This window comes from Ixodes scapularis, unplaced genomic scaffold (genome assembly GCF_016920785.2).
Source record: "Ixodes scapularis isolate PalLabHiFi unplaced genomic scaffold, ASM1692078v2 PGA_scaffold2__306_contigs__length_199485367, whole genome shotgun sequence".
Taxonomy (NCBI): Eukaryota; Metazoa; Arthropoda; class Arachnida; order Ixodida; family Ixodidae; genus Ixodes; species Ixodes scapularis.
Genome location: NW_024609857.1, coordinates 4,145,804 through 4,217,255, shown reverse-complemented (window position 1 = coordinate 4,217,255; position 71,452 = coordinate 4,145,804). Strand labels below are relative to the sequence as shown.

Genomic DNA, 71,452 nt, shown 5'->3' with positions numbered 1-71,452 from the left:
TCTTTTTATAAGGTCCCCCTCCCTACGTCTCTAGGCCAGGACGCCGTTCCCCAACTGGTCAGGCCCCGCCCACTAGCACGCACAAGCCCACAGCGTAGTAGCGGCCGGACATCACATCCCGGCGCTGAGTCACTCCCGCTCTCGAATGCCGCGCCGAGGAGGCGACAACAAAGGGTCCACTCTCAGCCGGGGAGACGACGCTGGCCGAGGTGGTGCCGATCTCTCCATTAGGCGGCTTTGTGGCACGAAAAGGGTTGGGCCGGAACAACCGCAAGTGGCGTCCGAAGATGATCCGTGCTGAACACACCCTCACGGAGGTCCCGCAGCTGGCGCACCGTCATCCGGAATCTTCGCACAATAATCCCCGGTTCCTGCGTCGGGTGACCCTGTTTCGGGCCAGTGTAATCCCCGCCAGAAGTAAGGGTCTGGCTCAGCTTCGCGCCTAGGTGTGGCGGCAACAACACGGTGGTCCTCCGTCGAAAGCCATCTCTTTGTCGCCGCTCGCTTCGTTTCCGGGCTCAATCTCAACTGACCGGAACCATATGGCGACGATTCTCAAGGGGGTTCCCCAGTGCCGGGTGGTTTAGATCGAGACGGTCTGGTCCGGGGGCCATTCATAACAGCTCCTCCGCCGCCAGGTAGTGGACTCGAAGGGGTTGCAGTCACCGCTGCTCTCCGAAGAGTCCAGGAAGTTCCGCTTCCTCCGTAGACTTGGTTGGCGAACGAAGAACTGCCCCGGGTGGAGCAGACTTGGGTGAAGACCTGTCGAAGGCATAACAGAACCCGCAAAAAAGCCGAAGCCGTAACCCCAGCCAGTGCCCAACACTCCACCAGTGAAATTTACCAGGTAGCGAAGACAAACAATTAAGACCACTAATGTGAATACAATCAACCCCGTAACTGATACGTCATAATATCTAGAAAATATACACCACGCAACCAAATGTAAAAGTCAGAAGGATATACCGCCTCGGAAAGCAGACGATTAACTCATTCAATTTTGATCCCAAAGAAAGTCATATGATGATGCTTTTCATCCAAATCAGGCTGACATCGAACCATATTACACACGCAAAAAAAAAAATATATTAATAGAAGAAAAAGGCAACATTATCAAGAATTTCAACCTACGCGACAAAGCCTCTGCTAAGCCCATCCGCATTCCCGTTTAGCTTGCCTTTTCGGTACTTAACTTCAAAATTATACCGCTGTAGAGCTAAGCTCCATCTCAGAAGACGCCCATTCTTTGCGGACATGTTTTGGAGCCACGTGAGTGGGCAGTGGTCTGTCTCGAAAGTGAAGCGCGTACCTGCCAGATAGCAATCCAACTTTCCGGCCGCCCAAACCAGGCATGCACACTCCTTTTCCGAGGCGCTGTAGGCCTCTTCTCTGGTAGAAAGTTTTCGGCTAACGTATAAGACGGGGTGCTCCTTCCCATCGTCCTCCCTCTGGCTTAACACGGCCCCCATGCCCCGGTCGCTCGCGTCACACTGCACTATGAAAGGACGGCTGTAATCCGGCGACCGAAGAATCGGCTGGCTCAACAGTTGTCTCTGGAGTGTTCGAACGAAAGGCGTCTTCCTTCGCATCACTCCACACCACCCGCAAAGGTTCAGATTTTCGAAGAGCGTCTGTCAGCGGACTAGCGATCTGGGAGTAGCCTCGGATGTAGTGTTGGTAGTATCCCGTTAAACCCAAGAATGATCTTATGTCCGTCTTGGTTAGTGGCCTCGGGTACTCTTCTACAGCTGCGATTTTGAGCTCAGACGGCCGTCGGTATCCTCTTCCTACGATATGGCCCAGGTAGTTAACTTCGGCTCGGCCTAGCTGACATTTTTCCGCTTTTATGGTCAATCCGGCGTCGCGCAGGCGATTCAAAACCTCCTTCAGATTTGCCACGTGCTCCTCCCAACTCTCAGAAAACACAGCAATGTCATCGAGGTAAGGAAGAGCAAAAGTTTCCAGCCCTTGCAATACCCGGTTCGTGAGATGGGAGAAGCAAAATGGCGCGTTTTTTAAGCCAAAGCTTAACACTACTGGCCGAAAAGTTCCCATCGGAGTGATGAAAGACGCGTACTGGCTTGCCCGCTCCGTTAGGGGGACTTGCCAGTAACCTCTAGTTAAGTCTAAAGTTGACAGAAACCTTGCGCTGCTTACCTGTTCGACTCTTTCCTCAATATTAGGGATTGGGTAAGTCTGGTCCCGCGTTATGGCGTTTAGTTTTCGATAGTCCACACAGGGTCTAGGACTTTTCCCAGGAGTCTCTACCAGGATTACCGGGGAGGTGTAGTCGCTCTCCGCTGGTACGATGACCCCTAGCTCCAGCATTCGCTTTATTTCCTGATCTAGGATTTCTCTCTGCCTAGGAGAGACGCGATAAGGTCTGGAACGGATCGGAGTATCGGTCGTTAATTCGATGTCATGCTCCACTAGGCTGGTTCTCCCTGGTTTATCCGCAAAACAGTCACGAAACTCATTAACCAGCGCGTGGAGTTCGGCTACCTGTGTTGGATCTAACTCCGTCTCGCGTTCTACCCTCTCCAGCATTCGCTGGAGAGACTCACCTTCTGGCTCGTTACCGACTGCGGGAAAGTCTGCTTCGACTTCTTCGGGCATGTTTAGAGCTAGGTTGACTACTGCCTCCCGTTGTCGGTATGGTTTCATTAAGTTGCTGTGAAATATCCTGGCTTCCCTACGCCGGCCAGGCATCTTCACCGCATAGTTCGTGTCAGACAACTTTCCAACTACCTCAGCTGGCCCCTCCCACTGAACTTCTAGTTTATTCTTCTTAGTGGGCCTGAGCAGCATGACCGCGTCCCCTACGGCGAACGTGCGACGTCTGGCTGTTCTGTCGTAATAGAGTTTGGCTTTCGTCTGCGCGGCTTTCATGTTAGCCTCTACTAACTCTCTAGTGCTGTGCATGCGATCAAGGAGCTCTAAAACGTAGGCCACTACCGTCACCTGCTCGCCCTCGCCTTCCCATGCCTCACGTAACATTCGGAGGGGAGACCTCAGGGATCGCCCGTACACCAGCTCAGCGGGACTAAACCCAGTAGTTTCATGCGGGACCGTCCGCAGAGCAAACATCGTAGCAGGCAGACAGGCTTCCCAGTCTTTCTTATGCTCGTAACAGAGCGCGCGTAGAACGCGTTTGAGAACTGAGTGCCATTTTTCAACGCTGTTGCTCTGAGGGTGATAAACCGAGCTGTGCACTACGCGAATGCCGCATTTTTCTAGAAAGGTCGTGGTCAGGGCGCTAGTAAAAACGCTCCCTTGGTCACTTTGCACCTCTGCCGGAAATCCTATCCGAGCAAACACCGACAGAAGCGCGTCAACTACCCCGGCGGAACTAAGCTCTTTTAAGGGGATTGCTTCCGGAAACTTAGTCGCGGGGCAAAGCATGGTCAAGATGTACCGGTATCCCGAATCGGTCACCGGAAGAGGTCCCACGACGTCAATCACCAGACGTCGGAACGGTTCGGTGATTAGTGGTACTAGCTTCAGTGGCGCCTTTTGCTTGTCAGTGGGCTTTCCAACGCGTTGACAGGCATCGCACGAGCGCACAAACTCTTCCACCTCCTTGAAACAACCCGGCCAGTAAAATTCCTGTAGCAATCGTGCCTTGGTTTTCTTTACGCCTAAGTGACACGACCAAAAGCTACCATGCGAAAGACAGAGAAGGTCCCTGCGATACTTTGTCGGAACTACTAGCTGGTCATAACTGACCCCTTTGCGATCCCTGTACTGTCGGTAAACCACGCCAGAACGAGTGTGGAACGAAACGTTCCGCTTAGCCACTCCCTCCCTTTGAGTGTGGTTTGTCATGTTACTCAGGGTGGGGTCACTCGCCTGTTCGGCCGCTAAAGTGTCTCTGTCCACCTCCACCAGGCTCTGAAAACTCGATGAGTGAGGCGAGAGAAAATTTCCCTCTTCCTCCGGAGTTGGTCTATCTACTTGTTCCTGATCCTCAGCCGGATCACTCCCACTGTCACTGCTCTCTCGGGGCGCAACTTCAATCACTTCAGGGATCTCGATGGAGTCAGAAGTAGTTGACCCATTGTGCTTTTCGTCCCGACTGCCCTCACTACCGTGTTCGGTCGACTGCTTAGCTGCGAGCTCGCGCGCCTTGGAACGTGTCAAAGCCTGGACAACTCCTTCCCCAAAGCTTAGGCCCTTTTCCCTCAGAAGGTGATCGGATCTGTTTGAAAAGAGGTAAGGGTACCACTCGGGCAGGGACTTTGATACCGCGGCTTCTACTTCTATTTCCCCGAAAGGCCCCTCCACTTTGACCTTGGCAATCGGCAGACATACGCTGTTCTCCTCAACGACCTGTCTAATCCAGGCGCACTCGCCTGTAAAGTCAGATGGACTTACGTAGGACGGATGAATCACGTCCATTGTAGCGGCTGAGTCACGGAGAACTTTGCAAGGTCTACCGTTCACCACCAAGTCGTGCATGTAGGGCTCCAACAGACGCATGTTCTCATCGTCTTCACTCACGAAAGAAAACACTACTCGTGGTTTACGGCACCCGGCAGCGAAGTGCCCTGGCTCGTGACACCTAAAGCATACTGAAGGTTTTCGGGACTCGAACGCCTTCCCGTGCCCTTTCTCCTCGGGTTTCTTTCCTCCGTTTTCGCCCTCCTTCGCCGCCCCATCTGCGCTACCGTTGTGGCCACCCTTCTCTTTCCCTTGCCGTAACCTGTCCTTAAACCCCGCGCCGGTCCCTTTCGAGGGGTCTCTGTGCTGGCGACCGCGCCATTCGGGAAGCACGCCACGACGAGAGCTGAACTCTTCAGCGAGTTCCGCCGCTCGCTGTACCGTCTTCACGTCAGGCCGGTCCTGCACCCAGTAGCGGGTTTCTTCGGGCAAGGTACTAAAAAACTGTTCCAGACAGACGCACTCTACCACCTTGTCATGGTCCCCAAAAACCTCGGAACCCTTTAGCCATTCCTCTAAGTTCGACTTCAGGCTGTACGCGAACTCAGGATAAGACTCGCTGGTCTTTTTCCTTACTTCGCGGAATCGCTTGCGAAAAGCGTCGGCGGACAACCTGTACTTTCTGAGGAGGCCCGATTTTACTTTTGTGTAGTCCTCCGAGTCTTCCCTACTCAGCCTGGCTACCACGTCTGCCGCCTCACACGGCAACAACGTCAAGAGGCGCTGAGGCCACGACTCCCGAGAGAAACTTGCCTTCTCGCAAGCCCTCTCAAAATTGACGAGGAATAGGCCTATATCCTCGCCAACCCTGTAGGGCTGCAAAAGATTCTTCATTTTCCAGCCCTGCTGCCCCACTGAACTTGGTTTCCCAGTTGCCCGCGCAAGCTCGAGGTCGATCCTGGCCTTCTCGATTGCTCTCTCCTCGGACTCTTTCTGCGCCTTTTCTCTTTCCACGCGTTTCCTTTCTTCCTCTTGCTCTCTTTTCTCGCGTTTCCTTTCTTCCTCTTGCTCTCTTTTCTCGCGTTCCTGAATAAACTCCCAACACTCCTGCAGTTCGTCTCCGTCAACACCCGACCGATGAATTGCATCCATAATTTGAGGCTTTCTTTTCAGGCCCGCAATGTCGATCCCCAACTCTAGGCAAATTGCCTCTAGATCTGGTTTGCGTAGTGCCTTAACATCCATGATACCTGACGTGTAAGTCACTTTTCCTATCACACACCTGGAAGTAGCCCTTTTCTTTCTTCCAGGTAGACGTTCAGAACCAGATTAAATATTACTCCTTGATATCCAAATCCTGGTAAATCTCAAAGGAAAAGTGTCGAACACTCACCGGTGCCGCAGCCCGAACTCCGCAGGTTCCGTGCCGTCGCTCCCATCAGGTCTCTTCCGCGGCTTGGAGTCGAATCGCACCAGGTCTTCTCAGTGGCTTGGAGTCGAATCGTACCGCTGCCATCCAGTTGTTGTGACTCGGGGATTGTCCATGTAGTCGATCTCCGCTGGAGCCATGCGTCGCCCAGGACATCGGGCAGAGTTGGTAGCGAGCCAGGGTGTCTCTTCTCAAACTGTTTATTTACATTCTATGTACAGTCTGCCGTACGGCATGAGAACAACGTGAGAACACACCGAGAGCGCGTAAAACCGCTCTTTTTATAAGGTCCCCCTTCCCTACGTCTCTAGGCCAGGACGCCGTTCCCCAACTGGTCAGGCCCCGCCCACTAGCACGCACAAGCCCACAGCGTAGTAGCGGCCGGACATCACATCCCGGCGCTGAGTCACTCCCGCTCTCGAATGCCGCGCCGAGGAGGCGACAACAAAGGGTCCACTCTCAGCCGGGGAGACGACGCTGGCCGAGGTGGTGCCGATCTCTCCATTAGGCGGCTTTGTGGCACGAAAAGGGTTGGGCCGGAACAACCGCAAGTGGCGTCCGAAGATGATCCGTGCTGAACACACCCTCACGGAGGTCCCGCAGCTGGCGCACCGTCATCCGGAATCTTCGCACAATAATCCCCGGTTCCTGCGTCGGGTGACCCTGTTTCGGGCCAGTGTAATCCCCGCCAGAAGTAAGGGTCTGGCTCAGCTTCGCGCCTAGGTGTGGCGGCAACAACACGGTGGTCCTCCGTCGAAAGCCATCTCTTTGTCGCCGCTCGCTTCGTTTCCGGGCTCAATCTCAACTGACCGGAACCATATGGCGACGATTCTCAAGGGGGTTCCCCAGTGCCGGGTGGTTTAGATCGAGACGGTCTGGTCCGGGGGCCATTCATAACAGGGGCCACAATGGTGGTGTAGCCTTTTTATCGAATCCATGCCTGCCTTCGTCTCTTAATCTTTTATTTGGTAAATTTATGTCGTTCTAATTTTAAAGCCTACATTTGAGCCTACTTTCATATTACCGATTCCAGCCACGAAAATGCCGTCTACCACAACCCAAGGTAAATTAAAAACTCGTTCTATTGCTTGGAACTTGGTTAGTCAAACAACACTAACAAAGCAGTTGGCTCATGCAATGTCTACTTGAAGAAATGAACACTTCGTAAAATAGGCGCGGTCGCGATGATGTAGCCTCTTTATCGATATCATTCCTGTGTATTTTACTTTCTTATTTTTATGCGGACGTAATAGTGAATCCTGCTTTGAGATACCTTTTAAATAACCAATTCCAGTCGCAAAACTGCCGTCCACCACAAATCCAGGTAAATTTGAAAAAGGTTTTATTGTTTGGGAACTTCGGTGGCCAGATAACACCCACCAAACAGTGGGCTCGTGCAATGTCTTCTTGAAGAGAAAAAAAATTCTCAGAATACATGTGATCGCAATGGTGTTATGTCCATTTATCAGAATGGTGCCTGTGTAGTTTACTTTCTTTTTTATGCTTTTGTGCCGATGTAATGGTAAATCCTGCATTCGAAATGTCTTTAATATTACCGATTGCAGTCACGGAAATGCCGTCTACCACAACCCCAGGTAAATTACAAATAAGTTCTCTTCTTTAGGAACTTGGGCACTCCAGATAACACCCACAAAACAGTGGGCTCTTGCAATGCCTACTTGAAGAGGTCAAAACTTCGCATAATACTTGTGGCGCGATGATGTTCTAGTTTCGTTTTCTGCATCATGCCTCTGTACTTTACTTTTTTTTAAGCTTTTTGTGTCGATGTAATGTTAAATTTTTCATTCGAAATGCCTTTCATATCGATTGCAATCACGAAAATGCCGTCCACCAGAACCCCACGTAAATTAAAAATAGGTTCTATTGTTTAGGAACTTGGGCATGCTAGATAACACCTACCAAACAGTGGGCTTTTGCAATGCCTACGTGAAGAGGTCAAAACTTCGCATAACACTTGTGGCGCGATGATGTTCTAGTTTCGTTATCTGGACCATGCCTCTGTACTTTACTTTCTTTAAAGTTTTTTGTGTCGATGTAATGTTAATTTTTTCATTTGAAATGCCTTTCATATCGATTGCAATCACGAAATGCCGTCCACCAGAACCCCACGTCAATTAAAAATAGGTTCTATTGTTTAGGAACTTAGGCATGCTAGATAACACCCACCAAACAGTGGGCTCTTGCAATGCCTACTTGAAGAGGTCAAAACTTCGCATAATACTTGTTGCGCGATGATGTTCTAGTTTCGTTATCTGGACCATGCCTCTGTACTTTACTTTCTTTAAAGTTTTTTGTGTCGATGTAATGTTAAATTTTTCATTTGAAATGCCTTTCATATCGATTGCAATCACGAAATGCCGTCCACCAGAACCCCACGTCAATTAAAAATAGGTTCTATTGTTTAGGAACTTAGGCATGCTAGATAACACCCACCAAACAGTGGGCTCTTGCAATGCCTACTTGAAGAGGTCAAAACTTCGCATAATACTTGTTGCGCGATGATGTTCTAGTTTCGTTATCTGGACCATGCCTCTGTACTTTACTTTCTTTAAAGTTTTTTGTGTCGATGTAATGTTAAATTTTTCATTTGAAATGCCTTTCATATCGATTGCAATCACGAAATGCCGTCCACCAAAACCCCACGTCAATTAAAAATAGGTTCTATTGTTTAGGAACTTAGGCATGCTAGATAACACCCACCAAACAGTGGGCTCTTGCAATGCCTACTTGAAGAGGTCAAAACTTCGCATAATACTTGCGGCGCGATGATGTTCTAGTTTCGTTATCTGGACCATGCCTCTGTACTTTACTTTCTTTAAAGTTTTTTGTGTCGATGTAATGTTAAATTTTTCATTTGAAATGCCTTTCATATCGATTGCAATCACGAAAATGCCGTCCACCAGAACCCCACGTAAATTAAAAATAGGTTCTATTGTTTAGGAACTTAGGCATGCTAGATAACACCTACCAAACAGTGGGCTTTTGCAATGCCTACGTGAAGAGGTCAAAACTTCGCATAATACTTGTGGCGCGATGATGTTCTAGTTTCGTTATCTGGACCATGCCTCTGTACTTTACTTTCTTTAAAGTTTTTTGTGTCGATGTAATGTTAATTTTTTCATTTGAAATGCCTTTCATATCGATTGCAATCACGAAATGCCGTCCACCAGAACCCCACGTCAATTAAAAATAGGTTCTATTGTTTAGGAACTTAGGCATGCTAGATAACACCCACCAAACAGTGGGCTCTTGCAATGCCTACTTGAAGAGGTCAAAACTTCGCATAATACTTGTTGCGCGATGATGTTCTAGTTTCGTTATCTGGATCATGCCTCTGTACTTTACTTTCTTTAAAGTTTTTTGTGTCGATTTAATGTTAAATTTTTCATTTGAAATGATTTCATATCGATTGCAATCACGGAAATGCCGTCCACCAGAACCCCACGTAAATAAAAAATAGGTTCTATTGTTTAGGAACTTAGGCATGCTAGATAACACCCACCAAACAGTGGGCTCTTGCAATGCCTACTTGAAGAGGTCAAAATTTCGCATAATACTTGTGGCGCGATGATGTTCTAGTTTCGTTATCTGGATCATGCCTCTGTACTTTACTTTCTTTAAAGTTTTTTGTGTCGATTTAATGTTAAATTTTTCATTTGAAATGCCTTTCAAATCGATTGCAATCACGGAAATGCCGTCCACCAGAACCCCACGTAACTTAAAAATAGGTTCTATTGTTTAGGAACTTAGGCATGCTAGTTAACACCCACCAAACAGTGGGCTCTTGCAATGCCTACTTGAAGAGGTCAAAACTTCGCATAATACTTGTGGCGCCATGATGTTCTAGTTTCGTTATCTGGATCATGCCTCTGTACTTTACTTTTTTTAAGTTTTTTGTGTCGATGTAATGTTAAATTTTTCATTTGAAATGCCTTTCATATCGATTGCAATCACGGAAATGCCGTCCACCAGAACCCCACGTAACTTAAAAATAGGTTCTATTGTTTAGGAACTTAGGCATGCTAGTTAACACCCACCAAACAGTGGGCTCTTGCAATGCCTACTTGAAGAGGTCAAAACTTCGCATAATACTTGTGGCGCCATGATGTTCTAGTTTCGTTATCTGGATCATGCCTCTGTACTTTACTTTTTTTAAGTTTTTTGAGTCGATGTAATGTTAAATTTTTCATTTGAAATGCCTTTCATATCGATTGCAATCACGGAAATGCCGTCCACCAGAACCCCACGTAACTTAAAAATAGGTTCTATTGTTTAGGAACTTAGGCATGCTAGTTAACACCCACCAAACAGTGGGCTCTTGCAATGCCTACTTGAAGAGGTCAAAACTTCGCATAATACTTGTGGCGCGATGATGTTCTAGTTTCGTTATCTGGATCATGCCTCTGTACTTTACTTTTTTAAAGTTTTTTGTGTCGATGTAATGTTAAATTTTTCATTTGAAATGCCTTTCATATCGATTGCAATCACGGAAATGCCGTCCACCAGAACCCCACGTAACTTAAAAATAGGTTCTATTGTTTAGGAACTTAGGCATGCTAGTTAACACCCACCAAACAGTGGGCTCTTGCAGTGCCTACTTGAAGAGGTCAAAACTTCGCATAATACTTGTGGCGCGATGATGTTCTAGTTTCGTTATCTGGATCATGCCTCTTTACTTTACTTTTTTAAGTTTTTTGTGTCGATGTAATGTTAAATTTTTCATTTGAAATGCCTTTCATATCGATTGCAATCACGGAAATGCCGTCCACCAGAACCCCACGTAACTTAAAAATAGGTTTTATTGTTTAGGAACTTAGGCATGCTAGTTAACACCCACCAAACAGTGGGCTCTTGCAATGCCTACTTGAAGAGGTCAAAACTTCGCATAATACTTGTGGCGCGATGATGTTCTAGTTTCGTTATCTGGATCATGCCTCTTTACTTTACTTTTTTTAAGTTTTTTGTGTCGATGTAATGTTAAATTTTTCATTTGAAATGCCTTTCATATCGATTGCAATCACGGAAATGCCGTCCACCAGAACCCCACGTAACTTAAAAATAGGTTCTATTGTTTAGGAACTTAGGCATGCTAGTTAACACCCACCAAACAGTGGGCTCTTGCAATGCCTACTTGAAGAGGTCAAAACTTCGCATAATACTTGTGGCGCGATGATGTTCTAGTTTCGTTATCTGGATCATGCCTCAGTACTTTACTTTTTTTTAAGTTTTTTGTGTCGATGTAATGTTAAATTTTTCATTTGAAATGCCTTTCATATCGATTGCAATCACGGAAATGCCGTCCACCAGAACCCCACGTAACTTAAAAATAGGTTCTATTGTTTAGGAACTTAGGCATGCTAGTTAACACCCACCAAACAGTGGGCTTTTGCAATGCCTACTTGAAGAGGTCAAAACTTCGCATAATACTTGTGGCGCGATGATGTTCTAGTTTCGTTATCTGGATCATGCCTCTTTATTTTACTTTTTTTAAGTTTTTTGTGTCGATGTAATGTTAAATTTTTCATTTAAAATGCCTTTCAAATCGATTGCAATCACGGAAATGCCGTCCACCAGAACCCCACGTAACTTAAAAATAGGTTCTATTGTTTAGGAACATAGGCATGCTAGTTAACACCCACCAAACAGTGGGCTTTTGCAATGCCTACTTGAAGAGGTCAAAACTTCGCATAATACTTGTGGCGCGATGATGTTCTAGTTTCGTTATCTGGATGATGCCTCTGTACTTTACTTTTTTTAAGTTTTTTGTGTCGATGTAATGTTAAATTTTTCATTTGAAATGCCTTTCATATCGATTGCAATCACGGAAATGCCGTCCACCAGAACCCCACGTAACTTAAAAATAGGTTCTATTGTTTAGGAACTTAGGCATGCTAGTTAACACCCACCAAACAGTGGGCTCTTGCAATGCCTACTTGAAGAGGTCAAAACTTCGCATAATACTTGTGGCGCGATGATGTTCTAGTTTCGTTATCTGGATCATGCCTCTGTACTTTACTTTTTTTAAGTTTTTTGTGTCGATGTAATGTTAAATTTTTCATTTGAAATGCCTTTCATATCGATTGCAATCACGGAAATGCCGTCCACCAGAACCCCACGTAACTTAAAAATAGGTTTTATTGTTTAGGAACTTAGGCATGCTAGTTAACACCCACCAAACAGTGGGCTCTTGCAATGCCTACTTGAAGAGGTCAAAACTTCGCATAATACTTGTGGCGCGATGATGTTCTAGTTTCGTTATCTGGATCATGCCTCTGTACTTTACTTTTTTTAAGTTTTTTGTGTCGATGTAATGTTAAATTTTTCATTTGAAATGCCTTTCATATCGATTGCAATCACGGAAATGCCGTCCACCAGAACCCCACGTAACTTAAAAATAGGTTTTATTGTTTAGGAACTTAGGCATGCTAGTTAACACCCACCAAACAGTGGGCTCTTGCAATGCCTACTTGAAGAGGTCAAAACTTCGCATAATACTTGTGGCGCGATGATGTTCTAGTTTCGTTATCTGGATCATGCCTCTGTACTTTACTTTTTTTAAGTTTTTTGTGTCGATGTAATGTTAAATTTTTCATTTGAAATGCCTTTCATATCGATTGCAATCACGGAAATGCCGTCCACCAGAACCCCACGTAACTTAAAAATAGGTTCTATTGTTTAGGAACTTAGGCATGCTAGATAACACCCACCAAACAGTGGGCTCTTGCAATGCCTACTTGAAGAGGTCAAAACTTCGCATAATACTTGTGGCGCGATGATGTTCTAGTTTCGTTTTCTGAATCATGCCTCTGTACTTTACTTTTTTTTAAGTTTTTTGTGTCGATGCAATGTTAAATTTTTCATTTAAAATGCCTTTTACATCGATTGCAATCACGAAAATGCCGTCCACCAGAACTCCACGTAAATTAAAAATAGGTTCTATTGTTTAGGAACTTGGGCATGCCAGATAACACCCACCAAACAGTGGGCTCGTGCAATGTCTTCTTGAAGAGATCAAAACTTCTAAGAATACATGTGATCGCAATGGTGTTATGTCCTTTTATCAGAATGATGCCTGTGTAGTTTCCTTTCTTTTTATGATTTTGTGCCAGTGTAATGGTAAATCCGTAAATCCTGCATTTAAGATGTCTTTAATATTACCGATTGCAGTCACGGAAATGCCGTCCACCAAAACCCCAGGTAAATTAAAAATAGGTTCTATTGTTTAGGAACTTGGGCATGCCAGATAACACCCACCAAACAGTGGCCTCGTGCAATATCTACTTGAAGAGATCAAAACTTCTAAGAATACATGTGATCGCAATGGTGTTATGTCCATTTATCAGAATGATGCCTGTGTAGTTTACTTTCTTTTATCATTTTGTGCCAGTGTAATGGTAAATCCGTAAATCCTGCATTTAAGATGTCTTTAATATTACCGATTGCAGTTACGGAAATGCCGTCCACCAGAACCCCAGGTAAATTAAAAATAGGTTCTATTGTTTAGGAACTTGGGCATGCCAGATAACATCCACCAAACAGTGGGCTCGTGCAATATCTACTTGAAGAGATCAAAACTTCTAAGAATACATGTGATCGCAATGGTGTTATGTCCATTTATCAGAATGATGCCTGTGTAGTTTACTTTCTTTTTATGATTTTGTGCCAGTGTAATGGTAAATCCGTAAATCCTGCATTTAAGATGTCTTTAATATTACCGATTGCAGTCACGGAAATGCCGTCCACCAGAACCCCAGGTAAATTAACAATAGGTTCTATTGTTTAGGAACTTGGGCATGTCAGATAACACCCACCAAACAGTGGGCTCGTGCAATGTCTACTTGAAGAGATCAAAACTTCTAAGAATACATGTGATCGCAATGGTGTTATGTCCATTTATCAGAATGATGCCTGTGTAGTTTACTGTTTTTATGATTTTGTGCCAGTGTAATTGTAAATCCTGCATTTAAGATGTCTTTAATATTACCGATTGCAGTCACGGAAATGCCGTCCACCACAACCCCAGGTAAATAACCAATAGATTCTCTTGTTTAGGAACTTGGGCATGATCCACCCACCAAACAGTTGGCTCGTGCAATGTCTTCTTGAAAAGATCAAAACTTCTCAGAATACATGTGGTCGCAATGGTGTTATGTCCATTTATCAGAATGATGCCTGCGTAGTTTACTTTCTTTTTTATAATTTTGTTCCGATGTAATGGTAAATCCTGCATTTGACATGTTTTTAATATTACCGATTGCAGTCACGGAAATGCCGTCCACCAGAATCCCCCGTAAATTAAAAATAGGTTATATTGCTTAGGGACTTTGACATGCCAGATAACACCCTCCAAAGAGTGGGCTCGTGCAATGTCTTCTTGAAGAGATCAAAACTTCTGAGAATACATGTGATTGCAATGGTGTTATGTCCATTTATCAGAATGATGCCTGTGTAGCTTACTTTCTTTTTTATGATTTTGTGCCAGTGTAATGGTAAATCCTGCATTTAAGATGTCTTTATTATTACCGATTGCAGTCACGGAAATGCTGTCCACCAGAACTCCAGGTAAATTAAAAATAGGTTCTATTGTCCAGTTAACACCCACCAAACAGTGGGCTCGTGCAATGTCTTCTTGAAGAGATCAAAACTTCTAAGAATACATGTGATCGCAATGGTGTTATGTACATTTATCACAATAATGCCTGTGTAGTTTACGTTCTTTTTTATGTTTTTGTGCCAGTGTAATTGTAAATCCTGCATTTAAGATGTCTTTATTATTACCGATTGCAGTCACGGAAATGCCGTCCACCAGAACTCCAGGTAAATTAAAAATAGGTCCTATTGTCCAGATAACACCCACCAAACAGTGGGCTCGTGCAATGTCTTCTTGAAGAGATCAAAACTTCTAAGAATACATGTGATCGCAATGGTGTTATATCCATTTATCAGAATGATGCCTGTGTAGTTTACTTTCTTTTTTATGTTTTTGTGCCGATGTAATGGTAAATCCTGCATTTGAGATGTCTTTAATATCACCGATTGCAGTCACAGAAATGCCGTCCACCAGAGCCCCAGGTAAATTAAAAATAGGTTCTATTGTTTAGGAACTTGGGCATGCCAGATAACACCCACCAAACAGTGGGCTCGTGCAATGTCTTCTTGAAGAGATCAAAACTTCTCAGAATACATCTGGTCGCAATGGTGTTATGTCCATTCATCAGAATGGTACCTGTGTAGTTTACTTTCTTTTTTATGTTTTTGTGCCGATGTAATGGTAAATCCTGCTTTGAGATACCTGTTAAATAACCAATTCCAGTCGCAAAACTGCCGTCCGCCACAAATCTAGGTAAATTTGAAACAGATTTTATTGTTTGGGAACTTGGGTGGCCAAATAACACCCACCAGACAGTGGACTCGTGCAATGTCTTCTTAAAGAGGTCAAACTTCTCAGAATACATGTGGTCGCAATGGTGTTATGTCCATTTATCAGAATGATGCCTGTGTAGTTTACTTTCTTTTTTATGTTTTTTGTGCCGATGTAATTGTAAATCCTGTATTTAAGATGTCTTTAATATTACCGATTCCAGTCACGGAAAAGCCGTCCACCACAACTTCAGGTAAATTACAAATAGGTTTTCTTGTTTTTATTAACTTGGGCACGCCAGATAACACCCACAAAACAGTGGGCTCGTGCAATGCCTACTCGAAAAGGTCAAAACTTCGCATAATACTTGTGGTCGCGGTGATGCTGTAGTTTTTTCATCTGGATCATGCCTCTGTACTTCACTTTCTTTAATTTTTTTGTGTCGATGTAATGTTACATCTTTAATTTAAGATGCCTGTCCTATTACCGATTCCAGTCACGAAAATGCCTTCCACCACAACCCCAGGTAAATTACAAATTCGTTCTATTGTTTGGAACTTGGCTAGTCAAACAAAACTAACAAAACAGTGGGCTCATGCCGTGTCTACTTGAAGAAATGAAAACTTCGCAAAATACGCGCGATCGTGATGATAATATAACCTCTTTATCGGGATCGTCCCTGCGTATTTAACTTTCTTGTTTTATGCGGATGTAATGGTAAATCCTGGTTTGAGATGCCTTTTAAATAACCAATTCCAGTCGCAAAACTGCCGTCCACCACAAATCCAGGTAAATTGGAAACAGGTTTTATTGTTTGAGAACTTGGGTGGTCAAATAACACCCACCAAACAGTGGGCTCGTGCAATGTCTATTTGAAGAGATCAAAACTTCTCGGAATACATGTGGTCGCAACGGTGTTATGTCCATTTATCAGAATGATGCCTGCGCAGTTTACTTTCTTTTTTATGTTTTTTGTGTCGATGTAATAGTAAATCCTGCATTTAAGATATCTTTAATATTACCGATTCCAGTCACGGAAATGCCGTCCACCACAACCCCAGGTAAATTACAAGTAGGTTCTCTTGTTTAGGAACTTGGGCACGCCGGATAACACCCACGAAACAGTGGGCTCGTGCAATGCTTACTTGAAGAGGTCAAAACTTCACCTAATACTTGTGGTCGCGATGATGTAGTTTCTTTATCTGGATTATGCCTGTGTACTTTACTTTTTTAAAGCTTTTGTGTCGATGTAATGTTAAATCTTTCATTTAAGATGCCTATCATATTACCGATTCCAGTCACGGAAATGCCGTCCACCACAACCCCAAATAAATCACAAATAGGTTCCATTGTTTATGAACTTGGGCATGCCAGATAACACCCACCAAACAGTGGGCTCGTGCGATGTCTACTTCAAGAGATCAAAACTTCGAATAATACGTGTTGTAGAAATTGCGTGGTAGCCTCTTCATCGTGAACATGCCTCTGTATTGTATTTTCTTTCTTGCGTTTTTTGTGTCGATGAAATGGTAAATCTAGCATTTGAGATGCCTTTTATATTACCGATTCCGATCCCGAAAATGCTGTCCACCGCAACTCCAGGTTAATTAAAATAGGTTTTATCGTTTAGGAACTTGGACAGCCAAATAACACCACCGAGCAATGCTCTCGTGCAATGTCTACTTGAAGAGAAAAACTTGGCATAATGTGTGTCGTCGCAATTGTTTTGTCGCCCCTTTATTCAAATCTTCCCTGTGTATTTTACTCCTTTTTGTGGGTTTTATTTGGATGTAGCGATAAAGCTTGCACTTGAGATGTCTTTATAATGTCAATTGAACCCATTCAAAGGTTCGTCAAGGAACATTGGTGCTTGCCATTGCTTGGAATCATGTTTTTTGTCTTTTTATACTTAGGCTAGGTGGCGCAAGCTACCGCCCGTTACACAGGGTATAGCCATTAACATTCATCCATCCATCCATCCATCGACACGAAGCGCGTTGTTGGACCCGAGTCCTTGCCGAACGCTGACGCCGCCCTCGGTTCCAATCCATGCCCAGAGTATGCAATCAAACAATGGCAGACACTCTTTGGCGCCGACTTTTGAAGTGGGTCTACCTATCAAATGCCGTTAACCACAACTCAACGTCAATTAAAATTAAGTTCGATACTTTAGGAACTTGGGCAGTGAAATAACACTTACCAAGTGGTGGGCTCGTGCAATATGTACTTGAAGAGTTCGAAACTGCGCATAATAGGTGTGGCTGCAATGGCGTCGTAGCCTTTTTACCGGAGTCGTTCCTGCGCATTTTAGTTTATTTTGTTACGTGTTTTTGTCGATGTAGCGATAAGGCCTGGGCATTCGAGCTGTCCTTTTCGTTGTCAATTCCAGTCGCAAAAATGTCGTCCACCACAACTACAGAGGTAAATTTAAGACAGGTTATATCGTTTAGGAACTTAGACAGCAAAATAACAACACCCAGCAGTGCCCTCGTGCAATGTCTTTTTAACCAGGTAAAAACTTCGCATAATGCGTGTGGTCGCACTAATGTTGCCGCCTTTTTTTTTTTAATCATGTCTGCGTATTTTACTTTTTTCATGTCGATGTAGCGATAAAGCGTGCATTTGAGATTCCTTTCTTACCGATTCCAGTGACGCAAATGCCGTCCACTGCAACTCTAGGAAAATTAGAAATAGGTCCTATTGTTTAGGAACTTGGGCCGCCAGATGACATTAACCGAGCGATGGACTATCATATTCTGTCTAATGGAATGTTTGTCACACATTCTGCCTTATCAGTGCTTGTCAGCATAATCAAACTTTTGTATTTTTCTTTATCTGAGAAACTTTTTTCTGGCCGAAGGAGCTTTTCACTTAGATGTCGCGACTCTTCCAAAGCCCGAAAGAGGGCTTCCAAATGCAAAGAGAACGGGGCGCAGTGTCGAAAGAGTAGTAGATGCCATGGCGTCAGTGAAAAAAACGGCGTGTCGTCGCAGCCCGGGGCCCGTCCACGACCGACGCCGCCACGAGTGTCGGCACCGGCAACGAACGTAAGTCTCCCTGAAGCCCGGATCAGCGACGGACTCGAGCGCCCCCCGCTGGCGCGTCACCCCAGGTGCGCTGGTGTGCGTGGTCTCGGGACCGCCCAGTCCGGCAGTTGCAGCCCTGTGCAGTCACCTGGTCCTGTGGGACGCCGTCCACAGCATCGAGAATGGCTCTCTCTCGGTCAACAGTACGTCAACGGCAAACGCCACAAAAAAAAAAGGAAAAAACTTTTTTTTTTTTTACCTAAAGCAACTGCGGAGTCGTGTATGCTCAGAAAAAAATATAAGGGTCATTCAAACAGTACACGCCTATATTCGGCCCTCAAGGATTTGGTCTAAAAAAAAAAATGTAAAAAGGAAATGTTATTGGAGATGTAAAAGAACGTTTTTCAATAGACCTTTTTTATAACATTTTTCGTGCATATTTTTAACGACACCTTGAATTTTGCGGAAAACGGGCCCCGGGGGGTAATATACATTTTTCTTTTTTCCCCGGGAAGGTTTTCAATTAGATTGCAAAATCAAAACCGTTTTCAGTAGGTCAAAACATTCTTTATTTTCTCCGTGCGAAGCGACCGGCGCGCCGCCGAGCGGGCTTTACCGAAAGTAGGCAGTGAGTACCACAGCGAAATGAAACCACGCCACCACGCACCACGCGCGTACATTGGTACGCATTGAAGATCGGAGCGGTGCGGTTGCGCTGGGTTGACCGCATGACCTGCAGTGTCGGTAACTGCACCAGTCGTCACGCGTCGGGTCTCGTGGGGACAAAGCATAGTTTTTTAACTCGCCGTTATTTTGTACGGCAGCGACAACGATGCACTCGTGCCGTGCGGCGCAAGAAATTTGGTCTCCCCATGGTCACTTAATCGGCACGGCTGGGATATTCTACACTGCCGCTTTGCACGTTTGTGAATACATATGTTAGCGCTGATTGGACGTATTGAAATACCACCTCTCACTAATGGGTATAAACCGCGTCGTTCTAGAACAAAAATAGCTTGGTTTGTTCCGATATTGAGAAAATTTTATTTTCTGCAATACTCGAGCAAAACAAAATAATATCTCGAAGTTTATATGGAAATGCCGAGAACACAACTCCTTCTCGCCAGATTGTTTTCTATCGGCTTCCTACACATAGTGCCACTGTTGTCATTGCTTCTGAGGTCGGTTCCAAGGTATTAAAGGCCGTCTTCAAAAATATTTAAAAAATGCATAACAAAATATACACGAAAAGGTACTTTTCCATGACCAAAAAGTTAACACATAGAATGATTTTAGATCGAATCCCCGAGGGTCAAATTTAGGCCTGAATCGTTTGGCGTGAAATGACCCGGAGCTGAAACGTCCTCATCGCACGTTAGCCCGAAAAAGAAGAGCAGCTGTCGTCAGTCTCTAGCTCACTGGGGGAGCACGTGACTGGGGGAAAGTGCACTGCGGGACTGAGGAAGAGGGAAAGACCAGGGCGCCCGAGGAAGTCAGAACACCGGGCTCTGTTCGGAATGATAAGTGGGTGCGAGGTTAGCTGCGTTCGCCTCTACCCACTCCTTGAACGTGTTCGTACGCGGAACGCCGGCATGCGGCGTATGGCGCTCGCGTTCGAACGCGTTCGGAGAAAGAGTTTCTGCAACTTCGGCGCGGACAGGTTTTGCGTCGTCAGAACAGCTGGATGCGCCACAGCCTCGCGGCTTGGCATTGGGTCTTTGGTCTCGGACTTCCCCAGTCGAGGCAGTCGTCTCGGTGTGTGCGCAAACTTCGTATCTAGGTACGTCGGCGGTAACCCTCTCCCTCGGACAGCTGAAACAGCGCGACGCGTACGCGAATTCTCGGGACGGCCACGCAGCTGAAGAAGGGCAGGCACGCTGTCGGATACACATGAGCGGGCGTTATTGTCCTCGGGAGAGCATTCTTTGAAAGAGGTTCACGTAAACACGCGAAACGTGATTCGGCGACGGCGTCCAATGTGACGCCCGCTTTTGAACGCTCTTGAGCCGCGTCCGACCGCTTTTGAACGCTGTTGAGGGTATCTCTGGCGGTCAGTATTTGAGAAACTCCGCACTTAAATGCGGGCCGCTAAAGGAGTGGCGTCCACTTCTTCGCCCGGCAATGGTGTGCGTGAGCGCACCGGGAGGGCTGCTTTCCTTCGCGTGCTGAGACGATACAGACATATGGTCGAGCTTTTCAGCAGGCGCAGATTCATTGATAACGATGAAATAACCCCTACAAAAATATGTATGGACGTCCTATGTCCATACTTTTGCCGTTCTATTACCTCTTTGTCCATCCTATGGATTCCTGTAGACAGTTCTTAGACCGTCTATGTACCATTGGTTTGCCACAGAATGGACACAAAAAAGCTACAGAGATCTTCGCGAAAGAAAAAGTTTTTCATTCCTTCCTATTTCCGTTCTATGGTCCCGGTGAGTCTATGGTCATCCTATTGCCTCTCTATGGTGTGAGCTATATATTGGGGCATTAACAAAGTGATGCCGGGTAGACGTTTTCTTTAGGTGTAGTGAGGTATCCGAGTTAAAGAGTTGTTAATTAAGTTCCGGGTATCAATATGTTACATTGATGTCTAGAGGCATATCCAACCTCAGGGTATACTCCTTGTGGAGATGGAAGTGTTCAGTATGTGCCGGAATAATGTTTTTACTTTCTCAGTGGGAGGTAGGTGTATGTGGGTCGCTGCGGCCCCCGTAGATATTCGCAACTTTCACAACCCATAGTGGGCGCACTGGTGCCTATCAAAATTGCGGTCATCTGGATGATCGTCGTTAAAAAGCGGTATACTATGCTGGGTCTGCGCGCGACGCCTAAGTAATTTGTAGTTTTGCTATATACGCGCAGTATCAGAGATTTACTTTATGTTTTTTTTTTCACGTCAGGAAAGTGTAGGCAAGCCATTTTATTGTGATGCCAATTATCCAGGAGCTAGGGAGTGCGATTCTCACACCGCGGTACCACCATCGCTTCAAGTGGCTTCTCTATGGACCTCGTAGGGACTCCGTGCAGACCCTGTATTGCTTCTCTGCAGACTCCATGAGGAGCCCGTGTAGACCCTGTATGGCTTTCCTGTGGACCCTGTATGGCTTCCCTGTGAACCCCTTACGTACTCCCTATAGACCTTGTATGGCTTCTTTGCGGACCCCTAAAGACCCTACACTCTTTAAAATGACTTTTACAGAGCACGTTTTTGCGTAAAAACAAATAGGGAAAAGCTCTTTTTGTAGAACCCTTTATTGGAGATCAGTACAAACTGACAAGAGCGTGATGTTTGCATACACTTTTAGCTTACAGGGTTTTGCAGCACAATTAATATTTTTTTTTACAGCCATGCCTCACCGGCGACTTCAGGTAGCGCGTCCCGATTTGGGTGCGTCCTAACTTCGGTGGCAATTCGCGGCGTGTCCGCCTGGGGGACGGGGTTTGGCATCCCTGAAACCTTTCTTCTACCGTATATGTTTCGGCGCCAAAGTGGCCGATTAAAGCCAAAGCAGAACAGTCATATGCTGTCGAATATCGATAGTCCCAAACCAACACACGCAGTCGTGCAGTTATCCAAGTGGCCACTGCGGGTGGAATGGTGGCGCTGCGATCGCAATTAGTTTGGTTTTCGAGTACAGATCGGTGCCACTTTTTCAGAGCAAGCTCTTTAGCAGTTTCCCAACTGACTTGCTCTAGAAACGTTGGTCGGTGCGGACCCCATAGCAGACCCCCTGCAGACTGAGTGGCTTCTCTGCGGACCTTGTAGCGACTCCCTGTAGAACTTGTATGGCTTTTCTGCAGACCCCATGAGGACCCTGTGTAGACCTTGTATGGCTTCCCTAGGGACTCCTTGTAGACTTCGTATGGGTTTTCTACACGGACCCTATAGACACCGTAAAGACCCTGTGTAGACACCCTATAGAGTCCCTATGGACTCTATATGGCGCCTTGCCATAGAGAGGATATAGGATGACCACACATCATCCATAGAATAGGACGTCCATAGAACGTCCGTTGGCCAATATTCTATAGGGCAGCCATAGGACGACTTCACGGAGGCAACAGAGGTCGTGGTCCGCCTATAGATGCCTTTTGTCCTCCCTATGGACGCTGGTCTATAGAACGCCCTAGAAGTGTCCATACATATTTTTGTAAGGGAACTATCTTCAAGCCGAAAAGAAAGATGGGTAATCGGTGTCGCATTCCCGACGATAAAGCAGTTTTAGTGACGTCCTTTTCCCCACTTGCGCCGCACGAACAGCCCAGCACGACACCAGTCGCCCTCGTCATTGGTACCCGACGACTGACTCCTCGATCGCCAGTCGTGCAGCCAGTCTGCGCTTGGGTATTTCAGTGGGCGTCGTGGTCCGAGCGCTCGATTTGTGACCCGGGCGTTGGGCCCGTGGGACGGACACCGCTCGGCGGACGCCTCTCGGCGAGCTGCGTCGCCATGGGATCGCAGGTCGCGCTGTCGGCCTGTCTGTGGACGGTGGGGCGGCCGTGCTGTTGGGTCTGGGGCCCGCGTGGCTGGCGAAGCTGGACGTGGCCCACGAGGCGCTCCTGCGGCACTTCGTGACCTGCACGGTCTGGCTGCTGCGCGCCAAGCACCTCGACGGCATCGCTCTCTTTGCGAGTCCGTCGGAGAGCACGGCCAAGGTTTTCCTCGTCACCACCGTGCGTACATCCAGTTCCCATGTTATTCAATCCACAGCCTGGTATCTCCTCATCCCAGCACGAAAACGTTCGCCGCTTTGAAAAGCGAGGAAAGCAAGCCCTATGCGCTCCAACGCTGGAAATGACAACGCCGCGCATCTTTCCCAAACTTCGTAGGCTATGACTTTTTTTTGTATTAGAAGGTTCGAGAGTTTGTTGCAGCAACGCAGCTCGGCCCAACATTTGCGAGGAAAGCTGACTGCGGGGCAGTTGCGTGCGCTGTCCTACGCATGCATGGCGTTCTACCGCCGTGCGATTGTGGAGCCGATCCGGTGTCCGCTTCTCGTGCACGGCCACTGCGAAGTTGTGGACGACGCGTTGTTCGAACGAATCTCTCGAATTCTGCATCGGTCGGCTACCCGACCAAGCCGCCGTTTCGTAGCCAGAAAGAGCTTATGAACGCCGTAGACCGACCACAAAAAGTGTATCCCATGGCTCTGCTTAGTGCCCCAGCCTCGCGTTATCTAGTCATCGTAATTCGCAAACACGTGTCTAACAACAACACTTCAGAAATCAACCGAAAATTGAAATTCTGAACTTTTTGCTCGATGTAGCTTCGTAGATAACGGGAATTTACCGCACGTGAATCGCAAGTATGTTTTTCTGCAAAGCAAATGCGTGATTTCTTTTAGACTCCAGTGCAGTTATTATTTTTTTGTATCATAGCGTGGAATGGTGAACATAGGCTGTTTACATTTCTGATTTTGGGCTCGTTGTTCGCGGACATCTATTCCCAACATTCAAACCACAACCGCTGGAACACGTAGTCAGTGAGTATGCTCGCCTAGCTCACACTTCTCGAAGCCCGCAGCACCACGGGTAAAGTGTGGGCCGCTTTCGCTGTTCGCTGAACCTAATTCGAGACGCTCGGGCACGACCGAGGAAAAAATATTAGAAAGGAATGGAATCGCTCCACTGGCCCGAGCCTACCGCGCGGACTCCTTGCTTACCTTAATGGGTCTCGATGACCGTGCATAACTTGGGTTCGTTAAGATGTCCTTTGGCCCGAAAAATGCTGCAGCGTTTGGTTCAGAGTCGTTCGCTGAGACGAATGTCGGAAGCCGTCTATTCTGTGCAGGGACTGGAGCGCTACTTGCAAGCGCATGGCGCCGTCCGGAGCCTGTTGGTAGCCGTGGGACTTCAGCTGCGCTCTTCCCGCTCGGCCTTCAACATGTTCAGAGGGTCGGTGCTACGCTAGGGCATTTCGAAACCGTCTTCGACTTTACCGCCTCGAAAAAGGGGCCTTTTTCGCCCACAAAGTGCGTTAGGTTCGAAGACCTCTGGGTTGTTGTTTCTGGGTTGTTGTTTTAGGGGGATTTTGGAGGGGTTGGACCGGACAAGGGATGCGGGCCCTGACATGTTTACGAGGAGGAGGAGTCGCAGACGCGACTGTCGGCTGTTAATGGGTTCCCGGAGAAGATGGCGCCCGGGTACCGAGACCGAAACATGTGTTATCCACGGAGCCCGCCACCGAGCTGGAACGGCGGGGTGACGGGGGCTGGAACCACCGAGCGAGGTGATGAGAGAGGCGTCCTGTGTTCGTCGCAGGGTGGGGGACCGTTCTTGGCAGACATGTACGTAACGCGTCACAAGTAACGCGTTACTTCTACCTAGTTACTATTTCTGGTAACGAGTGACGTATTTAAATGCGTTACTCGTTCCTTTTCTAGAAAAATAACTAAATCGTTACTTTTCTGGAAAAGGAACGAGTAACGTACTTATTTTCTTTTAAGGCCAAGTAACGAGTAACGGTATCTCGTTACTTTTGAGCAGTAACGTGTACAACAACGTTTAAACAGCCTCGCTTTTATTCGAACCTGAGAGTATGCGTCTATTGCGAGAACGGTGGGTGGGCAACCCGAAAAGCAACTAAACAGTGTGACAGTACAGCAGCGTATATCGCTAAACACGTCAGTCGAACAGTTTGACTGACGTTTCCAGCGATAAACTCTGCCGTACTGAACTCTACAGCTGGGAATGTCCTTCACCCCGCGAGCACAATAAGGTTCGTTGGTTGAACCTTCTAGAACCGGGAACGGACCGAATGTAAGCCCAGAGATTGTGAACACGGGAAGGCACAGAACCCATTACCCGCTGTCCTCAATGAAGGCGCACTAGCCGAAGATTCACCAGCTCTTGCTGAAGCACAACACTGCCGTTCCTTTGGAGCGCGTCGGTATAGAAGGACTCTTCAGCGTCGCCGGAGATGTATTTTCAAGGAAGCGGGGAAATATAACTGAGGAAACTTGGAGAGGCAATTTTAAGTGCAAGGACTACTGAAATGAACACAATAAACCGTGATGCAAAAACAGTTCTGTATCGGTCGTCAAAGTAACGTGAAAAGTAACTCGTTACTTTTGAGGTAACTCACGCGTTTATTTTCAGAATCGGTAACGAGTGACGTATTTAGTTACTTTTTTGGGGTAACGTGTACATGTCTGGTTCTTGGAAACTCGGCGACGAGCGCGGGGTGCGGCAGTCTACGCTGAGCATCGGAGGGGGCAAGACGCCACCAGGACTCCGGGAGGTCTCGCGTAGCTCCTAAGATCTAAAACCCAGTCTGTGAATGTATGTAAATAAACCATATACAGGGTGTTTCACGAAAGGTGAACAAATTCGATATCGCGAAAACTACACGTCGCTACAAAAAAGACTTGTGTCGTTTTCGTCCTGGGCCAGGGGTCCATTTAGGAAAATTATTAAAATCCGGGATAATTAGATTGTTAATTATTTCTTGCGGAAATAGCGTTTTTGAATACTGTGTTTAAGGGCATGGTTTGAATTAGAAAATTGCTCAGCATCATCGAAAAACACTAAATCAACAAATTGCAGAACGATAGAAGGCACTCAAAGCATTTTACGGCTTCTGAAAAACCGCACAAATTCGACGCGTTTTTAAGTTTCGGTTTGTTATCGGAGCGCATCTGGGCCCCGACGGCACCGCGCCCCGTAGAGAAATAGGGCAACCAGCCTCTGCTGCGCTCTCCTCGCGCGACGCAGCCAAGGACGCAGCAGAGGCTGGTTGCCCTATTTCTCCACGGGGCGCGGTGCCGCCGGGGCCCAGATGCGCTCCGATAACAAACCGAAACTTAAAAACGCGTCGAATTTGTGCGGTTTTTCAGAAAGCCGTAAAATGCTTTGAGTGCCTTCTATCGTTCTGCAATTTGTTGATTTTGTGTTTTTCGATGATGCTGAGCAATTTTCTAATTTAAACCATGCCCTTAAACACAATATTGTCACGAATCCAAGGAAACAAAAAATAACTGGGGGAAACGGAAACGTTTAATGGGGCGAACTTGTGCCCAAAAATAAAAGGAAATGGAAGATAACACGAGAGCGTCGCGAGCGTCGAAGTCGACGTAACACCAGAGTCGAAGGCTGGGGCGAGACTGACTGAGGATCGCCATGCGGAGCCCCTAAGTACACGCGTTGGTTTCTGGAACAGTCGGCCTAGAAGGTTCGGCGACGAGAAAATTCGCACCTCGAACGAGCAACAAGATTCTCGAATTTACTAGAGCACTAAATTGCAAGGATAAACAAAAGACGCGTCGGTCCCAGGAATCGAACCCGGGCACTTCGCGTGGGAAGCAGGAACGATAACCGTCGGGCCACGGCCGCGCTGCCTACTGCGCGCGCGGCAATATTTAGAAAGTTAATTACGCAAAAATAATTAACAATTTAATTATCCCGAACTTCAATAATGTTCCTAAATGTGCCCCTGGCCCAGGACCAAAACGACACAAACCTCTTTTTTTCTTGCGACGCTTAGTTTTCGCAATATCGAATTTGTCCACCTTTCGTGAAACAGCCTGTATTCGTTAACTTCCACTGGATGTGTCCCTGTGTGTCAACGTCTCCGTCGGCCAAGGCGCAATCCCGGGCGGTTGGCTTCATCAGATGTGCGGCAACCGCCGCGAACGGAACATAACTATTTGCAAAGAACTAAAACCTTTCCGTCCCCATGTACGCGTCTCCGTCTCGCGCTGTCATACCTAGGAATCCTCACATAGCCGTGTACGCGCCTCCGCTTCGCGCTCTAGTGCCTCGGGATCCTCAGGTCGCCGTGTATGCGCGGCACGGGCCGCCTTTCGTCGTCGGTGGCTAGTGTGGGCGCGACGCCGGTTGCGAGTCGCCGAAGCTAGCCGTTCCTTTCGCGCTCGCTCCTAGCACGGAGGACGACCTTGACGCGGCGGTGCCATTAGGAAGAGTCTGCGTTCTGCAGCAGTGATGGTACAAGCGGATGCGCATGCTTCCCAGTGTTGTTGAGCGGGGAAGGGAGGGACATAAGGGAGTTTTCGTAGACCGCGTTGCCCCCTCCGCTAAGCGTTCCGCAACAAAGAAGTTGCTACTGCGCCTGCGCGCCGATAGCCTTGACTGTGGAGTTCCAGCTATCGTAGCGGGTTGCGGAGGGCCTTGCGAGACGGCGAAAACGATCGACGAAAACTCCCTAATGTTGACATTCAGCGAAAAGCGGAAAGTGAGAGGGGCCATAGAGAGAAAAAAAAAAAAAAAAGGCGAAGCTTCGCCGGAAAGCGCTTGGAAGGCGACGAGTTTTGCAGTTCTACGTTTCGAGTTGGGTTTGAGGAGTATAGTGAAATCGAACGCGGTGGAAGTCTATAAAACCCTCCGTATTAAGTATAGCAGCTCGATATAGTGCTGAAGTGGGACTTGGTATAACGCGGGTAATGTTTGAAAACACACCGTTTTGAATTTAGGGTTAGCAGACGGCAGGGGAAGACGCTCCGCTAAGGCTTTCTCGCTGTCGCGCCGTTATTGGCGGGTCGTCGGGGCTTTCTTCCCTTCGCGCGGCGCGGGAAAATCTCTCATCGTACCATCAGGGGACAGAAGGGCTTTCCCATTTCCGCTGCGACGACAGACAACGAGCGCCGACACCAAAATCCCCGCAAAGCGTGACCCGCAAAGGCCTCTCGATTTCCACCTAATGGCGTCATTGAAGCGTCCTGCTGTCGCCAAGGCCGCGATCCTGGCGGTGTCCTAGCAGCGCTGGAGGACATGGCATACGACTGCTCCGCTTGCAGTTCGGTCTGCAGCTCGACAGTCCACGGTAGCTTCAACAACGACATTCAAGTTTTCTTTTTCTTTTCTTTTTTTTTTTTTTTTTTTTTTGCCGGAATATTTACAATTATTTACGAGGATCGCGACATCTGACAGCATAACACGCATTTTTATTTGTTTCCACTTCGGAAGCACTTTGGATGAATGGGCGGAAGTCTAGAGACACCAGTCGGAGACACGATTCCCCTTCACTCCGCGTCGGGGCGCCGCGGGCAGCACCGCGCCTGACGCTGGTTTTCTGGGCTGCAGACACTGCGCCCTGCTCTTCTACATGACGCACGGGTACGGCAGCAGCCAGCCGTGCAAGCTCTCCCCGCCGACGCCCGACTGGCTCACCCAGGACGACCTGGAGGCAATGGTGAGCGCGGACAACCTACGAGAATCGAGTCCCACAGTGATTAGCGTCTGGCGTGCCCGACTGCTTGTCACGAGTCACGCGGAGCGCCAAGTATCACTAGGGGGGTCCCCATGCGCAAGCACCCCGCGATGCGCTCGAGACAGCCATCGTTCCTTTCTTCAGCAGCCAATGAAATGGGCGATTTGTTTCCTGTAAAGCTGCGCAGTCCTTGCAGCTTCGGGGAATATGGAACACGGCACAACGACCGAGGCTGTAATTTCTGAACGTGAGAGGTCTATTTTAAGTTTCGATTCGGCTTTTAACACTTGCTGGCTTATCATGGCGACACACGATGGGAATTGAGCCAAGCATAGCGCTCTACGCGGAACGATGAGCTTCCACCGCGTCGACGATCCCCACCACCGCCATGCTTTTCAGCGTAGAGCAGGAACCGGCATGCAACGCGCGCGGCCGATTTCTCCTCGACCCATGATTTGTCATTCGTTGTGGTCGCTCCGTTCGTTCCCAAACGGGGGAAAAGTTGAGCACGGCTCAACTGCTCGCACTGCGAACGACACAGCCATTTGGTGCTTCGTCGCCACGGCAACTCGACGTTCTGACCAGTTGCATTCGTTCGTAGTCGTGGCGGTCGCTCTGAATGCAAGTGTGCGAATCGGCCTAGGGCTCGAAAACCGGTTGTAGCGCAGTCAGTAGTAGTCAGATGCCAGTCTGTGAACCAGACTTTATTCCATTCCGTAACTGCCGTTATCGTGAATTCTACAAAACACAAACGACGTTAGTTTCTTTTTCCGTGTGAGTGTCTAACTCTTATTTGACTTCGTATGCTTATTCTTTGTGTGTGTGTGTGTGTGCGTGTGTGTGTGTGTGTGTGCGTGTGCGTGTGTGTGTGTGTGTGTGTGTGTGTTTATGTGTAGGTGCTTTTTTCTTATTCTTTCTGCAGCTGTGTCGTTTTTGATGGGTGGCTAGCTTATTTATCTCGCTACATTGCGTTGCAAGTATCGCGTTTCCTGTTACCGTATTTACTGGAGTAATAGCCGCACTGTTTATGAAAAAAACCTGAGGGTTCGCTTTTCCACGGAACTCGGAGATTGCCAATCACCGCGATGGACAGCATGATTCCAGCTGTTTACAGGACAGAGATAACGCCTTCGCTCGAAGATACCATTTGCGAAGATTGCATTTGTATTCTGGTTATTCGCTATGTTATTTATGCGCAACACAGTGATTGGCTGTATATGTGTTCTGCGGGAAAGTAGACTCGAGGGCCTTGTTAATAAATAGTGCGACTATTACTGGAGTAAATACGGTATTACTGCTTTGGTTTAGGAAAGGGCGAAAGGCAATGGAGCTGTTTTTTTTGTTTTTTTTTTTTTTTTAGCCTTTTTGTCATTAAAATGGTATTTGAGGAAAAATAATCCTCGTACTGTATCGCGCTGTGTCGTATTGTATGTTATTTTGTTTATTACTGTAAGAGTGGAGCTTTGTGGCTGTTTGCCCCGTCTGACGAAGCACTGCTGCCTTTTCAGGAAAAGCTGGCGGACGAGTCGGGCGGCAGGACTGCGACCTGCGTGTCCATCAACCTGGCGCTGATGCGCTTCGAGCTGGTGCCGGGGAAGGAAGGATTCCTCGAGCCCTGCTCCAGAGAGACGTGGGCGGACTACGCCGAGGCGAGTCCCAGCTCACGAGCCCCGCAGTCCGGCGCCCAAATGAAGGACTGACCGGGCGATCCTTCGACTGCTTTAGGAGATCCCCGACACTCCGCCCACCTGACGGAGGGGAACCGAAAAAGGCCTCAGGTCACGATTAGTGGCTCAAGTATCTCGTTACGTCACAGGTTTTCGCGAGTGACGAAACGAAAATGTGTAAATCGAAATTTGAGCTTCTCGAATTAATTTCCCGACGAAATATTAGTTAGTTTTGGTTTGATAATTTAGCAGCTTAAGTGAAGGTACAGTCTTTTCCAAAAGTGTAGAGTCCACCGCGCGCGTGGTCAGAGCGGGCTCGCTCCCGTGCAGGGAGCGAGACCGCTCTCACGTCAGACATTTCGTGAGCGCCGATGATAAAAGCGCTTTTTATCGTCGGTGCTCTCGGAATGTTTGAGGGGGAACTTGGCTCTCGCTATTTTGCGCCAGTTTGGTATCGAGGCGAGCGCGACGTGAGAGCCAAGTTCCCCCTCGCTCTCGAAAGTCTCGCAGTCAGCGGACGCCGACGATAAGAGCGCCGCTTCACGGGAGCGAGCCCGCTTCGGCCACGCGCGCGGTGGGCTCTACACTTTTGAAAAGGACTATACGTAAACTTGATGACCTACGATTGCTATTAAAAAGTAAAAAATAATATTGTTTGGCTCGGCTGTTTTGAGCCGGTTACCGCTAAATTTATTCCGGTTCAGTTCCCGTTCAGTTTCAAGATGGCGACGACGATTTCGGTTCGGTTCCGGTTCTGCCACGAATAAAGGTTGGGTCCCGGTTGGACTTTGGTTCTCGTTGCAGGCGTGCCCCGCCCGGGGCATCCGGTTCGGGCGGCGGGCCGAGGGCGTCGCCTACACAAGGAGTGCGTCGACAATGCGCATCTTTGAGGACGAGGAGGCCGTCAAGGCAAAAGTGAGGAAACCAGAACCAGACCATTTCGGCTCGGTGTGTGTAGGGCCCTACCCTGCACCTTCTGTCTCCTATCGAAAGCTAGAGATGGTCCCGACGCGCGTTTCACTACAAAGCGGACGATCAAAGTCCCGCGTGCCTCTCCTACCTTTCGCGGGAACGAGGCAACAAACCGGGGCGACGTCGCACGACGGACCGTTTTCTCCCTCCGCTTTCCGCAACCAAGACGCGACTACTAACGACTCGCCGAAAGCATTGCATGACGCAGTGTTGGACAAAATACTCGATAAAAGTATTTAAGTTAAGCTACTAAATACCTGCTTCCTAAAATATTTAAAATACTACTAAAGCTACTTTCACGGTAAAATATCTCGAGTAGGATACAAATACTCATAAATGTAATTCAATTACTTTGAAGATATTTCCGCATTGCGTAATTTAAATCGACGTCAGTGACAACAACAATTATACAGTTGCGCGAATCTGGTTTACCAGTATGGTTCATTTGTGCGCAAAAACAAAACAAAAAAAGCGGCAAAAAAAACAACTACATTGTAGGGCTATTTTAGTCACGAATGACAAATGATGAGGCGGCGAATAACTGGTGAAACTAAAAGTTTAAGGGGGCGAACTTGTGCCCAAAACAAAATAGAGAAAGGCTAGCATCGCAGGCGTCGATGTCGGCGAAACAACACGATCGAGCGCTAAAACAAAACCGACTCCGGACAAAAAAAAAAGAAGAAAGATTGGTTTGCTTTTGTATGTTTATACAGCCTTGATGTTGGTACGCCTCAACAGGTGATCGGTCGCTCGGCTGTAGATGAGAAATTTAGCGAGTGCAGTACAACCGCTAACCTGGGGATTTTAACGTGAATCACGCAGTAGTGATTACACGAACGCGTGCCGGTACGAAACTCACCCAGATCAAAACGGGCGGGGCGGTGGGGATCGAACCAAGGAGGTTCCCAGCGCAAGCTTTCGCTAATGCCACTCGGACCAAAATTTTGTACCCGCGTGGGTTTCTGGAGCATTCGGCGTAGAACGTTCCGGGCGTAGAACATTCGTAGCTCGATCACACGACAAGGTTCCCGAACTTACGAGAATGTCAAGTTGAAAGAATAAGTAAAATAAGAGTCCGCTCTCTGGAATCGAACCCGGAGGCTCCGCGCGAGAGCGAAGCGCGGTAACCATTCGGCCTCGCGCTCGCTTGGCGACGCGTTTCGAAATATCACTGACACATGTTACGAAACATTTCTGGGACGGAAATAAAGAGGTCGCTTTAGCTATAGTGAGATCAGCGCATCGTTTAACTACAATCCATATTTACTATATGGGAAGTTCGTTATAAACGAACTTGGGATACCGATATGAGTGAATGGATAACAAGGAGAACCCACGTAATAACAACGGCAGGGTCGCACCTTCCTCAAGTAGGTTGTGTTCAGAAAGGCACTCAGCGTTGGGAAGGGGGATGGGGGGGAGGCTCGTTTCCTGTCCTGCTCTCTGTTTATCAATGTTCCCTTACAGACAGTGTTTGCTAGAGCAATAAGTGACGGACTGACGACAAAAAGAAAGTAAACAAAAGAAAACCTAGACGCTTTGCCTTATGGTGGTCAAACCAGGGTTGGGCAGAAATACTGAAAAATGTATTTGGAAATACAAATACTGGGATACATCGAAATAGTAGCTAAAATACTGATACTAAGATACATCTGTAAAAATGTATCGCGATACGTATCGGAAATACATTTTAAAAAGAGGCAAAAAGTATTTGGAAATACAAATACAGGAATACATTTTAGGGAAGGCAGAAATACAAATACAGAAATACTGATACTGCAATACATTTTCCAAATTTTTTGAGACGCCAACTGAGATTAAGCTTGAAGTTTGAAGTGGGTGTTTTCGATCCCGAAATTACTTTCCTGCAGGCTTGGTACTTAGCCTTGAAGGTAGTGGTTTCGGACGACAAGGAGTCTTCAATGGGCCCAAAAAAGCGTTCCAACAATTGCTGACCGCGGTCCCTTCCATGACATCCTGTCTGTCTGACGAGGGAATCCTGTCAACATTGATCACATTATGTCACGGTGTAGTGAATTAGAATTCTTTATCTTTAGGTGTGGCCTTGAACTTTACCATTCTGCTGTATGAAAGGACAATGCGTACTTTCGTTGTAGGCTACCTAGCTGAAGATCGTGCATGCAGTGTCATTTGGAATTTTCGAAAATAGTGGACCACCTGAAGCATCTTGGGATACATGTCTTATCTTCTGTTTTACAGTTGAAAAAACGATACGGTAGCATCCCTGTTCTGAAGGTCCTTGCTACCGACCCTCCACCACCGACGCACGGATTGCAGGCCTCTAATTTTGCCTAGCATTATCCAAACAGAGACCTCGTGGATTGCGAGCTGATATTGCCGGCACAGGTGCGAGCTATCCGAGAAACAGCGGTCTCGAGACTAGTCGCGGGAGTACGTAGTCTGGGATTGCACAGCGAGGCCACTTCTGGCCTTTTTCTGAGTTTCAGATCACCAGAGCAGCGGGTCACGTTCATGTCGGTTGATGATGTACCCTTGAGCCGTGCAATGTTACGGGCGCAGCCGCAGATGCATTCGAATATGTGTTGAACTTCACAGCGTGAGTCTTCCTACTACCTCAAGTCAACCACTGCCTGGCTCGTGCTGCAAGGGAATGTGACTCAGCTTTTGCCGGCTGGGTGTGCTCTGTACGCTAAGGCGAGAGAGACGGTTAGCAGCGGGCATTGGATGCCAGGAAACAATGACTCATGAAGTCCCTATACCTAAGGACCTGCGGCAGAAGATGCTCTGACTCCACTCCTGGCACGCCACCTTGTTCGAGTCCCCGACTACGCAACACTTCTCAGAAGAGGGAAGAGGACGAATAGAAAAATAGTTTGCAGAATCAAAAGGAACCTTGGTCAGCATAGCAACAATACCCCAGCATCTCCTTGACTCTGGTGCCCATATAGAAGTAAAAAAAAAAAAAAAAAAATGCGTTCTAACTTTTTTTTTTTTCGGGGGAGGGGGGGGAGTATTTCGCAAGAAATGTAACGAAATACATTTGATCCTGATTGTATCGCGATACAAAGGAACATTCAAAATGTATTTCGATACAGGAATACAGATACTGGTGAAAAAAATGTATCGCGATACAGAAATACAGATACGAAATGTATTTCTGAAATACTATCGCGATACATTTGTATCGCGATACTGCCCAACCCTGGGTCAAACACACAACAAGCAACACCAAAATGACTTGTTTTTTTCTGGCCTCTTCTAATTTGTTTTTATTTGTTATTTTCTTGACACTCAAGTCTGCATTGTTGTCGTAGGTCGTTTCCCCTCTGCGTTGCGCCTCAGTGTGGCAATCCTAACTTCCGTAAAACCACTCCTTTTGTTTGAGGATTTTTGGGAAGAAACTCTGGGAAACAAAAGGCGCCTTTGGGAAGGCGGGGGAGAAACCTTCATTGTGCGAACTTTGGGCTGAAGTAGGACTCACAATAGGCAAAAAAGCGATGTGTTTTCACGAGGTCAACTAAAGTCACCTTAGCTACTCGGAGCTAGCAACAGGATTTGGTTGCTCGAAAGAATGTTCAGGTTTGCTCGTGTACGCCCACGCCACTTTACACCGAAAAACTCAGAAAATAGTGGAATGCCAAAAATGTATTTAAATTATTGAGTACAAGGTACTCAGAAATGTAATTAAAATAGAGTATCAAATACTCTAGATTAAAAGTATTTTCAAGATGCCAAGATACTTCAAAAAGTATTTGAAATACAGTATCTTGAGTAGAGTATTTGAGATAGACACAAGTTTCGCATGATGTCGGATACCAACTACCAAACTCCCTAAGACGGAGTTTGAGTTGTTCGGAGCGCTCCTTACGGCACGCCACCGGTGCCACCGCGCATGCGCGATGGCGCGTGAGCAAGATGCGCCGCGTCCCGCGTCAACAAACCATTGGAATGTTACGTGGTCGGCGTCGGTGTGGGTCCCCGTGCTACGTCTTCCTTGCGATGGCATAAGACTAGAAGCTGCGCCTTCAGCGCGAGCTCGCGGGCTTCCGCAGTGTTTTGGAGCCGCGTGCCTGCGCGTTCACATTTGTTCAGTGTTGTGCCAAGTACTCAACAAAATTATTCAAGATAAGATACTAAATACCCATATGAAAATATAAAATTTAAAGTAGTATTGAAGTTACTTTTAGTGCGAACTACCTTGAGTAGAGTACAAATACTTTGAAAAAGTAATTGAATTACATATCCGAAGATATTTGGCAAGTTTTGCAAGCTGGTAATATAGGAATAAAAAGTAAAAACAAATAATGCTCCATGTGTGATGACTTCTTTGAAAATCACAATTTGCTGTGATCTTTGACCATCAAGAAGCACCTTAGCTGCTGCAATTGAAGTTTTCTCTGAACTAATCTGTGATATACAACATAATGCAGGCTGAAATATATTAAAAACAAACAGGATTAATATATTGTAGACATTGCACCTGCCGTGCTTTAGTATATGACGACAAGCTCGGCTCATGGTGCATTCCGATATAACTTCGTAATATGCCCCGACTCGATTCGGTGGAATCGATACGCAGTCCGGCATTGCATATCCAGTGCAGCCGAACTAGAAGTTGATCAGGAAGTCAGACTTGTTGATGAGGACGCCAGTGAACGGCCTACGTGCACGCTCAGGAGAAACAGCTACTCGAGGGAAGCAGTCTCTGTCGCTCATCCACAACCAAGAGCGATTACTTTGTCCCACCAGTCAAAAGCGAAAAGCACCTGTACCTTTAACCTGTCACAAAAATATATTAGGCAGGTCAAAAGGGAAACACAGGAGACTGTCCACAAAGCCTCTTCAACCCCCCCCCCCCCCCTTCCCCCATTTCTGCACCAGTTGAAACCATTCTTGACGCACTGAGATTAAGATGGAGGAGAGTCCAGAATCAGAATCCGCTAGTTTATAAAAAAACTCCACCTGGCGAAAAACTGCTTTTGACGATTTTAAGGACGAAACAGTGCGCGCATTTAGAAGGTGATGAAAGAAGCGCTTTTAAACGAGCTTTGGAACAAACGTTAGGAGCTTTGGCCAAGTCCACTCCAGGTCATTGCAGCTCAGTAAAGCCAGTAGGGTATAGCTTCTTTGGCTGAGGATGGGCCCGTGCTCGCATGAAAACGTGTTCGCGCATTTTCATACTGGAACCCCTCCGAACCTGCGATTTCCGAAAATGGTTCATTGTGATCGTGCCGAGAGCTGGAGCAACAATCCTCCGCCGATGGAACCACTCTAGCGCCAGACAACATGTGGGGGTCTGAGTGTAAAATGCGGATGACGTCACCAGCACTTTGCTCCAAGCCTGACGTGCCATTCAAAGACAGCTTGTAAAAACGAAAAGTGGGCAAGAGGACGCATCGAGACGGGCCTGTTTGGAGCTATTCATTTGGTCTTTTCTTGGCATTTGCATGCTGCGTTTTGCTCCAGCCTTGTTTCTTGCTCTCTAGTTTTTGTTTTTTTTTCGAGGTTGACAATTGTACTTAAGATACTGAGTAAAGAATAGTGAGAAATGTAATTAAAAGAAAGTAACAAATACTCTTGGCTAAATGTAATTGCACGACACCAAGTACAACCAAACGTGTTTAAACTACAGTATCTTGAGGATAGGCACAATTCTGGACATATGTCAGTAAGGGCACAAAGCTCGAGCGGAAGGCAGAGCTTCTAGTCTCAGCTTTCGGGTGAATGAAGTATAATGGCCTGAGAAAAATTAACGATGTTCGTTACACCGCAAAACTTCGTTTAAATAATGTGACGTGCGGCGATTCATTCCGCGTAAACGCCGCTAAAGCCATATTTACATGATGAGATTCTGCACACTATTTTCAGCCGCGATGTCGCTCGGGCGGCAAAGCGTGTACTGCAGCTGTGATGGTCGACGTCGATTCTGAAAATCGCGTACCGGATCGAACCAAGTGAATCAGGCATAACAAGTGGGGGATGGCCACTGGAAACAATTAACATCTCCTTGTATATCCGGTGTTTACGCCGAGACTACCTGTCCCAAAGAACCTGCAAACTTGGAAGTCTTTGGAGGCGTGCACTTCTCGTCGCGACGTTTGGTCTACTGGTCGCTGCCGTTTAACGAGCTGATGACAGTTTGAAACGAGTTCGAAAGAGCAGACGACAGATTGAGCAATCAGACGGTCATTTAAGCGTGAAGGCGCACTTAACGTTGGGACAACTTGACGGTATTCCCGCGTTCATGCTGGAACAAAACAAAAAATGAGAGACGTTTTCAAGTCTCTGTAATGCGAAATTAGAGCACAGCTCTTGAGAAGGAGGAGGGGAGGGTATGGAGGAGACGGTACGCCCCTCCTCCTTCGTACCCTCCTTCTCTTTCTTCTCTCCGCCTCCCGTCCTCCTCCCTCCTTTCCTCCTCCTCCGTACCCTTTTCCTCCTGCGTACCCTCCCATCCTCCTCTTCCGTACCCTTTCCTCTTCCTCCTCCATACCCTCCCCCTTCCCAGTTTCCTCGCTAAATTTAGCAGGAAAATTGACGCCACGTGACCTCAACACCAATTCAGTTTCCCCCGAAAAATTTAGCGGGGAAAATGACGTCACGACTTGGTGTCACGTCACCCATGAACATATTCAGGGGGGGGGGGGGGGAGGAGAGGAGGAGGAAAGGAGAAGGAGGAGAGATGGAAGAGGAGGAGGAGGAGGTGGAAGGGAGGGTACGGAGGAGCAGGAGGGACATACCCTCCCTTTCTTACCCTCCCCTCTTCCTCCTTAAGAGTTGCGCTCTAGTTTCGCATTACAGAGATTTGTAAAAGTCTCATTTTTTACTCTCTTATCCAGTGCTATCTGACGGCCAACCAGGAGGTATTTTGGTGGTCTTCTAAAAAACTGTATCCAGCTTACACCCGCATTGTTGTTGAAAACGAAGGCGGAATATTACAGCGTGTTTGGGCTGCACCCCAGCTCCGCACTGTTCCTGTCTGCTGATCCCGTCTGCTACAACCACGCATGCATGTTCAAAGGCCTAGTGTGTCGCGCTGTCGGCATCGCCCAAAGCTTGGCGCCCAACGCTAGTGTGAAGGCGTGAGTGTGCCCCTCGCAGGTATCTCAGCTGCTGGGCGCCCACCCCTCGGGCTGCGTGGTCCTGTTCGCCGTCGACAAGGACGACGAGGCCGCCCGGTGTGCCGCCAGGGGGCCCCTGCCCAGGGTCCGGGCAGCGGCGGAGCTGCTGGGCAGGCCCGCCGGTACGTCCCGCCGCGCCGAGTTGTGGTTGAAACCCGGGACGGACCTTCCGTCTCCCCTCGCTGCACACGAGCTCCAGAGGGATTCTAAACGAGGATCTTCCCTCACTTATCGCTTGCTGCCCTCCACTGATCTTTCCCCGTAACCCGTTGCAAAATCATCGCGAAGCTTTGTCCGGGTGGGTGATTTTCGCCAGATTCCGGGCTAAAGATGGTTGTAGCTGTTGCAGTCTGATTCCGTCTGGTCTACCCTCTTTGGACAAGCGTACGGTTCTCCAATGGCGCTCTCTGCACATTCCACCGAATGTTTTATTTTAGAATGAGAATAAAAAAGTGAAAGCCGTTTACAACTCCTTGTAACACCGAATTAGAGCGCAGCTCTTGAGGAGGAGGAGGGAAGAGTACTGGAGGTGTGACGTGACCTTGGGGGTCACGTGACCGTGGGATGACCTTGGGCGGGTCGCGTGACCTTGGGGTGACCTTGGTTACGCCGACGCCGACGGCGACGCCGACGCTACTCAAGCCGGGAGCGGGCCCCTAAGAGCTGCGCTCTAAAAGTATTCGGAATTACGAGCGCGCATCCTCGCAACGACCCAGATATCAAACGTGAAAGGGCGCCGGCTCAGTCAGACCTAAATGAAATGGTTTTTCTTCTGCCCTCGTCACCGAGAGTACCTGTACACATTCCTCGTTCGTAGTAACATAAAAAAAAAAATTAAGCGAGCTTGATCATGATGACAAAAAGTGGTAAGCCCGGAATGTGTGATAGGCGTTCGTCTGTGGGGCACTTCATGAAGGCTCCTCCTTTACTGCTCCTGCCGTTTCCTACTTTCTCGAAAAGCTTGTCTCTCTCCTCGTCCACCGGGGTTATGATCGCTTCGCATCCATGGCCACGGCGGAGGAGGAGAGAGAGGCGTCCGAACGGGCACAGTCTCGGCTCTGAAGTTACGCCTCTGCGGTGGCGCTGTTGTCGCCACGGCGCATGCGCAGAAGCTTGTCGTCACGTGAATCTGGTTTCTGCGCTCGCGCAGTGCCCACACCTGGTGTGGGCAAACGCGGGCTTGTTAGGAAACAGTGTGTCAGTCTGTAAAGCAAATGTGCGAAGATTCGCTCCCATTTCTAACAAGCGCCGTGAGATGGCGCAGCATGATATACCCACACGCTTTCGAGGCTGCGAAGCGCACGACTGCGCCGGGACGTGCGGCCTTCGAACGCCGCGCGAAATGGTCCTCTTCACGTCGAAAGCAAACGCTGTAAAAAAAATATGTCGGGGGGAAAAAAGGAAAAATTCGGCAAAGACAGTCAACACTGTTCACGTGTAGGAATGCTTTCGTATTCATACACGCACCGCATTCCTACAAGCAGCGCGTCGCGTCTTCCTTTCGCACACGGCGCTCCGGCGGTGACACCAAGCCCCTCCACTGCGCAGGCGCGGCGAACCCGGCTTCACGACGTGTTCCGTGACGAAGCATTTGCGTTGCTGCGCTTTTCTTTGTGTCTTACTGGGAATGCGAATTTAGGCGCCGTTTTTTCTGCCACAGACGGTTACAGACGACGCCTGCTTCGTTCCATGGGACAGTTAGAGGGGCCCTGCAAGGACTTTTTTAAGAATTTTTAATTTGCACCGAACCTGAGCGCACTGAACGTAGTAACTTAACCAAACTTTTCTTTTCTAGAATTTCGCTTTATTTTTAAAGTTATAGGCAACTTAACATTACAAAAACAAGCATAAAATAACCTCCTTCATGACGCCCTTGATTGCTTCAGTGGCCGTGAACTGGAGGAGGGTTAGTGAGCTCAGCGAGCGCTCACGGCTGCCGCACTCCGTGTCGAGGGCGCCGCTAAAGCATGTTCTGGATAGGCTGTATGAAGCGGGAAGCCAGAGCGGCTCTCATTGCATTTGCTGCGCGATTAAACACTAATTCGGCATGACACTTCATTGGCCACAAACGACAGCAAACACGGGGTAAAGATCAGTTCAGAATGGGAGCCACTTTGCGCTGCCATACCGCGAAATGGCCAAACCGCCAGACAAAGCAGCTCGCCGAAGGCCTTCGGAACGCTCGGAGCCGGTCGGATCCTCCAGTCCCTACGACCGCAGCGCCGCCGCGTACATCCGGGACCTTTCCGTGTCAGCGCCTGATCCCACTACTCCTTTCTAGTATCGCCTCCTTTTCCACCGCTTGGTGGCGGGTATGTCGACGGATCATTTCTTGTTTCCGTACTTTATAAACTGCATTTGTTTCTTTCATCTAAAATACTGAACCAAACTACTTTCATAAAAAATTGAAACGGTTCGCGCCACTTATAGTTTGTATTCCGCCTAAAAAGAAGCTTTTAGCGGCTCTGACCAGTGGTAAGCCCAGGACCGAAGACGTCACATATCGCGCGCTTTCGGCACCGCGGGTCGCCCCCGTCGGTGGAGGAGGTTTCCGCGTCGTCCGGTTAAAATATGACGCACTGATATTTAGTTACTCTCTCCGTGCCCGCGGGCTTGCCCGAACCCCAAGAGACGTGGAAACCGCAAAAAAAGGTAGACGCTTAAATAGGATTGCAGGGCCCCCTTAATGCTTTCGCATTAAAACTTCCTCGCCAGCTCAGTCGGTAATGCATTTGGTTTGAGTTGAAGTCCTGCCGGTAAACTGAAATATTTTTTATATGGTTCCCTATGAGCGTAACGCTTTCGGTGTCTGTTTTTCCTTGCAGCCAAACGTTGCATTCAAAACGGTACTAAAGAATCGGTTAATAAACACATATGGTGTTAATATGTGGAATCTATTTGGGATCCGGTCTCAAAACAATTAAAAACTAGCTGTTCAAAATTGTTCGTCACGCTTTAAAGTTTCTTATTTGCCCCCCCTCCCCCTTCCCCGTCAATGTCAATATGTGGAATCTATTTGGGATCGCTGTCTCGAAACAATCATTTCGGAATTAGCTGTTCAAGCTCCTTCGTCACACTTTATAGACCGACACGCGGAGCGACTCTGTTTACCAACACGGCCGGAAGGCCGCGCATGCGCGGTAGCTATGTGGGCAAAAGCAGCCCGCCTCTCCGTGTTTTCGCCATTGCGTTGTGTGGCGTGCGCTCGTTGCTGACGTTCTAGGGACGCTTGTATCTTTATTTGTGCGTCGTGTTTCCTGACAGCGTATGTCGCATACTATGCCCGACTATTTAAGCTCGCTGCCCGAGCCTGAACGGCAGCGGTATCGAAACAAACTGTGCGTGGACGGCGTTGCCTACGAGGATCCGTACGCAGTAACCAAGTAATGTTGCTGCCACCGAAGTTGACGGCTCACGTCGTCGTTTATTTAGTTTCTTTGCCAAGCCATTTCACGGCCGACACGGTGCACACGTACAAGTCTCTCGAGGCCTACGATTACTTCGGGTCGGTTTCCGCACTGCCGGCGGGATCAGCAGACTGTGCGTCTGCGGAAGTGTGTTCATTAATTTATTAAATAAACACAGCGTCTTCAAGTCTAGGTAGCATATTTTTCCTACCCTCATGACCACAAGGCATGACAAGCAGTAACGCTTTGTCCGTTCTGCAGTCTTGGCGGTAACACGTTACAAGTAACGGCGTTGCCGGTAACGCGTTACTTTTTTCAGTAACGTGGTAACCTACTCGGTACGTTTTCGACACAGTAACGGGTAACGTACTTACGTTGCTATTTCAAGTAACGTAGTTACGTTACTCGTTACTACTTCCCAGGTCTTAAAGAAATTACACTTCAATTTTTTCCGTATTTTAGGCGGCAAGCCATGTTTTTCTTTGCGTTTTTTCTAGTGAGTATTTAGGTGAAACCGTAAAAAGAGATAAAGTAATAATGTTCAGTTTCCGCGTGACCATAATGTTTCTTGATATATGACTTGTATCGTCAAAACCGTAAAATATGTTAAATCATAACTTAAACAAAGTAACGCAGAAGTAACGTGCGTTAATTTCTATCGGTAGCGGTAACCCGTTCTTTTTATTTTTAGGTAACGTAGCTCAGTAACGCGTACCTTTTATTTGTAATTAACGAGTAACGTATTACGTTGTTTTTTTTATTTTTATTTATTTATTTATTTTTTTTTTTTGGTAACGGCTTCAACACTGACTGCCCTTCTGTCGGCGATCCCCTTCTGCTGGATAGCACGGGCGTAGCGAGCCTCCGACGAGCGCTTGGCCGATGCTTTGTGCGCGAACAACATGGGAACAAAATCCGGGCGGTCTCGATCAGGCAACGGTTTCCCTGCGCATATGCAAGCCTCGGGACGGAGACTGAAATGGAAGCCGCAGTTGCCTTCAAGAAAACGTTTGCCGCACAAACGGTCGTTTGCGCGAGGCGACCATTTTCTTTTCTTTCGATCCACGGATATCATCCACCTTCTATGCCTTTCAGAGTCTGCCGGAACCTTGTGGAAACTCACTCCGCTGCTTTTCCTGTAAATTTCGGTGCAATTAACGGCAACACAGCTTCGCGGCAAGCTGAAATGCTATGACGCCCATGCGAAACGCGCGCGCTTTTGCCCATACCACCCGGCTCCGGCGCGATCGCAGCGCCGCCGCAGCTCCATGACGTCTAGCCCGCGTGTCGGTCTCATCATTTTACCCGCAGCGTCAATGCGCATCAATAAAAATCAGCTTATCATTACCTAATATTCTCCGACCTAGGAAAGCGTCCAACCAGTGCTTGTGCCATAGAATATTATATCATCTCCGCACAAACTCGAGGAGGAGTGTATCCGAAGCCTGATGTCACGCTCGCCTTGTCACGCAGGCGAGACCTTCCTTCCGCCCGTGGACGTGAGGGACAAACGTGAGCTGCAATCGGATCGAGTCAGGCGTGCCTCTCACCGCGCCTGCGTCTCACCCGCAGGGGCACTGGTTTGCGTCGTCACCTCGAACATGAGCCCGAAGAGCGCGCTCACTCAGCTCTGCACTCACCTGGTGCTGTGGGGGGCCCTCTACCACGCTGAAAGCGGGACGTTCTCGACGCCGGGTAGGACACTCCTGATGGTCTGAACCTTCCCGGGTCGACTGACCAATGGCGAATTCCACTGGTCCTTTTGAGCGCGCCGGCATCGACGTTTCTGGAGGGCGCCTATTTCAATGGGTTATCGGGATCGAGACGGAAGTGTTCCACTCGTCGTTTTGGATCAGCTCCCAGATCTTGATCCGGATTCGAGAAAAGTCGCTCCGCCGATTTCGGTGGATTCGACCGGAAGCCAGCCTGGCCAGTCCTCGACGTGCACACGTGACTTTCTTTCTCGCCTGGCATCTCGCCTCGGAAGACTTCGTAATGGCCGTTTTCCAAGTGACGCTGCTTGACGACAGGTCGTCGTCAGGTCGTCGTCAGCAGCGGCTCAAGCGATGAGGATGGCGTGCCGCGTTAGTCCGACTGCCTTTAGGAACTTCTGCAGAAGAGGCCGAAAATCGAAACATACTTGGACACAGTTCACCAGTATTCCGATGAGGAAGCAAGTGGGCTATGCTGATGGACATGCTTATTGACAGGCATCGTTTACATTATGATCAATTTCGCTCGTGCAGTGAAGACGTGTTGTTAGCGCCGCGATTACGAAAACCGCCAAAGACGTGTGCTTTGGGATCCGGAACCGCGGAAAGGGGATTCCCGGGAAGGCGAATGACGGAAGGGATCCGCCGATCCCGGAGGAATGGTCATGTTCTACTCGGGATCCAGAGGCGGGTGACTCCGTTCGGATCGCGTGCTCCATCTCGGATCTTGTCTACTGATCCCGGCGCGCTCCAAAGCGACCAGTGGAATTCTCCATAACATTGAGCACTCGGTACTCCCCGCTTCGCGTGGACGCCCGCAAATCACCGCGAGCCTTCGACGAACTTCAGCAAATTTTCGGTCGAAGGCGGTGTGCAGCGAAGCGGGCCACGCGACATGTCATTTCCTAATACTAAGCGGACATTGATGTTGGTTGCACTAATCAGATCGGCAGTCGAATGAGTTCCGCGGCAACTCGGTAATTTAAAGATCTCCATCCGACAGGCCAGAAAGATAGTCCGTTCTCCCAATAACTGAGAGGCCCGTGCCACCTTGCTAACGGTCGAACCTCGCGCTAGCGTTGTTGCTCGGGCTTGCATGCATCGCTGAACTCACCGGCTCATTTCAGCTTCAAACCGCGAGAACAGCAGAACAGTTATTCGTAGCCTTCATTCTAGTAAAGCTCTGCACGACGAGTCCTCCGACGCCGATGCGGCGTAGCATCGCATGCTTGAAATTGTCCAGTCAGAGGTGTCCGAGACTTAATCGTCCGCTCTTAAATCAACGTGGGGACGCAGGGGCGAGCGTGAGGGAGTTGCAGCTCGAGCCTGGCTGCCCGATTCAGCTGCTGCTGGGCGTGCATCCTTCCATCCACAAGTTCCTGGACGCCGCCGACGAAAGTGCCCTGACGCAGCTTGTGCGCAACGTGTCCAAGTGGCTCGCAGGACGCCACCTGCATGGCGTCGCTCTCTTCTCCACCGCCTTTGGAAGCCCCATCAAGCTCCTACTTCTCAGCACTGTAATCACTTTCATTCGTACCTTTGATTTATTCGAGGCTCACGTCGAGATGCGTCCGGGAAACCAACCCTCGCGCGTTTCGATCGCCGGGGTAACTCGCAGTCTCAGCGCACAAGTCCGGGGAACGAGTCGAACTTTCAAACATACTAAATTGCAGAAGTGTTGTAAGTTGGGCGTGTTGGTATGATGACATGATGAACAGAACAGCGCACACAAAGACGAGGACAGAGAAAAGGAACATGCAGGACACACAAGCGCTGTGTGCGCTGTTCTGTTCATCATGTCAAACATACTAACACCGTTTCACGCTATGTTCCAAAAGGCGCTAGAAGTAGCGCGTTTAAAGAGCTAGTTCTTACACTTCCTTTTGCGGTGACCCTCGTGGAGGACACTTAGCGCCCACAGCGTCGTTAAGCGCTACTGCGTGAACAGGCCTCAAACAATCCCACCTAGAAGACAAAGCACCCCTCCCCCGTAACATGGCCACTATAGTGAATGCACTTTAGCGACGCCTAGGCTGCCTAAGCACTGCCGCCAGCACGTCGTGCAGCTACGCACAACGAGCGCGACGCTAGCAGGCGGTGAGACGGACGTCTTTGCGACGTGTCTCGTCGAAGCTCAGCGTCTTTGTCCGCCTCCACTAACAACGACGTCGTGGGCAGGCCTTGTCTTCTGGATGTTATTGCCTCAACTGGGAACGATCTACGAATGTGCGGGAAAGCATAACGAAAATTCCCTTTCAGAAATTGAGAACGTACTTTGGTGCGGCGTCCACTACAAATCTTACGGTAGCGGTCGGACTCGAGTACTTCTACGCCGCCGACTCGCTCGAGCTTTTCGGGAGGTACGTGTTGAGCAATGTTTAACCATTTCGCGGAGGGCCGCCGGATGTGTGACAATGTTCCTCCCACAGGCAATGCGATTTGCTCTTTTACGTGACCCACCGCTACAAAAGCCGGGACCCTTGCACTATCTCCCAGCCGACGTCGTACTGGCCCAGCCGCGAAGACCTGCTGGCCACGGTGGGCTCTGAACTTTGTTGTCACCGGTGACCTACATAACATCTCTGTGCAGAAAAAGCTCGCGGACGATTCTCACGGGAAAACTGCAACCTGTATCTCCATCAACCTGGCTGTGCTGAGTTTCCAGCTTCTTCCTGCGAAGGACAAGTTCTACGATGCCTGTTCGAAGGAAGCCTGGACCGACTATAACCAGGCAAGTGTGAAATGTCCGGTCGCTCCGAGCCCGCGTGTCCCTCCTCGAAGTGGAGCCGTTAAATATAGACGAGGTGATGGCACTGCACGTAGCAGACGGCGCCGCTCGTTGCTGTTTCAGACCTGCCAGGTCGCAGGCGAGCCGTCCGGGAGAGAGAGCGGCGTCGCTGTGCGCAAGAGCGCCACGACCATGCAGGTCTTCGAGGACGAGCAGACGGTCAAGGACAAGGTACAAAGCGCGATAGTGTTAGCACAAACGAGCGGGGTTTCGTCTTCTGTTTCGGACGTTTATTGTCGAGTGCTTGTTCGAGGCACCAATATCAGCGGTAAACTTAATTATTCCTGAATACAGTATACCCTGTCTGAGTACGAAGCAGTTTCGTAGGTATTACCGAAATTCTAACAAAATGGGTTACTCGTTACTTGCAAATAAAGGGAGCGCGTTACTCACACATGTTACCTCAAAATAAAGGGAACTCGTTACCGTTACAAATAAGAAGTAATACGCGTTATTTATGCGTTATTTTTTTAATTATGAATTAACAGATTTTACTATTTTGACATAATGTTTTAGAAACATTATGTTCATGTAGAGACTTAACATAATTACATTATCCTTTTTACGGTTCTGGTTTTGAAGGTGTGTGCGATGATTGCAAGGACCCATATGACTTGGTGCCTAAAAACAAAAAAAAAAATGAAATGTATTTTTTTTATTGCGAAGATTAAACGAGTTGCGTAACTAACGTTCCTCGAAGTAAGTAACCGAAGTATGTTATCCCTTACTGTTTTGAAAATGTAACGAGTACGTTATAATGAAGAAGAAAATAAAGGTGTCGATGTCGTATTGGTGCTAGCCGTGTCGTGCAGTGCACGCGTTCAGACCAGAATACAAAATGTAAGGCTAATACCACGATGGAGAAATGGGTCCAGCCTAGCACCGCTGCGGTCTCGGTGCACGCAGGTGTCGCAGTTCTTGAGCATTCTGCCCACCGGCTGCGTCGTTCTGTTCGCTGCCGACAAGGACGACCTCTCGGGGCGCTGCTCTGCCGGAAAGCCCGCGCCCAGAGTCCAGGCAGTGTCTGAACTGCTCGCCCTCGAGACCAAGTTGAAGCGGGAGCGATAGAAGAGAACAATAAACGAACTTGTCACGCTTGTGTTGGAAAGAGCGGCCGTTCTTCGTCTCCCTGCACGTGGATTCGAAGCTTCCGAGCCACAGCCAGCCCACGGCCGCTGGATTCTGGTTCCCGCTCGGCAGGGAACGGTCAGCCGTTCACAGTGGTCTGACGTTCATCAGGAGCAACTACTTCAGATGAAGCTAGGAGCTCGGGCTTTTAGCTTTCAAATAATACCTTTTCAAAAAAAAAAGTATTTAATTAGAATGCTGATATTCAAATTGCCAGGGAAGCAAAAACTGCTCTATGAAGCGAGATTATTTCCGTGTCGGTTGAATCTAGTGAATTGTGCAAAGGCAAAAATCTCGCTCTTCATTTTTTTCTTTTTCTTTAACATTTGCCATTACGTTGGTGTTTTAAATCTTGCTGTAACGTCAGGGGTGGGCCCGAAATAGTCTTATATCCAAACAAAAACTAAAGATGGCAAAACTGTGAGCTTACAAAAAACAGAAAACACGAGACTCCTCTATAAAATGAGGTGTCGCTCGGACAGTCGGCTGTTTTGCAACGTAAACACCATTGCTGTTTTTAATGTTTTGTCCTTCGCCCTCGACCTTTCGAAGGTGAGCTATCTGGCTTCCAGACTCGAACGAGTTTTGAGATTCCTGCTCTAAGCGTAGCTCATTCAGTGGCTCATACCATACCAGCCCGCAAACTCATACCTCATAATCTCAAACCAGCGCGCAACAGACGTACCCTCGACCCGGTGCATTGCTTAATTGCCCGCTGACACAGGGTATGCAACCGCCGAGGGTATGGGTACAGTGGCTGGGCGAAACGGCTTAGCAACCGGACGTCGTGCCTGAGTCAGATCCGAGTGCTCCTTTTTACCGTGTCACAATTTCCGAAAATCTGCGGTTGTCTGGCTATCAGTGCGTCGTCGTCGGGTGCACAAATAATTTTCATCAGCATAACAGCAATCGCGGAAAGTGCGCGATGGGCACAAGAGACTGCAGCGCGAGTGTGGCTACACTGGTAGTGAGCTTCGCATGTTCTCCAAAGACTTGTATTTATGAAGTCAGTCGATTGCGAGCGGGAATCGCGAGGGCTTTATATCAAACTCATCGTCACGTTTATGCTCACGACCACTTTGTCTAGTCGCATGAGTAGTGCCACTAAATAAGCGATGCTTCAGAGTAACGAAACTTGGCCCTATTGCGGCTTAAAATCATGGTTGCCACTTATCTGAAGCTTTATCTGAAATCACAGGAAACGTTTTCCCGTCCTCTGTTTAAACAGTTCACGACAAAGCCAAAAAATATTGTATAAGTTTCCTAACCCCGATTCTAATGCTGAGGAAGTCGCACTTTTGAATCATGACGATCGGCAGGTGCGTCTGCTCTGCACAATCACCAAAATGGCGGCACCCACAACAGTGTCGGGGAGCGGAGTGCCGATAACTCGTTTAGTGGCTCTAGGCATGAGGATCCGATTGGGCGCGTTCAGAAGCGGCTCCCTCGGCTCCGAACGGAGTCACTCGAGTCGGAGTCATCGGAGCGCCTACTGAACGGCAAAAACAAACCGCGGCTCCAAACCTGCTTCTACTCAATTTCCGCTTCCTCCCCTGCGCCAGACGGTGTCCGAATAAACTGGAAGCAGACGATGGCGAGCACGATCGCTTTTATTTGACGCCGGTACTGAAGAAGTCTCGACAACACCCTTGAAGAAAACGCGGGTGACTGTACACATGAGTGCTGCTGTTCGAAGCGATGCAACGCGATCGAGCCCTTCGCTTGGCGGTGCAAAGGCAGCTACTGTTATAAAAACCGACAAAAACGTCGTCAGCACACGCAAAATACAGAGCTCGGCGAATCTACGCCGCCGGTTGCGATACTTTTATACGGCAATACGTTTGTTCTGCCGTCGATAACGAACTTCCTATAAAATGTATTCGTATACACACGGGAAGTTCGGCCGCCCTCGGCGATCAAGGTTTTGTCGGACGAAGCGAGCGTCAGCCAACGTGCACCCCGATTTAGCTACGCAAACAAGACATTAGACAGTTTTAGTATAGCGTTGCTGGCTCTTGCGTACGCAATACGCAATAGTATAGCGTACGCGAAAAATGACCTGCTCGGACCGAATTTAGTTGTGCGTTACGTTTCCGAGTGAGCACCGCGCGTGATCTTGGTTAAATTTGCTAGAGCCGTAGAATTCCGCGTGCTTATAGCGCAACCATGCTCCTGGAAAGAAATATTGAGAAAGAAAAAGTGTCCAATCATTTTATTTCAGATTAAACCAAGCCACAGCTGCCTCGTCAAGCGCTCTTTTCTGCGGGGTACAGAGGCTACGAGTACGAGTGCGTAGCCAAATTCGATCACGGAGCCTCCTTCAGTCGTCTCGTGGAAACGGCACCTTTTATCAATGCTATCGCGGAATGATATTCATGACCCTGATGTCCAGTGCATAGCGAGAACTTCGGCGATTTCTTTTAGAGTCGTTCGTCCGTCGGCGATGGACTGTGGGAATAGGCTTAGCGTTGAGCAGATCGCAGCGTCGACGCACACTGCGAGCGGCGAACATTTCCACTGTGCACTCCTTCAGCTGCAGGGCGATCTGATTCGACCGCGGTAGATTCCAGAAAGAATCGCCGAGCTGAACACCACGCAATTTCACGTAACACATAACTTCGAAAACACTACGTCGCTCTTGGTGCGCCAGTCAAGGCAACCGCCATGTTGAAACTGGCGCTCTCGTTGGGTCCGAGATCTCTCGAGAGCGTCCCTCAAGGCCCGCTAGCCAGCAACGCAAAATCCCCAGCGTTGCGTGCGTACGCAATACGCTAGCCCTTTTATTGCGTTCTGCGCATGCGCGCTCACGACCCGCAATCTCCTTGCGTACGCAAAGCTATAGCGTACGGTCCACTAAAACTGTCTATTAATAGGGAGTTTTTGTAGACCGCCTTGCCCCCTCCGCTAAGCGATCCGCAACGAAAAAGTTGCAACTGCGCCTGCGCGCCGATAGCCTTGACTGTGGAGTTCCCGCTATCGTAGCGGGTTGCGGAAGGCCTTGCGGGACGGCGAAAACGATCTACGAAAACTCCCTAATCGGGATCATGCTCTACGTAAGTGTCCAACCGGCTCCCAAAGTCGCCTTCATACCCTGCCTTGCTCTGTTCAGCGCGGACAGGACTATCGTCGATATTCACCGAGCTTCCGTGTAAGGGCGATCAAGACACGGCGTCAGATGAACGTTTATGTTGTTTATTGGCATATTCAAACCAAACAAAATACGGTCCATTGCATTTTTCTAAAGAGCCTTACCTGAAAAAGAAATTCGAACGCTTCATTCGTCTCACCTTGAGGACGCGAGCCAACTGCACACTTGTGACAGAACCGACGCAACTTATCCCTTTTTTTTTTTTTCTTTTAGCGTCGGAAATTGTCACCAGTCAGGAAATGACGTCATCTTTAGCTCCTTTGACTCTACGTGCACCGTCTCCGGACTCGGTGCTTCGGAGCTTGACTCCGAAGCCCCGGAGTTATGTGCACCGGAAGTGACTTTTGGCCGTCCAGTGGAATGAGTCAGTGACTCCTTGACTCCGGCGCCGCTACTGAACGCGCCCATTCCAACCCCACACGCGACACACCTTCATAACTTTCCCTAAGGTTTAAACTCCACACGAAGGATAGGTTCCATTCGTTCGATGGTACATGAAATGCAAATAATTAAAACTAAATTAAATAATAATAATAATAATCATAATAATAGTAATGTTTTAGTTTGCACCAAAAATACATGGAACAGTAAATGCAGCCGGGAAATAACCTAAACAAGTTAGGCTTTTTTTTTTTTTTTAAGAAAGCATATTGATTTACTTGCTGATTTTCGTTATCGTGAGGTTCTGCTTATAACATGTCGTTGATGTTCATAATAAAAGAACAAAAGCTTTGTGTTCTATCTAAATTAAGAACTGCAGTTTCATTACAGCCTTTAGAATTAATTAAAAGAACCATCAATTTGGGTGCTGAAAATTATTAAATTCAGGTATAATTTCAGTGGAGTTTACATTTCATGTCATACCTAAAATAAGCATGCACAGCCATTTGTACATCCCTTCATCAATCGGCTGTTCCCGTGCCTTGTGCTTTTTAAACTGCTAGCTAGGGAGTCAAGCCTGTCATGCTGTCAGGGACGGCGCCAAAGGGAGGCGAGGGGTGGCGGGTGCCTCCCATCAACTTTGTCCTGCCACGCCAAAATAGATGTGACAGTCATCTAGAAAGATGCATCGCCCAAACCTTCGACGGCGCTTGTGGGATGACCGATAAGGTTTAGGTGTCCAAGCGTTCCGCAAAAGGGATCTGCCTCAAGCCCAGGGTGTAAGATGGGCAGGTGGGGAAACAGCTCCTTGGGAAACAGACACTAAAACAGCCACTACTGCAAACGGAAAAATCTGGGGAATTCGCCATCCTTCCCGGGTCTGTCTTTCGAATGAAACCGGACGAAACGATGAATTCACTTTTCTGTGATTGGAATGGAAACCTTGCTAAGCTAAGGGCAAAGATCGTTTCGGTTCTTAAGGAGGACGATTTGGAAGGTGTGGCAAAGAGTCTGTTAGGCCCAGTGCGGTCAACGCTAAGTGTAAAATTTTTCTTAAAGGATCATAAACCGGAAATGCCTCTTCGGGCGGTGATTAACGAATGTGGCACGTGGCAGAAATCAGTTTCAAAGTTTCTACAGACGGTCTAAAGTTTACTCATGTAGAGAAGTCATTGGCCCTCAGGAATTCGAACGAGTTAATCAGTATATTGGAGGTCAACCACGGGAGAGAATGTTCAGTTTTATCGATGGACATTAAGGACCTTTATTATTCTATGGAGAAAAATAGATTGATGACAAGGGTGAAGGATGCGCTAGAATCGAATCTGGTTCAGTTTCAATCCCAAACAGGCATTTCGCTAGACAGTTTTCTTGTCATTTTTGATTACTATCTTCAGTCTACGGTTGTGGAGTATGAAGGAAAAACGTTTGTGCAGAAGGAAGGCGTGTGCATTGGGTCCTCGGTTGCACCGGCTTTATCGGAAGTGTATCTGAACTCGTTAGACTCTGTTTTGTTTGATCGAATTCAAGGTTTTGAAGAGGACATGTGTTTTGTGAGGCGTTATGTGGATGATATTTTTGTGTGCACCTTCCGGGATGACCTGTTGAACGGTCTCGAGCATTTGATAAGATCAGCAGCCCCTGAACTACGCTTCACCGTAGAGAAACCGGAGAATGGAATATTACAATTCTTTTTTTTTTTTTTTTTTTTTTTTTTTATTACGTAGGGGGTTGCCTTTAGGCATAAATGTCTTATATGTATGCTACAAGACCTGTGGTATGGATGAATTGAAGCAATGTCTTGTGATAGTTGTTGTCATGCAGCCACTTATGGTAGCTGGTGGGTGCACTGTGTTGGAGACCTGCAGCTGTAAGTAGGCGAGTGCGCTCAGTCTGTAGGCCAGGACAAGTCCATATAAGGTGACGCACATCCGCTTCCGTCGCGTCTAGGGGACACTTGGGGCATGTCGCCCGTCGTGTGCCGGGTGGAGAGCTCCATGTGCAGGTTACAGCCGGTGTAAGGGCCACCCCAGCCCGCAGTCTCCGAAGCACAACTTCCTCCACCCTGGTGAGATGGCGGGGGAGGGAGCAGACACACGGGGGGATAAGAGCGCGTGTGTCCTGCCGGAGAGAGTGTTTACGGGCGTGGAGGAGGGAAAGGGGTTCGGACGGGAGGGGGAGGGGAGGGAGATCGGGATCAGATGGAAAGTGTGCCTGTTGATCAGCTGCAAGGTTGTATTGGTTCGTGGCATGACCTTGAATCCAATACACCTTAATGCAGGTCGAAGTATTGCGGTGAAGGGTGTGTATCCTTTGACACAGTTCCATTGCTTTGGAAACCTTTTTGAGCTCTCGAATTGCCGCTAAGGAGTCTGTAAAAATGTGAAGATGGCGGATTGTCGGCAGCTTGGTGGTCACTGCTTGTATGGCGTCGTGAATGGCCTGTAGTTCCATGACAAGTGGGTCGGCTTCCTGAGATGTATATCGCTGATGCCCCTGGATGCATGTATGTGTGGAGCTGAGGAATGAGACTCGGCCACCGTCTGGGAAGGTCGCTGCATCCGTGTAAACTTGACAGTGGTCGTCATGTTGGGTTTCGGGGCAGGGACGTTGGGAGGGTGTGCCCCCCTGATCGCGACGTCGTAACTTGGTCGGTTTGTTGGTGGTAATGTAGGTGAATTTCCATGGAGGTATCGTCTCCGACTGCACGTTCAGCGGGGGGCCACGTTGAAAATGCGCATGTAGCGCAGCAACCGCTGGTACAAACTGTTTTTTAATTTCCCTTGCCTGTTCTCGCTGAGAGATGAGTTCCGTGATTGTGTTGAGACTCGCGTGTTCTTGTAGGGTTGGAATAGGAGTAATCCGAGGTAGCGCCGTGATGGCGCGCATTGCGTCACAATTAATGGTTTCCAATTGTGACCACTGTGCCGCCGTGAGTCGATGGAATTGCGCTTGGTAAATTATTCGCGGTTGCAAGATGGCACGCACCAGCCGTCGAGCAATGTCTGTACGGGCACCACCCGCTTTCGGTGCTATGCGTCGAATGAGATGGAGAGTGGTAGCAGATGTTTGCTTAATCTTTCGGAGCCATTGAGTTCCACTTCCTGACTGGTGTATATCCAGGCCCAATATCCGGACATTCGTAGTCTCAGGTATTGTTATAGCACCCAGCCTGAGTTGAAAGGGGGCCTGGGTAAATTTCTTACGTCCCGCCTTGTTTGCTACCACAACGTAGCTAGATTTTTGCGAAGAAATTTCCAGCCCGGCTCGTTGTGAATAACTCAGAAGAATGTCAAGGGCTTCTTGAAGTTGCTTGGCTTGCCTAGAGAGGTCCTTGTGAGTTGTCCATAATGTGACGTCGTCAGCATAGACGAGAAATTTGACGTCCAGTACCCGATGGAGTTGCCATGCCAGAGGTATAAGTGCAATGTTAAAAAGAAGCGGAGCCAAGACGGAGCCTTGGGGGACCCCCCTATTGGACGTAAAGCATCCTTCTTGTTGTCCATCCACCCTTATAGCAAATGTTCGATTCCTAAGGAAGGAGTAAACAAATCGTGTGACCCGCGGAGGAAGCCCCAGCTCTATGAGGTTGCTCATTATGACTCTGTGATCAATATTGTCGTACGCTTTGGCAATGTCTAAAGCTACCACCGTGCGTACAAGCTGACTGTGAGGTGACACCTGTATGATGTCGTCCGCTAGAATCGACAGGCCTTCCTCAGTCCCCAAGTACGGTCGGAAGCCGATTTGTGCGGGGTGATATTTTCCGTATCTTTCGAGCCACCAGGATACTCGTGTGGCCAGCATCCTCTCTACAAGCTTGCAAATCGTTGGTGTAAGCGAAATCGGTCGTAACGCTTGGAGATTGTCGGGTGTCTTTCCTGGCTTCGGGATAGGAACAACAATGGAATGTTTCCAGTCAGAGGGGATATCTCCTGTCTCCCATACTTGATTGATTGCCTCTAGAAGTGTGTCAAGAGCCGGACCTTCTAGGTTTTGGAACACCTCAGTAGGGACACCATCGTGACCGGGAGTCGTGCGTTTCTTAGCAGTTTCAATCGCCGCAATAAGTTCAGCCATGTTAAAAGGACTAGAAATGTCTGCCTGGGAGGTGGAGTCGGGCTCGTCAATATCGGGGCATTGAATGGGTGAAGTCTGGTCATATTTGGGGAAGAATGTTCGAGCCGCATAAGTTGCAAAATCTTTCGGTGTGGTTTGCAGTGCGAGACGAACACACGCAGCTGGGTCGGGCTGTTTTCCCCCTTGCTCCATGGAGTGATATGTGCGCCATAGAGCTTTGTTTCCAGTACCGGTCCCAAGACTATCACACCACTCATACCACCGCTGTCTGGAAAGCCGTTTTTCGTGCCGGCGCGCTTCAGCCGCAAGATGGTTGACACCAGATCGACCACCCGGCGTAGTTGGGTTCCTAGACGCAGCCACGTCTGCCTGCCGGCGCTTTGCCCATAGCTGTAGAAGGGTAAGGTCTGGTTGTGGTTGGTCTTCATCCACCGTCGTAGTGATGATCGAATCCCGAAGGAGCTGTTGCAGAGCTGGAAGGAGCTCCGTAGGATCAGTAGGGATCATCGTGGCCGATGCTTCTCGAAGCTTATCCCAGTGTGTGACCGTCACCCGACGCCGGATTTTTTTGAGGCAAGCACTGTGAAGGCCGATCTTTATTGGCATGTGGTCACTGCCCCAGGTGTCTGGTTCCGCGCGCCATTGCGGCACTCCAGGGCCAATCCACCAAGTGAGGTCGGGGGCATGGGTCCTAGCGGTCGTTGATGCAATGCAGGTTGATACCCCCGGCTGGTTGAGTAGTGTGAATGCGGCGCTACCATGGTATTCCTAACTTGATCCCCTCTTCGGGTGTTGTACTGGTATCCCCATTCCCCGTGGGGAGCATTGAAGTCTCCGCCCACGAGGATAGGGACCCCCAGATACGTTGAGCGGAGGTGCCGTATCCATCCCAGGTTGACTCTAGTGCGTCGTGGTCTAGCGTAGAATGATATAAGAATGACAGGTGTCTTGACAGGACATGTGAGCACACCGACAACTTCTTGGTTACAGTTACACCATTTTCCAAGATCAATGGACGTTTGTGGTATTCTAGCCGATACATATACTGCTGCTTTTCCCGGTGCTGACATAGTTGAGGTTACGCGCTGATCAGGGATAGATGGATGATCGTACCCAATAAACTGGGATAAATTACATAGTTTATTGTGCTCTTGGAGAAGAAAAGCCCATGCATGTAGCTTGTTGTACAGGAGTTTCGTTTTGATTTCTCCAATTTTAGAGGTAAGGCCCCTACAGTTCCACTGTATAATTCCGTCTTGTGAAGGACGCACCATGGGGTTAGACATGGTGCAAACAGTCCTCAATGAGTCGTGTCATCTCAGTGAGACGTTCTAGGATGGCTGCCCAGACTACTTGAGGGGCTTTTTGTGATTGATGTGGTGCAGTAGTCTGTGCACTTGTTTCGCCGGACGATGTAGGCACCGTTGCTCCTGTTTTTTGTCGTCGTGCGGTTACCAACTCTTTGTGTCTCCGAAGGCGCTCGAGCTCTTTGGATAATGCCTCTATCTGGGCGTCGATGTCATCCTCCGGCTGATGTGGAGCTTCTGCTTCATGTTGGGGCCGCCCTCGCGGACGTTTGTTTCGTTTGAGTACACTCGAATATAGGGGTTGCTGTGACCCGGATGTATTTTCTTCCAGTGGTCCCTCCGACGCGTTATCAAGCAGCTGATAGCGATTGTAAGTGGGGACCGTCTGCCCTATCGTACGCACGGTCTGACGCAACCGGGCTGTGGCCCTCTGTTTCATCGGACAGTTTGGGGCCGTCATGTCATGGTCATCTGATTTACACAGGCCGCATCTGTATCGCGGTTGTCCCTCTGGTGTAGTCCGTTCTGGGTCGATATTACGCTGGGGGCAGAATGCTTGCATGTGACCTTGTTTATAGCACCGATAGCAGAATATTGCCCTTGGGAGGTAGGGTTTCGGGTGCAGGACGCGGCCATAGTAGAAGAAGCGCTCAGGAAGACGCTCGGGGCCTTGTACCGTCACTAGGCAAGTGCGACTCTTTCCCATAAATCGGGTAGTGAGCACGGTGTGTGAATGGGATGTCAATTCATGACATATGGTTTCAGGGGTGTCTTCCGGGTCAATGTCGTATATAACGCATTTCTGAATGTTAGGTCCCGATGCAAAGTACGACTGTACTGGCAGTTGTTGGTCTTCTGATAGTGGTATCACTGTCAATGTGCACATTTTTTGTGCGTCTCTTAGGGAGGCCAGGTGTACGGTGATTGAGTTAGTCGACTTGTACACGACGTAGCCTTTGTAACCAGTAGTGCCCAGGCAGCGGTCAATAACTTGTTGAATTCGTTTCGTTGGCACCGAAGTGATGTCATGTCGTGTGAGGGGACGTATGTGAACACGGTACGATTGTGAGGGGGAAGGGGTGGGATAGGGACTGGAGGGATTTCCTGGGGTGGCCCTTACCTTTTTTGTTGGTTCCTCCAGTTTCTCCAAGTCTTTCTGGAACATGGGGTCTTGATACGTCCTTTTCACTGTGTTCCCAGAGCCGCTGGGGGCCTGGAGTTCCATGGGGTCACCACCGTCTGTAGTCGTGTATGTTGGGTGGCCAGTACTCAGAGCACTGGGTAGATTGTCACCTTGAATGTTGGCTTGGGTTGTCAAGGGCGTGGTAAGGAATAGTTGCGACATGGTTGTTGGCGTGGGCGACGCAGCGCGCTGGGGGTCAGCCGGGAGAGCGACGTGCCCTACCACAGCTGCCTCCGTCGGCTGCGTGCCAGCATGGCTCGGCGAGTCTTCGTTAGGCCTAACTATCAGGCGATGCTCTTGCAGGTCTTTCCAAAAATTAAGGGTAGAAAGGAACGTTGGGCGAGACAGCTCACCGAGGTCCGGAGGTCTCGATATGCTTCCGGGCAACTTTATGACTCTATTAGACCGCGATTTCCGCAGTGGGCGACCAATTCCTACAGAGCTTTTAGAAACCACGTCTTCTTTCTTGCAGCGCTCGCAGCGCCTCCATTACAATTCTTGGATCTGCGGATTCACACTGATAAAGGTCTCTGCTGGGAGTACGGCAAAGAAAACCCGAAACCTGTTCTGTCAAAAAGGAGCTGCCATTCGAAAACGGTGAAAGCGGGAGTGGTAAAGTCTTTGATCAGAAATGCACTAGACCGATCATGCATACATTTTATCACAAATTCGGTGGAAGGTCAATGGAAGAGACTAAGAGGGGCAGGGTATGAAGAAGAGTTCATCAGAAGGAATTTAGATGTACACACCAAGGAGAAAAAGGAAAGAGAAGACACGTCCAAAAGACGGATGGCTGTGATCCCGTATTTTCATGGAATTTCACATTACCTGAAGGCGTGTGCTAAGCAGTTTGGAGTGGAAACAGTTTTTAGTTCTGATTTCAGGTTAGATAGATTAACTCCTTTTGAAACTGAAATGCAAGAGTGCAGGAAAGGTCACCGTGAAAAATCGATCTCTTGCAGAAACAGTGTAGTGTATGAAATTCCGATGGCGTGTGGCTTGAAATTGATTACGTCAGCTCGCTCCATGGGACAGTTATAGGGGCGGTGCAATGATTTTTGGACTTCGGTCAAACATTTCTGGAAGTTGCCCTCTGACACTTCTAAAGTAAAGAACATAAAACCGATTTCGCCTACGTGTTCTAGTTGTCTAAAAGAAAAAAAAAAAAAAGAAAAAGATTAGCATTTTTGGCACCCCTCAACTCACTCCCAGTCTTCAGGGTCACACCTGGTCCCCCTCCAAGTGACGTAATTGGGGGTGCCGTGTAGCTTCCCGCGTGCTCTCTGGGAGGACGCTTAAGCGCGATCCAAACCAACGCCCCTTTTTGCTCCTGTAGGTCGTGCGGCTGCGGATGTGACGCATTTCGTGGCGTTTTTGCTGTTTCCGGGCGCGCTTTCTGAGTCAGAACCGTGCGCTTTGGTTTGGACTAGCGAAACTTCGGGCGAGCGCGCACGCGCGCACGCAGGCACGAGCGCACAAGCAAGGGGCAACTGCGACAGACTGGCCGGCCAGACGGCGAGAAAAAGAGAGAGAGAGAGATCGCGTTGTCATGTTGGAAGAGAATAAAAGGGGGGGGGGGGGGGGGGGGGAGAGGGCAGCCAGACGGCGAGAAACGCGGAGCCGGAACTAGCTTGCCCTTTACCGATTGGCCGGGACACAGGAGCGCCCTACTACGTCACCGCGCGTTTTTGTGCGCGTTGAGAAAGAAGTTGAAATCAACCAACTTTCTTGTGCGCGCCCGGAAGGAGCGAAGAAGCGGCGCGACGTCACGAAAATACGTCACATCCGCAGCCGCACGACTTACAGGCGCAAAAAGAAGCGTTGGTTTGGATCGCGCTTTACTCTACCTTTCTCTGCTGACATTAGCGGGCGTTATGCTGCAGCTTAGAGCCGAGCGAGGTCACGTAAGCTTTTCGCCGTAGTTCCTTCGGCTGCCACTCGGGGCTGCAGGTGGACGAAAAAGCTAGACTTTTGCTTTGCGATTATGCAGCGGAATCGCGATATTTTTTTAATGAAGGAGATGTTTTCTCTATCCTCCGTGACACGATAAACAACATAAAAATGACGAGATGCAAATTCTTCTAATATTAAAATCGTTTCAATCCCCCCCCCCCCCCCCCTTTTAATGCTTTCGCATTAAAAAAAAAACACAAAACTCGATGCTTGAGTCAACGTTACTAGATCACTTTCCAGTTGTCAAACTCCGCCGCGAACCGTCGCTAGACGTGGTGTCTTTCAGTTTCCGCTCACCGTGTGGCGGCGTTGTCGCGGTGTGCCTGGTTTCGGTTTGATGCTCATCGCCTCTTCCCGTGTGCACGACTGCTCGGTGCTCCACGGGACAACCTCCGCAAAGTTTCAGTTTTTACTATGTACGTACACAGGAAAACATCTCAAGCAGCCAAGTCCCTGGCGTACACGCTAGACGGCACAACCGACCCTTAGCGCCGACAAACTACGGCTGCTTGAGACTGTCACAGCCTTCTTGACTCGAGGGACATCATTTCTCGTTTCGAGTCTGTACAGGAGTTGAAACGAGTTTTGCACTATAGGCGGGTGGGCTGTCACTTCGGAAAAGGTATGGTTCGAGCTTCGTACGTGGCACCCATGTTCTTTAGTGAGCTATTACATGTAATCATGCCGTTTTCATGTAGCGTGATTTTCCGTTAAAAATTTATTTTTCGAGCGAAGTGGCACAAAACCTTCGTCACGCGGAGGCTAAGCAAAATTCATGGAGTATAAACAAGTAATTGATTAGGCTCAATACTCCCTGTTGCTCCTTCTGTAGTTTGACCAGTCGTCATCAGCCCTATTTATCGCGTACATCCAACCGAACTTCAAGAAAATTGATTAGGTGCGTCCGACGCACACGCAGGCACTGAGCGATTCACTTCCGCTGCAGTCGATGCCTCCTTTAGTGTGGCATTGTGTAGGGGGCTCGTAGGAGTCACAATTCTACAATGTTTCAAAAGTCAAAGTTTCACGCAGTAATAAGTTTCTGGCCCTTCGCATCCTCTCTAAAAACACACTTCAATAAAAATGTCAAAAATCATCTCCTACTGTTTCATTGTCCAGTTATCACAAACCATGAGCAGTTTCCCCACGTGGTGGTGCCTCAGTGGGTTCCAATTCGCAACTCAATTGGGTTTCAACAATATTGTCACGAGTGACAAATGATGGGGCGATCATAACTAAAGAAACTGAACGTTTAATGGGGCGAACTTGTGCCCAAAACAAAAGGGAAGAGAAGAAAACAGCAGAGCGTCGCGGGCGTCGATGTCGGCGAAACCAGGATCGAGCGCTGGGGCGAGACTGACTCCGCTCGCCTTGCGGAGTCTTTTATGTGCACTCGTAGGTTTCTGGGTCATTCCCTGGATTTCGATTGGTCGTCATTTCACCGGAAGAAAGTGCTCGTGCCTGCGAGCGCGCGTGCGCGCTCGCCCGAAGCTGGCACTGTCCAAACTAGTGTTCTAGTCCAAACCAAACCGGACGGTTCTGACGTTCTGACTCAGAAAGCGCGCCGGAAACAGCAAGAACGTCACGAAATACGTCACATCCGGGGCGCGCACGACCTACAGCCACTACAGCCGAACAAAAAAAAAACGCGTTGGTTTGGATCGCGTTTTTTTTCTAGAGTTCTAGAGTTCCTATATATGAGATTTTCTAGAGTTCCTCTATATGCTTCCCCTTCGGGGGAGCATATACAGGAACTCTAGAAAAAGGTCCATTGAAACAACCTCGGTAAGCAAGCACCACCACTTGGAGATTCACTACGAGCACCATGTGCACAACAGCGGTCGTAGCTGCGTTCTGCAGTGGGTCCAGTGTTGTTTAGGTGTTGGCAGTTCGTTGCAGAGGGGCATTAAAAGTGACCGAGGGAACGTGCATCGTCAGTGAACTCGTCTGGGACCGGACATTTCATCGAACGCCGTTTCGTCGAACGCCGTTTCATCGAAGCCGTTTCATCGAATGCCGTTTCATCGAACGCCGTTTCATCGAACACCGTTTCATCGAAGCCGTTTCATCGAACGCCGTTTTATCGAACACCGCCTTATCGAACGCCAGGGTAGCATTCCCGCTTCCTGAAGCTGGTCGGAGGTGCCCATCCCAGGTCCTGGAAATTTTTGACTTGCATCGCCACAGAACATCAACTGACGGAAGACAAGCTGGAGGCGATGCTGAGTTCCCAAGAGCCTCCTCGCCAGAAGATGGCCATATAGACCTTTTCCACAAGGGCGCCGCCATCTTGAATTGACGTCACTTCCAGTATGGGCGAAAACGTAACTTTGCCGTTGCCACGCCAATAGAAGACATTTAGGATATAAGCCTAACCGTCACACATTCTCGTTTTGGCTCGCCTTTATTTTTTTACTAGTTACAGGTTGAAACGTTTTACTTTTTTTTCGTCGCCCATACTGGAAGTGACGACAATTCAAGATGGCGGCGCCCTTGTGGAAGAGGTCTATAGACCGACACGCGGAGCGACTCTGTTTACCAACACTGCCGGAAGGCCGCGCATGCGCGGTAGCTATGTGGGCAAAAGCAGCACGGCTCTCCGTGTTTTCGCCATTGCGTTCTATGGCGTGCGCTCGTTGTTGACGTTGTAGGGACGCTTGTATCTTTGTTCGTGCGTCGCATTACTTGTCAACGTGTGTCGTATGCTATGCCCGGCTATTTGAGCTCGCTGCCCGAGCCTGAACGGCAGCGGTATCGAAACAAACTGTGCGTGGGCGGCGTTGCCTACGAGGATCCGTACGCCATAAATAAGGCCTACTGGACTTCCGACGTGAAGTTGCTGCCACCGAAGTCGACGGCTCACGTTGGCATTTAGTTTGTTCGCCAAGCCAGTTCACGGCCGACACGGTGCAGGCATACAAGTCTATCGAGGCCTACGATTTCTTCGACTCGGTTTCCGCACTGCCGGCGGGATCAGCAGACTGTGGGTCTGCGGAAGTGTGTGTATTCATTAATTGATTAAATACACACAGAGTCTTCGAGTCAAGGTAGGATATTTTTTCTACCCTCATGACCACAAGGCATGACAAAGAGTAACGCTTTGTCCGTTCTGCAGTCTTGGCGGTAACAGGTTACAAGTAACGGCGTTGTTGGTAACGCGTTACTTTTTTCAGTAACGTAGGAACCTACTCGTTACGTTTTTGACACAGTAACTGGTAACGTACTTACATTACTATTTCAAGTAACGTAGTTACGTTACTCGTTACTACTTCCCAAGTCTTAAAGAAATTACACTTCAATTTTTTCCCGTGTTTTAGGCGTCAAGCCATGTTTTTCCTTGCGTTTTTTCTCGTAAGTACTTAGGTGAAACCGTAAAGAGAGATAAAGTAATTATGTTCAGTTTCTGCATGAACATAATGTTTCTTGATATATGACCTGTAGCGTCAAAACCGTAAAAGGTGTTAAATCATAATTTAAAAAAAAGTAACGCTGAAGTAACGTGCGTTACTTTTTATCGGTAGCGGTAACGCGTTCCTTTTATTTTTAGGTAACGTGGCTCAGTCACGCGTACCTTTTATTTGCAAGTAACCAGTAACGCATTTCGTTACTTTTTTTCGGTAACGCCTACAACAGTGCCGTTCTGTCGCCGATCCCATTCTGCTGGGTAGCACGGGCGTAGCGAGCCTCCGACGAGCGCTTGGCCGATGCTTCGTGCGCGCACACCATGGGAACAAAATCCGGGTGGTCTCGATAAGACAACGGTTTCCCTGCATATAAGCAAGCCTCGGGACGGAGATTGGAATGGAAGCCGCACTTGGCTTTAAGAAAATGTTTGCCGTACAAACGGGTCGTTCGCGCGAGGCGACCATTCTTTTCGATCCACGGATATTATCCACCTTCTATGCCTTTCAGAGTCTGCCGGGAACTTGGGGAAACTCACTCCGCTGTTTTTCTTGTACATTTAGGTGCAATTAACGGCAACACAGCTTCGCGGCAGGCTGAAATGCTATGACGCCCATGCGAAACGTGTGCGCTTTTGCTCACACCCCCCGGCTTCGGCGCGATCGCAGCGCCGCCGCAGCTCCGTGACGTCAAGCCCGCGTGTCGGTCTATAGACCTTTTCCACAGGGGCGCCGCCATCTTGAATTGTCGTCACTTCCAGTATGGGCGACGACAAAATAGTAAAACGTTTCAACCTGTAACCAGTAAAAAAATAGAGCGGAGCCAAAACGAGAATGTGTGACGGTTAGGCTTATATCCTAAATGTGTTCTATTGGCGTGGCGACGGCAAAGTAATGTTTTCGCCCATACTGGAAGTGACGACAATTCAAGATGGCGGCGCCCTTGTGGAAAAGGTCTATAGAGGAAAGGAATGAGAAGGTCCGACATTTTTATGAGAACCGACGGACCATGGCTGTGGGGGACATTTTGAGAGCAATTCCTCATCATTTGAAACGGTGAATGGCTGTCGCACGAACATATGAAACCCCGAAAGTTTTAAATAAAATTTAAAGTGACGTACTTACTTTTGACTCCATTGAGTCTTAAAACTAAAAAAAAAAAAAAAAATGTTTCGTTGTAGTTTCATAAATAGAACCTCAGCTTCAGCTACTGCAAGCTTCGGGCAGTAAAACAGTATCGCTAGAAAGACATGAGAGGCTAGGAGGCTCACATGGCTAAAGTTTTTGTGCCTGCGCAAAACCTATGTCGCCTTCTGGCCTCCATGAGATGGAGTGTCACCGGGAGTGAGACACTCCATGAGACACTCCATGAGATGGAGTGTCACCGGGAGTGAGACACTTGAGGGTGTTGTAACAAATAAATAAAAAGTCTCACCGGGAGTGAGACTTTTTATTTATTTGTTACAACACCCTCAAGGCCAATCGGGTAATACAGAGGGGATGAACAGATATGCACAATGTGCGAAACAAACAAAGATCGGGACAAATATCCTCATGGGTTACTTCCATCAAAATAAATTGTAACAGCTACAAGTTTGGACATTAAAAAAACAGACAATGAAATGGGTGAATGACACGAAAATGCACTCGATCCGTGCATAAAAGAACATCTTCCACACTTTTTATTTAAAAGACGTTCGATGAAACGGCCGTCAGCGATTCGATGAAATAGCGTTCGATGAAACGGCTTTCGATGAAACGTCCATTTTTTCGATGAAACGGCGTTCGACGAAACGGCGTTCGATGAAATGTCCGGGAACCGAACTCGTCACCCTCAGGTAACCTGGCGGTATTTACTGCATGGCCATCCATAATGCCACGTGCGTCGGCGAGCGAGCGCGTGCGTGGCCGAGTGGTTACCGCGCTTGACTTTCGTGCGGAAGCCCAGGGTTCGATTCCTGGGAGTTAACCCATCTTATTTATTCTTTCAGTTTGTTCTAGTAAATTCGAGAACCCTGCTGCTTGTTCGAGGTTAGAATGTTCTATGCGCCGAACTTTCTACGCGGATTTTTCCAGAAGCCAACGCATGTGCATCAGGGGCTCGACGTGGCACAAGCCGGAGTCAGCCTCGCCCCAGCGTTCGATCCTGCTGTTTCGCCGCCGTCGACGCTATCCCTTTTTTTATTTCGTTTTGGGCACGAGTTCGCCCCCATTAAACATTTAGTTTTCTTCAGTTTTCGTCGCCTCATCAACTGTCATTCGTCATAATATATAACGCGCCTCCTCTATACCAGTGGCGGATCCAAGGGGGGGGGGGGGGGGGGCGGTGGGGGCGATCGCCCTCCCCCCCCCCCCCCCCCCCAAACGCCTCGCCAGGCAACCCCCCCCGGGGCTCTTCGTCAGCTCGAAGAAAAAGCGTATCGACGCGAGAAACAAAAGATAAAAACAGCGGTGGGTGGACGCGCCAGCTGGGCGCTTCCAAAGTGGGGTTTATCTCCGTCAAGGTCACGGTACGTCTTCCCGACAGGGACGGCGCCAGGAGTTTCGAAGTGGAGAGAGAGTGGGGAGGCGCACCAAATATCAGGGTCCTCGACTGCAGGCACACTTCCAAACAAGGCCAGCACGCTGAGCACGGGGGGAATATACCTTCAACATATCTAGTCCCCTTTCTCTCTCTCTCGCTGTCTCCCTCTCTCTCTTTGGAGGTTGTCTGCGAAAAATTTTTGCCCTGAAAGTTCCCAAACGCAGACGTCAAGCAGCCTTCCTCAAGGGTAGCGGATTATCCTTCCTCTCTAGCGGCCGCCTTTTCATCACTTTTCGTTTGATGGTTTCTTCGTGGTTCTGGGCTTGTCTTTTGCCATGTCTTTTTTGGCTTGCTTTGAGATGCTGTCGCCCACGGGCTCACTAAAGGTATCTTATCTTATCTTATTTTAGGGAGGTGCGGAGGGGACGTACCGGGAGACGTTCCAGGGGGGGGGGGGAAGGGGGGGAGGAGGATGCAGCTTGTACAACCAGGTGACCAATTGCTTTTCTTCTCAACTGAGAGAGGAAGCAAATGCTCTGGGTACAGCGTAGTCTGGGTCTGAGGTTCTCCTGAAGACGCTCCGGACTTCCCCACGACCTTGGCTTAAACATAAGCCCGCTTACGTCCTCGCCTCCATCCCTCACTGAGGACCAGCGCCGCAGCGCGGAATACAGAAAGAAGCCGACGAGTGCCAGAAGGGGGAGATGTTTCCTCTAATGGACTTCATACTGCCTACGGTACGACTTCTCATGGCGGGAAGCTAATAAAAGAAAGATAAACGGTACGAGCACTCTAAAGGCTAAAGGCTGCTTACACGGTGTCCTCAAGCCGACGCCGTAGGCATTTATTTGTATACAATGCCGTTTCAACTTAGGGTGGCGGGACATATTTTAGGAAAGGCGCCCGCTACCCGTTCTCTCCCCTTGGCGCCGTCTTTTCCAGTTAAACGCGGCTTATGTATTTTGACGGCAGAGCTTTCGCGCGGCTTTGCAGGAGCGAATATGTGTGTGTCGAACGGACTTGGGGAAAACGAGCCCTTTCAAAGATGCGGCTATACATAAATTAAATAGACAGTGCCTGTGCCCGTTTGAGTGAACACCGACTTTCAAACATCCATGCTGCAGTCGTGATCGACCTTTAGCCCAGTTAAGATTCGCCGACCTTACAACCGCTCTGCCCTATCATATCTCTGCACCTGTCCTCTCGACCCTGACGAATGAGCTAACTACCCAGAAACAAGTAAGTGTTCCTTTGATACAGAAAATACACAGACGAAGTACAATCGAATATAATTTGGAAGGATCCATTGCTGGTTTAAGGTCTTGTCTAAGTTCAAAAGTTATAGTTGCCGAACTGCAACATGCTTTCAAAAATATCCAACAATTATTCGCTTTCGTTCTCTCGAGTTGCATCCAGAACACGTGAAAACACGAGTTTGGGTAGGCAATGCCGCATGTGCTGCGCTCTGGACATTCCAAATATACGGCGAACAACCGACGAACTTGCATGGCAGCGTTCGTATCGCTCGCTGAGTCAACAGTGTTTCGACGCCGCGAGCAGCGTCGAAGCCGCCGAGCCATTTTTGTCGCTTGTTTGCGCTGTACTCGCTCCGCTCATTTAAGCCGCTCTTCCCGTTGCCGCAGCAGTTGAGCACTAGCTCCAACCAGAATGTCTGCCAAGGCAATGTCTTTAAGCTGCCCTCGACTGCTCACGTAGTGTCGGTCTGAAACCCAAGTTTCAGAAAGGATAGTGTCACCACAATTTTCGAAATGCTTACCTCTAGCGTGGTCACCTGAAAGGTTTTAATTCAAAGAGTTCATTCCCGACAAATAAACCGATACAAAAGCTCTCAAGATCTATATTATGTTATCACAGTTTAGTAAAAACGATAACTCCACAGAAAATATAAACACTCCCCCCCCCCCCCCCGCCGTTTTACACCGAGGAACCTTCCCCCCTTCCCCCCTTCCCCCCCCCCCCCCCCCCCCCCCCCCAAAATGGAGGCCTGGATCCGCCCCTGCTCTATACTCAAAGCCTGGCAGTTCGATGACTGAGCCACGATACCCGGTCGCAGATTTGGAGCGCGAGTATCTGGTAGCACCAATGATGTTCCATACCATGTCCAAGAATTCCCTTGCTTAGGTACAATAATTAATTCCCTTTTTGAGGTACTTTTTCCCTGCAGAATTTTGAAATATCCCCGCATATTTCCCGGCATTTAATGCCTTTATTTTCGCATCAGCTGAATTTTGTGGTCTTGCAGGCCACTATGCGCGCATTTTACCACAAAAGCTGCGTGAAATCGCATGTTTAAAAAGAAGAAAATGTTACTGCCCTATCGAGTATGTGGGTTAAGGAACTGGGATTTCAGGTTTCCCAAAACAATTCCAGTTAGATTTCCAGGTTTATGAGTGAAAATTTATACCGTCTTTTTGATAAGGTGGTCAGTTTATACTTTTATTAACTAAATAATATAACATTTAGCAGTGTTTGGTAAAGTACATCTAAAAAGTACTTGGTGTAAAGTACAGAGAAAATGAGGGGTTATGTACTTCAAGTAAAGTAGTAAGTACATCGGGTGCAATTTACTTCAAGTTAAGTACTATAAATATCATGTACTTCCAAAGTAAATTACAAATACTTTTTAACGTAATCTTTCATGGGGGTATTCGAGGGTGTATCAGTTATTTTTTAAAATAAAGTGGCCACGGAGTAGTCATCTCACTCTCGATGACCCAACTATTTAACGCCGTTTACTTGCATCGGTCTTATTGCCGCCATTACTTCCCTCAAAGAAATTATTAAAGACATCTTGAAAAAAAAACAATAGCGTGTTTTTACATAGCAATACACTTTTCTTTTTCTCAAATTTGGAGAATGTATTGAAGTCTGAAGTTGTACTTTTGATCGGAAAGTACCGTGAAAAAAGTACTTCGAATAATGTACAAATACATACGCGGGGAATGTACTTCAAGTTGAGTAGAAGTTTCCTAAACCTACTTAAAAATGAGTCGTTAAGACACCTTTTTCCTGCACCACAACTTTCTTTCTCTTCTTAAAAACTTTTGCACCACTCGACCTTTTATTGTGTTTAGCTCCCTTTGAAGCTTTTCCCGGATTCCCTCGTTAATTCTTAAAATTCCCTGCAAACATGTTAAAATTCACATTTCCCTTTTCACCAAAATTGAGACCGGAAATTCCCAGAAAAAGGGAAAATTCCCTGCATGGAACATCACTGGGTAGCGCAGAGTATTTCTCGGGGAGCCTGTATTCAGTGCCCAGCTTTTGCAGCGGCGAGGATCCGAAGCATGGTTTCCAAACCTGATGAGAAAAGAAGCGGTAGCCCGAGGAATGAGGGAATCACAAGCGGACAATCAATTGCTCGGGACAAGTGTGTTTTGGCATCTGACCGCAGCGGGGCGCCCGGTACACGTTTCTACCGCTTTTACCTCTCCACTTTTAGTAGCCGCGTTTCGTGGCGATCTGCCAGGCTTCGTCATGTATAGAGGAGGCTACGCTACAGCACACATACAAGTGCTTGGATAGCCTCGCAATAAATCCGCTGAAAGACTGCTCCTGTAAACTGTTTTCCACTAGTACTAGTGTAAATACCCCTTAGAATTATTCCTCGATGTTCATAACCCACGGAAAATGCGTTACAATTTTGCCACATAATGGCAGCCTTAGAAAAAATTCTACTTTTTTCAGTTCTCACCCTCAACTCTCAACTCTGAACCAAAACAAGCGGCCACATGATTTAGAACCTATTATATGCTGCCAATGTTTATCATAGCCCAGTGCTCGGGTTGGCAAAGCACAGGGCATGCACTCCACACGTCAAAATTCTGCGATTCTGATCATCGCAGTGATTGGGCACCAGCCACTAGCTGCCAGCGCATGTCGAGGCACAAGAATCCAAATCCAATGCTCGTGCAGTGCTCGCGTCCCCACTGTATGAGCCACATTGAAACATTGCCACTGCAGGGATTGCAGAGCTCGACGACTAAACCCTGGATATTGCATTGTTGACAATGAAGTTGTGATCGCATAGCAACGTCAACAATGTTTGCCCCCACCCCCCACTTCATCATAAAGTTTTGCAAAGGAGAGACCGAAAGAAAACTTTCGCTTTTATCATTGAAATTACATGGCAACAGAAACTTCTTGGTCTGTGCAATTGTCCGAGAGTATACTTTGTTCCCATTGGGGTCAGCAAGTTCGAGTAAAGTGAGAAACGTTCCTAACCAGTACATGGCTTGCACCGACATCGCATCGCATACTTTTGACACCATTGAAGAGGAGAAGGAAGCTGCTTTTGTAAGATCTTGAGTGATCCTGAGAGGTTATTCTTCGATAATCTTCTGGGAGGAGAATAGCGAGTCTGTGCGAATCCAGGAGGCACAAAAGAGGATCCTGATAAGAGGGGAGCTCTTTTCCCTCTTCTCTGGTGGTCATCCGAGCGCTTTTTGAACGACTTAAAGTGCAAGCCACGTATATTGTTGCACGGCTCTTTAGTCATACTAGTAGGTATTGGCACAGCAACACCTGAGCACTTTCTCATATGGAATAAAACAGCGATCATTTTAGTGAAAATTTATTGAGAACATAATATTAAAGGTGTGGCAAGAATACATATCTTTTCACCGGACGGCAGACCATCCGAGCAGAAATGCTATGACCCCTGGTAAAGTATGGGGCCCTTATTTCAACTTAAACCTTGAGGACTTCCTGCACCGCCTTCACGATGTGAGAACTGCTGATGCCAAACATGTCCAGGAGGGCAGCGCTGGGGCCGCTGCGAGGAATGCCACGAACAGCCAGGTGCTTCACCACGATGTTCCTCTCCAGGGCAATGGCCGAACAGACCGCATCCCCGAGACCACCTAAAAGAAGGGGACGTGGGCACGTTAACTAGGCCAAGCACAGGGGAGCCAATACGTGGAAAAGACGGACAACTACCCTCCCTGCAAGGCTTGGCTGGATTTCGGAGAGGCCGGGAGAGTGAGAAGGAAACCACAGGTTCTCAGCAAAGTGGCAAATTATTTTGGATGGCTGGCTCAAGATTTACTCGACTGTTGTGTTTCTCACGAAACAGCCTACAAATTCCACTTTGACAGCTCCACAACCAAAACAAAAAAGAGCCCCACCAGTGAATGTAACCCCATGACCATCAAATAAAAGGACTAATTGGCTAGCTTGCACAAATAGAGCAAAGTTGCCGAAAAAGTAACTAGTAATTGACAGCATGCAAGAATAAACTACTGGGTAAGGGTGTTAATGGGCACATTATCGGGAGGTTGTATTTCGCTTGACTTAATTTAGTAGATTCCATTCATTTGGCTGATAATTTAAGTTAGCTGGACATGAGTTGGCGTTCAAAAATTTTGATACAATCAGCCAAGCACCAACCAACCACAGGCCACAGCCAAATGCCGATGCAGCACTCCTATGCCTAAAGCTTGGTAGAGGAAGAAAAAAAATCAACCACACAGGCCTTGCATTCAGTACATACAGCAGACTCGTTCAAACTCCAGGAAGTCAGATTTCAGTTTATATTATCAGAAATTCATATAAATATGATACTAGACATGATTTGTTACATACAAAGCAATTTTTGCCAGTTTCCTCTACATAGGCCTAATTACGAGCAAGTACAGGCAGAACACAATGGTGAAAGAACTGCAACGTTACTGTTTAGTCAGCACATGTGATCTCAAAACAAAATTTTCAATACCAGCCAACGCAAGTACCTCTTTACGGGAGACTCTTCCTTTGCAGACAGAAACTTCCAAAGCTGAGCGATGTGGTCAAAGGCCTCTGCGGCTGTGACAGTTGGTAGTGCATCATGCCTTTTTTCATCGTCATTTTCACACTCACTGCTGCACTGTGCTGGCAATACTTCCTGTACTATGTCCTCTAATGAGTCATTATGACAAACACGCACATCGTCGTCGAGACTAGCATATCCCGTCAGCTCGGCGTTCACATTATGTGCTTCAAGGCCAGAAAGGATGATGCCAGCGAGCTGTTCCTCATCCTCGATGTCGTCTTGGTTATCATTGCTAGTCTTGAAGCAGATAATGTGAATGCCGTTTTCCGCTAATGTGTGCCCGCTTGAGCCCCGTTGAGTGCACTTCTTTCCGAGCACCGGTGCACTGCGGAGAAGCAAAACTCGCAAAAGCAAGCTCTGCGGGTATTGCTTCTCTGCGGTGCACCGGTGCTCTGAAAGAAGCGCACTCAACGGGGCCGCAAAAACAAAAAAGTGTGAATTAGGCGAAAACGCCGTTCGAATTAAGCAGCTTGTAAGTGCATT

General features: G+C 48.2%; 2 protein-coding genes across 3 annotated transcripts in view; one reads left to right on the top strand and one right to left on the bottom strand.

Moving 5' to 3' along the window:
* The first annotated feature begins 18,319 nt into the window (after positions 1 to 18,319).
* On the top strand, positions 18,320 to 47,145 carry LOC120841782. Its single transcript, XM_040212751.1, has 14 exons — positions 18,320 to 18,420; positions 24,012 to 24,115; positions 28,259 to 28,367; positions 29,894 to 30,034; positions 30,857 to 30,967; positions 38,108 to 38,249; positions 43,008 to 43,046; positions 43,107 to 43,229; positions 44,543 to 44,763; positions 45,506 to 45,606; positions 45,676 to 45,784; positions 45,837 to 45,977; positions 46,098 to 46,205; positions 46,941 to 47,145. The coding sequence occupies exons 1-14, from the start codon at positions 18,400 to 18,402 to the stop codon at positions 47,100 to 47,102; spliced, it is 1,632 nt and encodes a 543-aa protein (XP_040068685.1). The 5' UTR covers positions 18,320 to 18,399; the 3' UTR covers positions 47,103 to 47,145.
* Positions 47,146 to 69,717: 22,572 nt separating this feature from the next.
* LOC115314917 (transketolase-like protein 2) overlaps positions 69,718 to 71,452 on the bottom strand; it is a 46,669-nt gene continuing 44,934 nt past the window's right edge. For both annotated transcript variants that reach the window (XM_029974021.4, XM_029974022.4), the window contains exon 11: positions 69,718 to 70,022. In XM_029974021.4, coding sequence (XP_029829881.2) covers positions 69,850 to 70,022 — 173 coding nt within the window. In that variant the 3' untranslated portion in view covers positions 69,718 to 69,849. The remainder of the gene's footprint in view (positions 70,023 to 71,452) is intronic.

Bases quoted from the DNA above. Each gene is read 5' to 3' on its own strand.
- LOC120841782 (XM_040212751.1), top strand. From the start codon at position 18,400: ATGGCTCTCTCTCGGTCAACA. The intron at 24,116-28,258 runs GTCGGTGCTACG...TCTGGGCTGCAG, and splicing joins GCCTTCAACATGTTCAGAGG to ACACTGCGCCCTGCTCTTCT. The intron at 46,206-46,940 runs GTACAAAGCGCG...CGGTGCACGCAG, and splicing joins AGCAGACGGTCAAGGACAAG to GTGTCGCAGTTCTTGAGCAT.